Source organism: Pezoporus flaviventris, unplaced genomic scaffold (genome assembly GCF_033815535.1).
Source record: "Pezoporus flaviventris isolate CSIRO_AGI_PZ_B2104156 unplaced genomic scaffold, CSIRO_AGI_Pfla_v1 ptg000055l, whole genome shotgun sequence".
Lineage (NCBI taxonomy): Eukaryota > Metazoa > Chordata > Aves > Psittaciformes > Psittacidae > Pezoporus > Pezoporus flaviventris.
The window spans coordinates 1,237,800-1,309,888 of record NW_026892603.1 but is presented as its reverse complement, the minus strand read 5'-3'; the positions used below and the strand labels follow the sequence as shown (position 1 = coordinate 1,309,888).

General features: G+C 39.5%; 1 protein-coding gene across 1 annotated transcript; it reads left to right on the top strand.

Moving 5' to 3' along the window:
* The first annotated feature begins 15,081 nt into the window (after positions 1-15,081).
* On the top strand, positions 15,082-44,921 carry ABCB5 (ATP binding cassette subfamily B member 5). Its single transcript, XM_061469300.1, is given in 30 exon segments — positions 15,082-15,145; positions 18,826-18,910; positions 19,124-19,172; positions 20,172-20,323; positions 20,758-20,844; positions 21,054-21,117; positions 21,119-21,246; positions 22,270-22,471; positions 23,479-23,603; positions 25,912-26,086; positions 27,060-27,173; positions 27,992-28,127; positions 30,463-30,578; positions 31,852-32,008; positions 32,011-32,051; positions 32,994-33,161; positions 34,128-34,253; positions 35,359-35,427; positions 38,068-38,159; positions 39,472-39,530; positions 39,533-39,602; positions 40,115-40,271; positions 41,839-42,052; positions 42,952-43,083; positions 43,086-43,149; positions 43,259-43,261; positions 44,107-44,155; positions 44,157-44,192; positions 44,194-44,251; positions 44,755-44,921. Coding segments are annotated over 30 exon segments (3,159 nt in total).
* The last annotated feature ends 27,168 nt before the right edge of the window (positions 44,922-72,089 follow it).

Here is a 72,089-nt window from a genome sequence, read left to right as displayed (position 1 = left end):
ACCATTTATCTCTTGAAAACATTAAACATAAACCACCCTTTGATAAGCAGTGACAGTGCATTTTGCAATGGAGCTGTAAAACAGAGAAGTTTTACAGGTAAGAAACCTGACTTAGAGTTTTCTCTCTGGCTCAAGGCAAGTTCATGCTCTGTTCATACAAAATCAGTCTACAGGGGAGAGATCAGCAGTAACCAAATGAAGGTGTGAGGGTACTTCACCTCTTTCATGAGGATCGCAAATTCTAAGTGATAGGAACAAACAGGAGCTGTGTTTTTATTTTAGCTGACTCCTCCAACAGATCAGTAGTACTCCCCACGTCTATTTATAGCCCCTTTGGTAGAAGAAGGGATTTTATCCCTCTGTCCATTAGTGGTTATATCAAGTTACCTGCCTGCTACTACATAAACTTCCAGTCTGTTTGCTCGTAATTTATTACCAGAAGTCTAAAGTGTAATTTGATTCCTGCCACATTAAATGCAGATGAGCTTTAGTAGCAAAGTTCAAGTAAACACTGGTCAAACTGGTCACCAAATATATCTCATCTGCATATCCCACACCAGCCCATAATGCTCAAGGGCCTTGCAGTGAGAAGGACATCATATCCCAGAAATTCACTTGTCTGTTTCAAATAATGCTTTTACCACAACTTCCCAGATTTTTATGCCAGATTTTATAGCTGGAGCTCAATGCTAGCACTCAGCATGGCTTGGCTAGGTTTACTTTACTATGAGTGACTTAACCGATTGTCTATTCAGATCCTGTTCCCTTGTCTCTTGATACAAAATAAGGGAAATAAATAACACATTTTGCTGCTTCACTAGGCGGTTGAAGCCCAGTCAATAATGTAAGTAACGCTTACAAAAATATCTTTAGTCCCAGATGACAGTCATTATCAAAACTCAAGATAATACTAACTTAGGGGTGTTAAAAAATGGTTCCAAGAATAAAATTGTTCCCCCTGTGAGAGGACAATGGGTGAATACCAAGCATGATCAGAGAGGGGAGGGAAACATCTGGATTTTCCTTTGATGCCCAAGGATTTTTTGGTTTGCTCTGCAAGTTCTTACAGATCCAAGTTTGGGCCTCAGATTACCTTTTCACATTAGTGGCACACAGAGCAGCACCAAGGGCACCTGTCCTTGTGACCTTTGGGAGGCACAAGGCAGGGACAAGGACAACTGAGCCTTGCCAGTAGCTGCCCAAAAAGGCTGGTGAGGCCAGTAGTAACAGAAAGTAGTTATTTTTGGTTGAGGATGGCGGGGATAAAGAATAGCCCCAATAACTGGAGCAGGAGGTAAGCTAGTTGCCACAGTACCTTTCTACGACTTCATTACTACACAGAATGCAAGAGAGGGCATGTTTTTATAGTGGGTGGTAAACTAGAATTACCTCAGTGCAGCATTTTAAGTTTTTTAATTAGACTGCCCTTCACATTTTTATCACTTTTCAGATGATAGAGCCCGGACTGCAAATGCCAGCTGCAGCATATTCAGGCTGAGAGTGTTCGCACAAGTGTGTGTTCCCTGCATGCTGATGATTCACCAACTCCTTCAGCTTTTTCTTAGAGTGCTTCCACTGTGTACACTCACTGCTTTACTATTATGCCAGGGTTGTTACTGAGCTAACAGTGCTGGCTTCAGCTACTGAGATCCTTATCGTCTCTCTTCAATAAATAGTTCAACATATGGGAGAGGAAATGAGGGATGGAAGGTGACTTTTCATAAAATGCAATGGTAGCTTTTCCACAGTCTTCAGCACACACAATGCTTTACAAAATGTCTGAGCTTTAAACAGAAGATATATCCTGTTGAATCCTTCCAGATTTGTAAGGCTTTTCTGACCTGCCCGGCATGGTTCTGTGCTTTCTTTAGAAAGGTCAGCAGCTTCTCTCATACACCATATATGTTCAGCAAAATCTGATCTGAAAAAGTGAGACTCATTAATAAGTTCTTCTGCTCAACAGGAAAGTTAACTTTGGCTTTAACATGTTTGCCAATACCACAGAAATGCTAGATCATCTCTTCTGGGCAACTGCCGTTCCCAATTAAAAATGTATACCTCAGTGCTCTAACCCACACATTTTGCCGTCTTAGAGGAAAATTTTACTGGATTTTTTTTTTTTTTCATTTAGTGCCTGATGTTTAGTATCAGGTACACATGAAACTTTTCTGTCTATAGAACCTGAGCATTTCACCCTTTCTTTGTATCTTTGTATTTTCACAGTACTTCTGTGAAAGAATGGTGTACTTCATTCTGTTCCATAAACAGATGAATATTTAAGGACTTCAATAAAATCTTCTCTGGGTTTTTGTTTTGGGTTTGTTTTTTTATTCTGTAAATGGGAGGAGAAAATTACTTGCCTAAGATCACACAAGTTAGTCAGAGAAGAACTAAAAAAAGCAAATAAATCCTAACTTGCTAGAACATCTCACTTCTAACAATTGTTTTCTAAAAGATTTAGAGCAAAGTTCCTATTATTATAAGCCCAGAGGAGTGATATAGTGTCCTGGTTTTGCTGGGACGAATTTTCTTTCTAGTAGCTGGTGCAGTGCTGTGTTTTGGCTTTAGTATGAGACTAACGCTGGTAACACACTGATGGTTTAGCTGTTGCTCAGTAGTGCTTACCATTATCAAGGACCTTCCAATCTCTCATGCTTTGCCAGTTAGGAGGGGCACAGGAAGCCGGGAGGAAGCAGAGACAGGACACCTGACCCAAACTAGCCAAAGGGGTATTCCATACCACAGAACGTCATGCCCAGTATATAAAGTGGGAGGAATCACCTGGAAGGCCCAGATTGCTGCTTGGGTTGGGCTGTGTATCAGTCAGCGGGTGGTGAGCAAATGTATTGTGCATCACTTGGGGTTTTGTTGCGGGGTGGGGTTTATTCCTTCCTCTCTCTATTTCAGAGAGGTTATGCTACACTGGTGTAGATAAGGTCTTGCTTGTGATACAGCAGTCTTTCTTTTTCAATAAAGATTTTAATGAAATCACCAGATTTTATCCAATACGGTAACATTCCTGGCTTTATATAAAATAGACCACCAAAGCAAGAGAAATTGATATACGTGGTTTAAAACCTGTGGATTTCAGTCTCTTTTCATATCTGTAACCATTGACACAACAAGCCACACAACTTTTCTGCGTGTAAAATATCACTAAACACAAGTCCTTAATATTTACCAAAGTCACACTTGGTGACTCTTTTTGGTGTTGCTTTAAATTCATAATGTTTTCAAAACACATGTTGACATGTGAAATTAAAACAATGAGAAGGAAACAACCACAAGCACAGCTTTTTATAATGTAAGGTTTAACCAAGTCAGATGTTCTTTTCTGAAAAAGTGAGCTTTATGTACTGTCTCAGACAGCAAGAAACACAGTTATCCTAAACTCAACTGGTTTTCATGAGACTGTCAACTACTGTGATTCCTCCAGTGCAATTTCAAGAGGATTCTAGAGCTGAATGAATTTTGGATTTGGTTTATTTAAAAAATAGTGTGCTTACTGAAAGTTTTGACCACCTGAACCATCTTCTTTAAAGGCTCTTACCTACGAAAAACTGCATTGACATTTCCAAAAAAAAAGTGATGTACCTACCCTTGCATTCAAAGTGGGGTACAGGTCCCACATTCATAGACATCATTTTACATGTCAGCTTGTAGTGAAGTTGTCCAGCTCCCATTACTGTCAATGAAGATCTAGTCTACAAAGTGAGATATCCAATGTGCACTGGTAAGCTCATCTTTAAGTAGATATCTGTGTTATTGACTGATGATTATAGTGGAAATTTGGACATAAAGCTAATATGCAGGCATTGGCATGTAGTGTCTGACTCTCTCAGCTGAATCCCATTCCCGGTGTAAGCTGTAGAAGAGCCAAGCACAGACCCATAAATTTCCCAAGAGAATTTTAATCTGCGCTCACTAGCAAGCAAAATCTGCTAATCACCAGGTGTCTAATCTTGCCTGTAAAATCACGTCATGCTGTGTACATAACTTACTATTAATTGAACCAAAAGCAGGACTCAAAGTGTCCTACCAGCTATTGGACATTCAACCAGCACAACTGCATCTCCTCTCTCCCAGTGCAGCAGGGCATGTGTCCTGGTACTGGGGCACCCTTTTCCTCTGGGAGACACGAAGCCAGACCCACGGCCAACATCCAGAAGAGCAGGAATTTAAATATATGTCCCATACTGTTCTGAACTGCTGGTTGATAAGGACTTCTCGCTCTCCCTCTTGAGCATTTTTAGCACTTCAGTAAATTTTGGCTGTGTCCTGTTCCATGGCTGGACTTCCATGTGCTTTTGGTAGGAGAGGGATTGTTGGACTCTTTGGTTAAAGCTATCATAATATCACACTGAGGTCTGGGGCTGGAAAAGAGGCAATAATAGCTTTCTTGATTAAAATATAAAAAAATCTCCAAGCTCTCAGGAGAAACAACTGGGTTCTGAGCCTAGATTCATTTTTACCAGGTTTATAGATAGGGGAATGTTGCAGAATGTTGAATTTACAATAAAGTGGCTTGGAGGTGTAAAAGTGAATTAGAAATGTTCAGATTATGTCTTCTTATTGGTAATTGAAAGCATCCAATATAAACAGAAAGAAAATATAATAACAGTAATATAAATAGTAAGAAAAAAGTTCAATATAAACAGTAAGAAAACAAAAAAAGCTAATGCCTTCACACTGATACTGTCTGAAAGCTCCTCCTGACTGCTGTCTTGGACATATGGTATGAATTTACTTGTAATTCATTAAAAGGTTTTTTTGGATGACACCAAAAATGGAAACACACAGTGCATATTGACTTCACGGGTATTTAGTAATGAGTAGTGCAGCTGGGATCTTCTAACTATTTCCATAAGTTCCATGTCAGTTCATCAGAATAGTACAACTGGGTTGTGGTGAATGACACAGACTGTTACAAAGAGGAACAGGGGAAAAAATGTTTTTTTCCTTTTTCATTGACCTAAATGATTTTGTATTCATTGATAAACCAAACAGTTGAGTAGCAACCACTTTAAAGATGAATTTCTTCTTTGACTTTACTTTTGATGAAACTGATTCAAAATCGACTTACTTTTTAGGATGTCTATTTTACTATCATTGTGCAATGCAGCTAAAGATCCTTTAAAATGAATTACTACTTCTCTGAGCACGAATTATTTTATGGATCAGTTAATTAACTGATGTGCTACCTGAATTTATTCCTGTACTGAGTCATTCATTAGATAATTATAAGACAACTTGGGAGCTTCAAATAGAATTTGGTGGTATAGCACAGATAATTTGATATCATTTTGAAAAGAAAAAAAAGAAAAAGTACATGGCAACAGTTACAATGATTTTGCAATGTTTCTACCCTTTCTCTCATCATCACATAAACAAATCAGATCAGACACATAAACGAAACAGAAAACAAATCAGACACATAAACAAAGATCAATGCATTTCAAAAGCTAGTCTCTGATAGTCTAATCTTTTCTGGCATGCTGTTCCTAAATAGGAAGGCCTAATTTTTTTCTGAATGTAGAAGAGCTACTCAGGTATGTTCTTGTGCACACCTTGGAAGCACCAGCTCCTCCTTAAAAGGAAATATCCTTCATCAGATATTTTTGATTCCCATGTTAAGTAAGGTCCAACCAGAAGTTCATTAGTTCTTGTGATCTATTTAGAAATTAGTACAACAGAAGGAAAGTTTAATGAAAGCCTAAGAATAACTGGGCAGTCATGCATGCAGAAATGTAAACTTACATAATAGACCCTACTTGGAGTACTGTTCTGGTGTCCTCAACGTAAGAAAGACATGGGGCTGTTGGAGCAAGTCCAGAGGAGGGCCACAAGAATGATGATGGGACTGGAGCACCTCCCATATGAAGATAGGCTGAGAAAGTTGGGGCTGTTCAGCCTGGAGAAGAGAAGGCTGCGTGGAGACCTCGTAGCAGCCTTCCAGTATCTGAAGGAGGCCTATAAGGATGCTGGGGAGGGACTGTTCATTAGGGACTGTAGTGACAGGACAAGGGGTGTAATGGGTTTAAACTTAAACAGAGAAAGTTCAGGCTACATATAAGGAAGATGTTCTTTACTGTGAGGCTGGTAAGACACTGGAACAGGTTGCCCAAAGAAAGGGTAAATGCTCCATCCTTGGCAGTGTTCAAGGCAAAGTTGGAGAGAGTCTTAGCAACTTGTCTAGTGTGAGGAGTCCCTGTCTATGGCAGGGGAGTTGGAACTAAACAATCTTAAGGTCCTTTCTGACCCTAACCATTCTATGATGCTATGATTCTATAATAACTAGTTTAATACTGCAAACACAGAGCTAAAAAAGTTCAGCACTGCATGAAAACAGTCCTGATTTAGGGTTCACATCAACAGAAGGAAACTCAGGATGATCTGTATCTCACTAGCCTGCTCAGTTGCCTGAGCACTCCCTGGTCCATGTGAAGGGCTTCCTCACTCTCATGAGCATAGATTGTTAAAGATGACACTGGACAAAACATGCTTCTAAACTCTGTGCACCTGTCAGCTGAAGGCCTATATTGGGAACTGATGGCAAAAGGAGGTATTTTTAGATCCCAGTCTGTAGTATATGCAGATAACTAAGGTCAATGAATACTGTTTCTTCTCAAGCGGACGGAGGAAGAACTAGAAAAAGAAGGTTGTAGCGATAACTGAGTCTACCACACAGTACTTAACAGGGTATTTAGAAGATACCAACATCTTCCTTTTAAACACTGTGATTTGATTAAGCCATCTTTGGGACATGGAGCTCTTACTCTGCCTCTCATCACAAGCTACCTACATGACAGGTGAAATACTTTGTTATTCCCCCCAGCTCTGTCAGTTTTTTTCCCTCTGAACTAGAACTTGGTGCCATAGTAGCCAGCATCAGGACTAGCTATCACAGACACAGAAGTCTGAAACACAGGAACCACTGTTGACAGAAATCCCACTGCTTTTGTCTAAAGTGCCAAAATATTTTTCTTCAGAAGAGAACACAACTAAGACCATGCAAATGAGCTGTCACAGAAAAAAAAACAAACTACCTGTCACGGTTAACCTCAGCCAGCAGCTTAGTGCTACACAGCTGCTCACTCAGTGTCCCCAGTGGGATGGAGGAGAGATCAGAAGAGTAAAAGTGAGAAAACTCAGCAGTTTAATAGGTAAAGCAAAAGCCATGCACAAAAGCAAAGTAAACCAAGGAATTAATTCATCACTTCCCATCAGCAGGCAGGTGTTCAGCTATCTCCAGGAAAGCCGGGCTCCATCACACATAGTGGTTACCTGAGAGGACAAACACCATCACTCTGAATGTCCACCTTTCCTTCTTCCTCTTCCAGCTTTATATATACTGAGCACAACACCATATGGGATGGAATACCCTTGGGCCAGTTGAGTTCAGTTGTCCTGACTGTGTCCCCTCCTCACTTCTTCTGCTCCCCCACCCCACTCTCTGGTGGGGAGGTGTGAGGACCAGAAAAGCCCTTGACTCTGTGTGAGCGCTGCTCAACGATAATGAAAACATCCCTGTGTCATCAACACTGTTTTCAGCACAAATCCAAAACATAGCCCCGTACCAATTACTGTGAAGAAAATTAAACTACCCCAGCTGAAACCAGTACACTCTCCACCCTTTATTCCAGAACATTTATGTCATGCTTAGGTCCCACTCTATCCAATACAACCTCATTACCCACCAAGAGAAACAAATTTATGACTGTGATGCAACTTTATGAACAGAAGTAACATCTTCTTTAACCCAAGAGGTTTAAGCCAGGTTTATAATTAGGGTAATTTATTCTGGTTGTCAGCTGTAGCTTGCACACAGGTAGTACGAGGCAGCTGCCTTCAGAAATTTGCTTCATCTCCTCTGGTCTAAGTTAATTCCTCATTAATCCTAGCCTTTTCCCATTCATGACCTCAGGGACCATACAACTTGGACGTGACTATGTATTTTAAACTTTACATTTCCAGATTAAATTGTACAGGTTAAAGGATACTATGCACACATCTTTGCAAAAAACAATCAAATCCACTTTAACTATGGGCTGTCCTGGTACGGGCTTGTAAGAATCATGAAGTGCATGAAGTGTATACTCAGTGAGCATGGTCTTTTGCACAGCTTCCTTTAGATGCAAAGGATGACATTCACTGACCCTTAGAATCACAGAATGATAGAATAGTTAGGTTTGGAAAGGACCTCAAGATCATCTAGTTCTAACCCCCCTGCCACGGGCAGGAACACCTCACGCTAAACCATGCCACACAAGGCTCTGTCCAACCTGGCCTTGAACACTGCCAGGGATGGAGCATTCGCAACTTCCTTGGACAGCCCATTTCATGGCCTCACCACCCTCACAGTAAAGAACTTCTTCCTTATATCCAATCCAAACTTCCCCTGTTTAAGTTTGAACCCATTACCCCTTGTCCTGTCACTACAGTCCCTAATGAAGAGTCCCTCCCCAACATCCTTATGGGCTCCCTTCAGATATTGGAAGGCTGCTATGAGGTCTCCATGCAGCATTCTCTTCTCCAGGCTGAACAGCCCCAACTTTCTCAGCCTATCTTCATATGGGAGGTGCTCCAGTCCCATCATCATTCTTGTGGCCCTCCTCTGGACTTGTTCCAACAGTTCCATGCCCTTTTTATGTTCAGGACACCAGAACTGTTTACAATACTCCGAGTGAGGTCTTATGAGAGCAGAGTCGAGGGGGAGGATCACCTCCTTCGACCTGTTGGTCACGCTCCTTTTGATGCAGCCCAGGATACAATTGACTTTGAGGGCTGCGAACACACACTGAAGCTGGCTCATGTTCATTTTCTCATCGATCAGCACCCCCAAGTCCTTCTCTGCAGGGCTGCTCTGAATCTCTTCTCTGCCCAACTTGTGGCTGTTCCTGGGATTGCTCTGACCCAGGTGTAGGGCCTTGCACTTGTCATGGTTAAACTTCATAAGGCTGGCATCAGACCACCTCACAAGCATGTCAGGGTCCCTCAGGGTGGCATTCCTTCTCTCCAGCATATCAACCAAACCACACAGCTTGGTGTCATTGGCAAACTTGCTGAGGGCACACTCAGCATTCCACTGTCCATGTCACTGAAAAAGATGTTGAACAACCCTTAGGTACTAGGAAAACAGTATATACAAATAACCCTTTATACCCTTTGGAGTATATAAATATTTAATCAGAACATCTTTCAGTAATAAATACATGCTACCTGTATGAATAACACCTCTTTGATTCTGTCATGTTATTTAAATTATATATATGTACAAAATGCCAGTTTACTGGAGTGGGAGAGGCTAGAACGAAAGAGGGAGAGGTCTCTGCCATAAGGATTTGGCACTGTTGAGAAATACAAATATTTGAAGATGGTAAGTGTCACTTGGTAATTCCCTCTGAGAGTCTGAGACTAAAGGACAAAATAACTGAAATTCTCTGTGCTGCCCACACACTGGACAGCACATTCAAAATGTTGTTCAGGTCAAAGAAGGGGGTTTGGCAGGTGTTACCCCTGCAGTAAAGACATCTGATATTTTCTTCACATTTTCGTATGTGAGTCCTTAATAATTCACCATCACCTAACTTTTTGGTGTGACATAGGACTGAGACCTTGAATAAGGCCTTTCAGAAACAGAAAATGTGGTTTCTACCTACACAACTTCATTCATCCCAGGATTACGTTAGTAAAACTATGAAATCCTAACAGTGAACAAACCGTATCAGTAGTTATATCTACTCTATGTAATACATAACTCCTGGCCCTTATGGTTTCAACATCTTTTATCCACTTTTCTCAGAAATAGCCCCTTTGGAGTGGAGATGCCACATTTTATGGCCTACCACTTAATCTGAGTTTCACTTGTATCTCATATGGTAAAAAAGGGAAAGAAAAGGAAAGAAAAGAAAAGGAAGGGAAAATATCAACAATCGAGACACCAACAGCTCCATTAGTAACCTCGCCCAGTGCTTTACTATACATAGAGTTAATGCCATTTTCCTAGTATCTGTGGTCTTCCTTACTGTAATTCAGTGTCACAGTAGATATGGACTGGATTACATTGGCTTTGCAATAATCTCTCATAGTTTTGTAAAATGAATTGCATGTTTTCCACTGCAACAAACCCAGTTCCATCTGTCTTTCCTCAGAGGTCATGTCTTTTATACCACTTCAATTTTGCTTTCTTCTGTAATTCCTATCACCCACATCTTTCTTCAAATATAGCCAAAACTGGACACAGCACTCCAGGTGAGAACTTAACAGTGCTACACAGAGAAAACATTACTCCATGTGTTTTGCATATGACTTTTCTGTGCTTTTTTGAATTATGCTTTTTTCATAGAAGTTTGACATTGTTGGCTTCTGCTCAGTTTTTCCATCCAGTATATCTGCTAGATGCTATTCTGCAAAAAAGCTGCCTACAAAAGTCATTCCCAACCTCTGCTTATTGATAAATTATTCTTACACAAGAATCTTGTACTTCTGCATGAAAGGGTGACCACTTATTTTTTGTTTTAAGGCCATAACAAGTTTGTAGTAGTTCAAACTCTTTTTATCCCCTTTTCCCTTAAACTGCCCTTCCATGAATAACAACAATCCTATATTCAAATTTATTTTCCTTATTCTGTTGTCATTCCTCTCTTTTTTCTAAAGAATCATTAATTTCATCATTTCATCATCACTTTCATGCAAATTTTCTTCCTTGATCACATTCTACTCCTCAGGATAAAATGTAGAAAAGCCCATCTTCAGTTACTTCTCTCACCTCTTGAAAGAAAATATTATAACAATAAATAAGAACTTCAGAGGCATTTTTTTTCCTCTTGTTTGTGTTGCCCAACAGATGTCCAGGCACGTAATGGTGTCTTTAGGCTTTTTCTTTAGTTAGACTAACGAAACATCATCTTTCTAATACTTCTAGTCTGATGGACCAAAACCCTTTGGTATGTCTTTCTCCTGATACAGGGAAGGCCCTACAATAAGTTATTTGCTTACATAAGAAGAGCTCCTCCTCCCCTTCCCTTTCTTTCCTCCTCGTCTTTCTGAAATAGGTGTATAAGTTGACATTCACTCTTGTGAATTATCTCTACAGGTCTTTATCAGCTTTAGTCACCATTTTGATAAAGTATGAAGTTTTCCTCTTAAAGGTTTACAAAGCGTTCAGCAGAATGACTGCCTTCTGTGCTTCCTACGATCTTACTACTTATATCACTCTCTTACTTAGAAGGAAAAAAACCAGTATTTTTCCTTATTTCATAAAAAGCAATGAGCCACATTGACATGAGCTATGTTTAAAGTCAAGGAGAATTACAGTAATTATTTGACAAATTTGTAAATTTTTCACATTTTTCAGTTAACCCTCTCCTAAAACAGATTCACAAACTTTGTAAGAAAGAATAAAATGCATTTCTCTGGTTTTGTTCCTTGGGAAAATGCGTTTAATATCTCCAAACATTTGACGAGTTTCACCAATGGTATAATTAAGCTTACCTAGACAGAAGAACTTAGGCCACTCTCATTGCCCCAGCTGATATTCTGAAACTGTGGGCTTTCTGTTTTCTACTACTCCAGCTAGGTCTAGCATAGATTGCTATTATAGAGAATTGGGAAAAAACTGTCTCTTCTGAAAGACACGGAAGGCTACAGCTGCTCCACAACAGAGTCCTTTTCATTCCCTGTGGGTGCTCGGTACTGCCTGTTTGTAAAGCTCAACTTGGATCAGTTAGGCTGTGACGAAGAAAACCCTACCTCTCCTCCACTCTCTGGACATTAATTAAGCTTAGGCAGAGTCCTTCTATTCTTTTTTATATTGACAGAAGTTAACATGTAGGATATATTTGTAAGTCCCATATCGATGACCCAAAGAGACAACATCCATGAATCAGTGAATTCAGTGAAGAACTTTAGATAATAATAAGCCACTCTGTTTATGCCCAACAAAATATGACCCTATCTCAGAGTAAGACTGCAAATGCTGTGCCATGACTACAGTTACTACCAGTGGTTATTAATAATATTACTATTGAACTTGAGTACAATACATATGACCCTGTACTGCTGTAGATATGTGGGAGCTGATTACAAGTAATGGTGACTAGCCCACAAAGCCTACAAGACCTCAATGCTCTATTTTGGTCTGATTTTTGACAAACCAATAAGAAAACAGAACTTTTCTATTTTCTAAGTGATTCTGGCAAATCTTTTGTGACTGAGTCACATGTAGAACATGGATGCACAAGTCACAAAGCAAATAACACCAAAAAGCAATAAGTAAAGATAAAGGTATTTTATAGCTCCATGCTGTTAATTAAAACCCAGCTATGTAGGAAAGGTAAGGGAACACCTCTCCTTAAGGTAATTGGTTAAATACTAGCCCTGACTACCCACATATGGCTTGTAAATGGGGGCTAGGTGTCTTGCCGCTGCTCTTATCTGTTGTTGAAGTCAAAAAGCAGTAAGGAGCTACTACACTTGCAAAATACAACACACCTTCTTTATACTTGTTACTTTGAGGAAATGTTCTAGTAAAGTTGGGTGTATACTGCTTTTCCATACATACATTGTATTCTTCTCAGCATTAATGCTTTGCTGGGTAAATGGGTTCTTATTTCCAGTTTATGTTTTGTTTGGGGGTCTTTTGGTTTGCTGGAGGGCTTTTTTATTGTAGATTTATTTATTTTTAATAACCTTGTGATTGTCGTTAATAGTTCTTTGAAGTGATATATTTTCTAGTTCAGTTAATTATGGCTGGTATTAATGATATTTACTCCATGTAGTTTTGCTTTTCCTGTCACTGACCACTTTTGAACAGATGGACTAAACACATGGAGGCATGGATTTATATTGTCTGTTTGGAATTAGAATACTTTTCAGATACATCAAGTATTTTCCAGATCTGTACAAATATTTTTTGGACAAAAGAAATAGTATTTCTCCTCTAAATCACATATTTTATCACAATTTCTCTCCCCATGCCACAGATTCCAAGGGCATTATTGTAAACTGTCATTTTCTGTGTTGCTTCTCTGCCTTCTTTTATTGAGAGTCTTCTCCGCTTGACGTGTATTTTAGACCAGAACTTTTACTTCTGCAAAAATGTCAGACTGTGCTAATTTATATTTTATTTAAGCAAAGAGTAGTTAGCTGCAATTAGACTATGAGTCTATGTTTCTCAGTAGGTTAAATGAGCAATCTTTTTCCAAGAAACTATTTCTTATTCCTTCTTTTGTTTATTTTCCTTTTTAATCTGTTTGGTTATGGTTTGGGTTTCTATTTTACCCCTCTTTGGAGATGCTCATTAACCTGCATGAGTATAACATCACTCCCAAAGGAAGAAATGGGGGTGGGTAGAAAAGAGAAGGAAACAACTTCTTTCTCAACACCCCATTCTTCTCTTTTCTGCAGTACCAGTAGTTTGTCCTGCTCAGCTTGCATGCCCTTTTAGGACAGACTTTTATGTGCAGGAGAACTCTGAGGCTTTTTCTTACCAGGCACACAGTGTGTAGAGCAGTGGATCTGAACTGTAATTACCATTTTGTTGCTACTATGTGTGTACGGTAATGACACCTGCACTTTTCAAAGCTTCTGCGTTTTCAGAGGTACCAAACACTCCCTAGACTGTCAAGCGATCCCAAGCCAAGGTATGTGAGTATTCAGCAGATCTGAAAACTGGTGAAAGGGAAGGGGCTTTTTTTGTTTCACACTATATCCATTCTCCGACTTTGGTATCTGTGTGCTCTGTCAGCCCCACATCAAGCATCAAACCTTGGCATTTGCTTTCGAGGCGAGATGTCCTTACACTTAAAATTTTTGTCTTTGGAGAAGGAAATACTGCATGCAGCTGTGAACTCTGCAGCTGGGACAGTGAGGTGCTTCAGCTTGCTGTTCTGTCTCTTATCCTAAAAATCTGTAAATTCAGATTTTTCATGGCAGCAGAAGCCGAAGCTTTTCATTAACTTCTTGGAACAGAGAACACAGATGTGGATGTGCATTGCATAAGCTTAACACTGAGTCAGGAGTATAAACCCTGAGTATTACTACTGAGATAAGAAAGTACTAAAAAAGTAACAGGTCTGATATGCAGGAGTTTTAACCTAACTGAACATATAAAGTCCCAGTAAGCAGGAGTGATGCCTGATAATGCCTGTTCTTCTGAGTTTCTTTCAGAACACCATAACCAACATGTAAAACGTAACCTGGACCCTGTGGGGCAGGCAGAAAAGGGAAGCCTAACTTGGAATGAGTCCTAAACTTGTTACTTGAGAATACATCTGAGTAACTGCAGTTAATTATCTGGCACTCAGCTTTGGGATAAAGGAATTTGAGTGGATGGGAACACAGCTGGAGTTTATTTTTTTGCAAATACTAAAAGCATTACTGTAAGTAAATGATAGATTCCAATATGTGCGGGTGGGGGAAGCCAAACAACTGTTATTTTTAGAGTTGCGCAGAAAATCTGTTTACCTTCTTTCTTCAGAGGAAGAAAAAAAACCCAATCCTCTGAGCTAAGACAAAGAAAGAAACAGCCTTAACTTTTCCTGAAAAAAAGCCCCACACACATTGTGATGAAGAGGTGGGGAGTAAATGAGCAAAATGTGATCTTTAGCTTCCCTGAAAACAGTAATAAATTTAGCTAGCTTTGATCTTCATGTCGTTTAGAAGTGGGAAATCAGAATACTTCTTTCATTACATTTCTCAGTTCATATTCATCAGTGTGTCTTTACTCTTAAGTTGAAACCCAGCAAATGCAGGAAGCAATTACTCAGATTTCCTGTGACCTTACCAATAGCTTTCACAAGCCTGGAGTTTTTCACTGGACAGCTCCTTCATGTTCAAACTGCCCCTCGGTTCTGCTTATCAGCAGAGTTTTCCAAGTCATCATTCTTCCAGCTTTGGTAGGGGTCTGCTGTGGGCAAAACGCATTTCCCCGCACGCCTCCTGCCCGGCTGCGGCACCGACCTTCACCTGAAACCAGAGCCGGGGCTGGGTGGGTGGGAAGGTCGGCGGAACGGGAAGGCGGCACTGCCGCTATAACGGCTGCTCTAGGCGGCCGGGGCCGCTGCGCAGTATAGGGGCTGCATGGGGCTTGGCGGGCGGGGTCATCGAGAGAGGCCACGGTCACCAGCGGGTGTGGATTGTCAAGGTAAACTGGAATAGCAGTCAGGAATCTGCCCTAAAAGATGTTTTGAAATATATTTTATTATGGGGTTTGTTATTATTTTAGCCTTCATCAAATTCATGCGTAGGTTTTTTTGCCCTTCCCCCCCCCCCCCCCCCCCCCGTATATACAGGTTTCTTTTTTAAACCTGTATATACCATGCATCAAGAAAAAAAGACTTGGAAAACTCGGAACACCAGTCATTTACTGCCTTTAAGTTTTGCATAGTTGGTGTGTGGCATAATGCAGACATGGCAAGGGATCGGGACTATATGGTGTTTAAGGTCCCTTCCAACCCAAACCACTCTATCGTCCTAAATAACCTTAGTCTTTAGGATTATAGCCATGATTGTATTATGACTCTTCAATGAGTTCTAATTGTTATAAAAACCTAGTATCGCTAATCTGTTTTAGTTGATTTTTATTATAATTTATACTGAGAGGCAATAAGCAAGCAGTGCTGGGTGCGCCGGGGAGTCTCTGCTCTGCCTGAGACACACGAGGGGAACTTCTGGGGATAGTCTCATGCTTTTTGGTCTTGGGTTTCAGCCAATCCTGTTGTCTTCTTTTCCCGGGCTTCTTGGGTTTCAGCCAGTCCTGTTGTCTTCTTTTCCTGGGCTTCTTGGGTTTCAGCCAATCCTGTTGTCTTCTTTTCCCAGGCTTCTCCACCTGTTGCTGGGGTCTTGTCTCCAGGTGAAGAGATATCTTAGAAAGGTTACTAAACATAAGATGTCTATCACAAGTCTGACCGCCATCTTAGCCCCCATAAATTCCACTCCTTATGTGTTTATTTGTTCAGCGCACAGATTTCACAATGTTCTGTAACACGACATATCTCTAAGTTACCTCCCCCCACCCCTTTTCTAAGAACATCCATATGCAATTTAAACAATGAACAAAACATTTCTTTGCACAATATTGCGGTTGACCCAGGGGAATTATTCCCTTGTTTCTCCTTCCTCCTCACTGTGGTATTGACAGGGACACTTATCATACCCTTTGCACATAGCACAATGATAACAAGGGATTCCATCTCCACACAAAGTGCAATGATCACTAGGACCCCTGAGTTGCTGACACGAATCACTCTGATGTAACTCACATAATCAAACGTAAGCTAATGAGAGAAATTCACCATTCTGTAATAGATCATCCACCATAATTTGTATGTGAACGATTTAGCATAAAAGACTACTAAAACTGGCTAAAAAAGCTACTGAGTTTGGTTTCATTGTAATAGTTTGCACTGTTCTTAATATCTCATTAAAAGTAGTTCTTTGTCACGCTGTTACCTTTTGGGGTGGGTTTTTTTTTTGAGTTGCATTCAAGTAGGACTATGTTCAGATCAGGATGTAATGAGTCATGGAAAACCCCGCAAACATTTTAACGTGAACTCTTTAAATATTTGTTATTTCTAAATATTTTCTTGCTTTTTTGATACAGGTTTTGATTTAAGTGACTTCATCTCGTGAACGTAAAACAAGAACAATGAAGAAATATGTTGTAAACTCCACATAAAAGGACCTCTCTGATGCTGGTAAGCCACAGGCATGAAAGCCATGTATGTTTTTGAGGGCTATATTCCACAGCTCCAAGTCTAAAGGTGCGTTGTGTCTTTCCTGATTGCTGTGGTGATTTCATAGGAAATTACACAAAGAGTTAACTAAAGCTAACACCTAGAAAACATTAATGTATAAATTATTCCACCAAGTTCAACAAAGTTCATTTCCATTTCTATTCAGCTGGGTTTTAGCCTGGGCATGAAAATGTTAGTACAATAATCTCAGTAAGGTGAAAGCACATTATTACCTTCAAATGGTTGTCTAAGCAGGTCTTTAAACAAATTTCTAAACGAGCCTGACGTGAAAACAGTATGTAGAAAATGCTGTTCATAGTGAGTCATTATGTAAAGTTAAGGTAAATGTAAATTGGGTGTGACTGGTGTGTGGAGCCCTTTTTCTCCCCATGTGATTCACAGCTAGCTCCCTACTGTGGTTGCTCATTAGTTTATTTATCCAGTTATTACATCTCATTTTATACATTTAGAATCATAATCTTTCAGGAGTAAGATTCCTTTTTTGTGTAGATTACTAAAGCCCCTAGCACAAAGGAAGTGGGATATGTGGTAACTATTGCAATACAAAGGAATAATGAAGACAGCTATTACAGACGAAAACATGATTCTTCTGTTAACTCTTATCTGTTCTGTCTTACCTACAGCAATTATAATCTTCTGGTTGGAAGGAAGAAGGCAGAGAGTTGTGGTTAATGGGGCAGAATCTAGCTGGAGGTCTGTGACTAGTGGAGTCCCTCAGGGGTCAGTGCTGGGACCAGTGCTGTTTTTTTCATCAACGACCTGGATGAGTGAACTGAATGTACCCTCAGCAAGTTTGCTGATGACACTAAGCTGGGAGGAGTGGCTGACACACCAGAGGGCTGTGTTGCCATTCAGCGAGACCTGGGCAGGCTGGAGAGTTGGGCAGAGAGGAACTTGATGAAATTCAACAAGGGCAAGTGCAGAGTCTTGCATCTGGGGAAGAACAACCCCATGTACCAGTACAGGCTGGGGGTTGACCTGCTGGACAGTAGTGAAGGGGAAAGGGACCTGGGGGTCCTCGTGGACAGGAGGATGACCATGAGCCAGCAATGTGCCCTTGTGGCCAAGAAGGCCAATGGCATCCTAGGGTGCATTAGAAAGGGTGTGGTTAGTAGGTCAAGAGAGGTTCTCCTCCCCCTCTACTCTGCCTTGGTGAGGCCGCATCTGGAATATTGTGTCCAGTTCTAGGCCCCTCAGTTCAAGAAGGACAGGGAATTGCTTGAAAGAGTCCAGCGCAGAGCTACAAAGGTGATTAAGGGAGTGGAACATCTCCCTTATGAGGAGAGGCTGAGGGAGCTGGGACTCTTTAGCTTGGAGAAGAGGATACTGAGGGGTGACTTCATCAATGTTTACAAATATGTAAAGGGTGAGTGTCAGGATGATGGAGCTAGGTTTTTTCAGTGATGTCCAGTGATAGGACAAGGGACAATGGGTGTAAACTGGAGCATAGGAGGTCATGTGAACATCAGGAAAAATTTCTTTACTGTGAGAGTGACAGAGCACTGGAACAGGTTGCCCAGGGGGGTTGTGGAGTCTCCTACGTTGGAGATATTCAAGGCCCACCTGCACAAGTTCCTGTGTGATGTACTGTAGGTTACCCTGCTCTTGCAGGAGGGTTGGACTAGATGATCTTTTGAGATCCCTTCCAACCCTTAGGATTCTGTGATTCTGTGATTCTTCTCCATAACCAAGTCCACTTATTTCAGTAGTGCTTCTCCTTGTTTGCATTCAGTTGTGTAGGTGTTTGCAGGATGAATTAATTCTTGCTTTTAGATAGCTTTTCTCTATAAATATATTTTAGTTGTAAAAATGAAGTTTGTTTCAGTCTCATAAATGGAGCTGGGAGCTTTTTTCTGGTGTAGAGGAGATGAACTGAAGAAAAAGGAAGTTTCAAGAAAAACGCATGAGGCTCTTCCAAGAACATGAGAAAAACTAATCCTAAAGATTTAAATAAAAAAGAATTAGCAGGGAAAGCTGCAAGAAACTGGTACAAAAGATGTTTTATTAAGTAAAAGAAAACCAACCCAAAAGCAACAACCTAAACTAAAACTCTACTTCTATTTCACAGAATCTTCAACCAAGAGATACAACTCCTATTTCCAACACAATGAAAATCTTGAACCAAGTGACCAGTTAAAGCCCAAGAACGAAAAGTAGGTACTCTTAAAAGCAGGTACTCTTAAAAGTAGGTACTCTTAAAAGCAGGTACTCTTAAAAGCAGGTATTCTTTGAACTTAACACATTGGCCACTGGTGTACTGAGTAAGATGCCCTGTATGAGGGCAGGGTGGAGGAGGTGAGGAAAGAGTTTAATATAACTTTGCTAGAAAAAACACATGTTCATTAGTCTTTTTTATTTTCTTCTAGGAAGGAAAATGAGAAGCCAGAGAAAGAGGTGGTTGCCGCATTTGAATTGGTTAGTGTCCAAGTTGATGGTCTGCTTTATATTTTCTTTTTGCTACTTGTCATTGTGAACTGTTTATAAATTACAATTAATAGGCGATCAAAATTTGGAGAAAAAGCCTGAGATCTATTGATGCTAGACCTCTCTAAAATTTGGTCAGTTAGGTCATATGCTCCCCTCAGTGTATTGGTGGCACTGACAGCAGTTCAACTGTAGTGGTGTTGGAAGAAGAAGCTCACCCCTGCTGAGGCTGACCTAGGACGTTGCTTTGACCTTGCCTTTGCTTTGTAAAGGATGTATCCTGTTTGACATTTGAGGCATGTGCTTTCTGAGAGAACTTGTGGTATGGTTTTGTATCAGTTTGCTGTACAACAGCTATTCCCAAATAACTTACACGTGGACTTGCTTATTCTGAAACAAGAGAAGTTTTATTCTTCTCTGTCTTATTCATATGTCACTTACACTTTGGAAGAGGGTTAGGACAGTCAGGAACAAAATACTCTGATTTCAGATTAATCACATCCAGGAATAGTTATGGTATTTAAATTCATAAATGTTCAAGGGTGGACAAGCCTTAAGACACAATCCCTGCTGCAAACATTTTCTGCTAGTATATGTAACACAGGTGCTGGTCAATAACTCACTCTTGTTTACATTTCAAAGGCATTATCTTAGTAAATATGTAACTAAGGGAACACAAAATAAAATATATTGTACAAAGAAGATTATCACTTAGAAACATGTAGGACATACACTTTGGGTATTTTGCTGCCAAGCTGGGGAAGAGCCATGTGTCCCATAAGTATTCCCTTAGCAGCCATACTGAGTACTGATTTAAAGACGTATAAAATTCTTATGTTCTGAGTTTATCTTCAGTTGGAGTGTTGTTGCTACTTGGAATATATAGGTAGAAACAAAGCATAATCTGAAAGCCCACTGTACTATAACAGATACTGAACTGTGAGGCATAACTTCACTTTCTGGTTTTGGGTTTTTTTAATGATCACATAGTTTTGCTATGCTGATCGTGTGGATGTCCTTTTGTTGGTAGTTGATTTGATCGCAGTTGTTGCAGATGGTACTGGAATGCCACTTATGGTCATTTTCTATGGAGATATGACAAACAGCTTTATGCAAAACAGAGTGCAAGCAAATGTGTCAAGGTAAACGTTAAAATTAGATTTTCTATATACCAGTTATGTTTCACTACAGGGACTAAGACCCACCCTCATCCCCCGCCTTTCCTTTCCCCAGACTATGCACTGGTACACATCTAAAAAATTATATAATAAGCAAAATTCATCCTGCTGGAACTTATCCAGTCATTTTAATCAATCTTTAATGGCTAGACCAGGGCAAGAGGAGTGGCTGGATGTGCTCTTTATGAATGACTTCAACTTTGGCAAGACAGTAAGCAGCATGACCACCTTTTGTATCATCAGTTATCAGGCTCTAATTACATTCCTTAAAAATAAATGTATTTACCAAATTATTTTGTATTATGCAAAACCTCACTTGTAAAACACAAAATGTTCCAAATCTGATGACCCTAGATTACCCTGATTTATTTTCTATATTACACTTTCACAAATATTAGGACTTTTTTTTCTCCCACAGATACTTCAGTAAATAGTTCCAGCTGTTCAACAATTCCAGGCATAGATACAGAAAGTGAAATGACAAAGTAAGAGTCTTTGTAGTTGTTCTGTTTACAGGGCATTGGGCGATTTCCTTTTATTATGTTATTCCTTTCAGCAGAAGCTAAAGGTTTGACTTCCCAAAAAGGCTTCTCGAGAATGTATCAGACTTCAGTATTTACATTGGTGAATGGTTGCTTTATGTGTCTAATTTCTCTCACAGCACACAGTGGGGCTTTTTGTTCCCTTATCACAGGTATGCTTACTACTGTGTGGGAATTGGCTTTGCTGTGTTGGTCCTGAGCACCATCCAAGCATGGAACATTTTCGGTTGCTGCCACGAGGCAGATTGCAAGAATCTGGTAGAAGTTGTTCTTTGCAGTGCCTCACCAGGAAGCGGCTTTGTTTGATTCTGCCCAAATACGAACGCTGAACACCAGGCTGAAAGAGTAAGGATTCTGTTTATTTACCTCTGTAAGTATGACGTTTTAAAGAAAACTGCTGTTTGTCTTTTATGGTATAGCCTACAGAAAGTTGGAAAAAAAAAAAAACAAACCAAAAACCTGAAATGTCACTGCTCTAAGGGAGAAATTCATTATCCTTTTCAGCTTCATTTGTTCAGTTTGTGTGATACATGCATTAGAAGGGGTTTTGCTGTGAAATGCTTGGCGCTGGCTTTCTAATGTCCGTGAAGTACATAGCAGACAGTCTATATAAACAGCTCTGCTGTTTCCAGCTAGTTTACAAACACCGAAAGTTCTGAAACTTTGTTTAATGGAAATGAGCTTGTATTTGCATCAAGCCAGATATCAGGATGAACCTCTGTCCAGTTAAAGTCTCCAAGCTTTTCCATTGATTTAGATGTAGGGATGAGGGCTGTGTGCCCCAAGATGCAGTGGGGCTGTATGCATGAACACAGATTAATTTTTTTTTTCCGGAGTTTTATGGTAGCTTTGGACAGAGCTGTGTCCTGAAAGGTGTAAGAGAAGCTTAAGTGAAACCACTCTAATATCTGTATGTTCTGAGAAGAGAAAATGGGGAAGGAAATTTATGTGGAAGCCAGAGATTCTTCCAAATAATAATTGTTTTGGTAAAATGGAGATAACCCTTGATCTCAGTCTGTAGCCAAAATTAAGAACATAAAATGCACCAGAGAGCTGAGCAGAATGAATCATTTAGAGATGGTCACAGGATATGAGGAGGCTGTTTGGCTGTCTACTTGTATTACATTTAGATGCTGGTTAAGGAAACTAGGTCACTTGTGACGTAGCGACAGGGCACAGAAACAGCAGAGAATGATGGAAAATATAGAAAATTAGTCCTAAAAAATAGGAGGTTTCTGTTGTGTTGTGCCCACACAAAAGACTAACGGCACTGTTCAGTAGCTTTGGTTAGAAATTTCACTGTGCCAGTTAGGAAATGGCAAAGCTTCTGACAGTAGACCACACAGCATGAAGCAGAATGGGAGGAAGTTAGAATGAAATGCATTCAAAGGTAATAATTTTTAATTTTTTTTTTCATGAAGGCATTGAAGAAAAGATCTGTATATTTGTACAGGTTTTTGCCACATTTCTGGCAGGGATTATTACAGGATTCATCTACAGATGGAAGCTGACACTGGTGATTTTGTCTGTTAGCCTTCTGCTTGCTGCATCAGCGGCATTTTGGTCATCTGTGTGTGTGAATTAAAAACCAAAGCAAACCAGAAAAACAGTACAACTCTTATGCACAGGAAAGAGAGAGAGAATGGGAGCAACCTAGTGTGGTTTCTAAATGTTGGTCCTATGCTTACTTAGTGATTTTCACTCCTCCTTTAGATTTTCTCTGAGTTCCCAAGCATGTACTTGTGAATCATATTCCTTCTGTCCATGTACTCTGTCCTTATGTCTTGTTGCAGGAGGGTAATCTGCATCACAGCATCTTCCTTGCACAGTGATTTCTTCATGCAGAGAACTGGGGAAGTCGAGGCTCACACATGTGGCCCTCACTCTTAACACAGATACTTTTCAAGCTCTTTCTGTCTACTCAAGTGCAAAACCATATCTCTTTCAAACAGTTTACCAGGCTTCATGCTGTGTACAGAGTAAACTCTAGGACATATATACAGCTGTTACTGGAGTGATATAAATTAGTAAAAACACCTGGAGAGATTTCCCTTTCAGATAGGAAAACATTTTCCCTTTGTGAACTGTTGTAGCCACATTCATGGGTACCACTTGTACTCCTGTTATATGTACTTGTATATAGTACTAGGAGGTTTTTCCTACTAGAAGCATTTCAGATAAGCTAGGAAGAAGAACATTAGAAGCTGTAATGTGACTGCCTTCAATGTCTACTGGTGCTCTCAGTTTCTGAACACCTTGGACACCCTGCAGAGCAGCAACATCACACCTTCCTGACACACACGCACACATCATAGTGTAGTTCAGAGGATGTCCTCAGGCTGGGAGGAAAGTGATCAGTCATGAAGCTCATCTGATGCTCATGGTAGTCTTTCACTGTAGTGAGGATACAATCAGAGAATGAGCTGGATTTTGGGGAAATTCAGGGCAAAGAGAAGAGTTGATGGACTCCTTCCTAAAATCTCAACTTGTGTTTTCAGCAGTGATCATTCTTATTCAGTAATATAGTGTTTATATCCTTTCAGCAGACTGCAGTAACACTGTTTTTCAACTTTCCAGTTGCTGGCATCCCTCACTGCTAGAGAGCTGTCTGTTTATGCCAAAGCAGGAGCTGTGGCGAAAGAAATTTTGACAGCAGTCAGGACTGTTGTGGCTTTCAATGGACAGCAGAAGGCATTAGCAAAGTAAGTTTTTGAAATTCTATTATAAATATGGAACAAGAGATTGGCTGGGGGTTTGGCTTGGGGGCTAGGGGTGGGAGGCAGGGGAGTCTCCTTAGTGTCATTTTATCCTTCTGTAAGTGGACAGCTTACCTGAAATAAAAATGCGTAAATGAACCTAGTCAGTGCATACAAGGTACTTTGTGTTATTACTGCAGCACAGACTCAAATTTCTCCTCTGATAGAGATCTGGAGTGGAATAGAAAGTGAAAGTGGTAGGAAGGTTATCTTTACCTTGTAGTCAAATGCAGAGAAGCATGTGATTAATTGCTTAACTTTTAGAACATGCACCGTTGTTCTGATCTCTGATTGATGAGCTTATGTTCAAACTTCACTGGATAGCAGCCTTCAGCAAAATCACATTACTGGCCTTTATTACTTTAACAATTTGCAAATAACACTTGCAGTTGACCTAATCCATTGCTGGCCCTAGTCACATGTAAAAGGGTAAGGTGAATATGACAGACCACTAATTTATTCACATGTATATCAGATAACTCAACAAGCATAAACAATATGCAAATACAGGTCATCACCAGTACTATGTAGTTGGGAAAGGCAAACCGGAAGACCTGATTCATATGATCCATGAATCTCTTCTATCTTTTTTTAACTCTCATGTTTGCCCTGATCTTGTGAAATTTCTAAGGCAATGTTAACCCTAGCTCAGAGCCTGCTGCTGCATTCACCTGCTTCCAAGGCTGAGCTCTGACTGTCTTACAGCATTGTGCTCTGCTTAGTGGGATTTGTCCTTAAGTTGCAACAATATTCAGACCCTTTCTGTTTATGCACTAAAGGCAGAACAGCCCTAAGATGACCGAGATAAGTTGTCCCTCTCCTTCCCATCTTCTTGGTCCCTGCAAATACCAGGGTCTTTTTTTTTAATGAGGTCTAGAAACAAAATAACTGATACCCGGGTAACTCCATGCCAGCAAGGCCTTTCACCCATGGTTGTCCCATCAGTCTCTTCCGCAGCTCTACCTCCAGTTAATGTAAAAACCCTTGGTGGCTCTCCTAGGAACATCATCTACTAGGAACAGACACTCCTACCAGGGGCTGACTAGGGCATTTTTCGAGCTGTGGATTATGGCTCCTACACAGCTCTTGAATGAAGGCCTCATAGTTAGGAAAACTTTTTGCTGCACGGTGCCTCCACTGACTGCAAATGTTTATGCTTGCAAGGGACCTTCAGTCATCTTATGCTTCTGGCAGTGGTTTGGCTCCTTCTTTGTAGTTGAGTGATCACATATACTCATTACACTCCTTAAATCCAGTTCTCATTTCCCTGAAGGTCCTGTGATGCTGCTGACTCGAAGTTAGGGCTAAGTTTTAAGAACACAACCAAGCCAAAACTTTTAAATACATTTGAGTAACGATACAGAATTGGTAGCCTGTGGGCAATTTACATGAGCAAAATTAATACACATTGTTTAAAGATTCCTTCCCAGCTGACTGAATTTCATTTATTCCTTTTATGTGGTTGATTTTCATAGAAAACATGTATTAGGAAAAAAGTGCAAGCTGCTGAGCATGCTGAGCATGAGATGGCAAGTAAAAACATCTTTTTTTTACAACCCTATCCCTGGGCTATATTTTCCATAATGAGCTTGAGTAAGTGAAAGCTGTTACCTGGAAACTATAGATGAATGAATACAAACTGTTCTTAGAAGAAATAATTCTCCCGTTGAACTTGTCAGTCTTCATACTAGTCTTCCATGTCCACTTGTTTGCTATATTGCCATATTAATCAGTAAATTAACCTAAGGGAAGGAGTCCTGGCTTCCCAGAATGGCCAGTATGAGAACAACTCAAATGCCAGAGGGAACTCTGGCTTCTATTCATTTACCTACCTTAACCTGTAGTGCCTGGGCTTGCTTTTTTTTTACCTGTTTTGAATGTGGAAGACTAAACTTTACCTTGGATAGGTAATGTTGATAAAACTTTTTCAAGATTTTCTTTTAGGACTAATGCAAACAAATGGCTCAAGAGTGATACTGTGTCTTCGAGAATTACAATACCATGTTATTCAATTTTTTCTAAATGTCTTCTGTAACAGTATGACAGTGTTGTCAGTGTATGCAAGAGCAGATTTATTCAAATGGATTATATCCTTATTAGTCTTCTGTCAAAAAAAGAAGTCTGTGTTCTTTCTGTGAGACTTTAATTGTTTTTATGTCAGAAATCCATTTAATTAAAAAAAGGTCAGTGGGAAATATCAGTCAGAATGGCATGTGGTACCAATCAGATTAATGGTTTCCTTATCCACTTTCAGATATGATGCTAACTTAGAGGTGGCTAGAAGTGTTGGGCTGAAAAAATCCATTACCACCAACACATCTCTAGGTGTTTCACAGTTTCTCATTTTTGAACCCTATGTGCTTGCATTTTGGTATGGAACCAAGCTCACTGCTGAGGATGAAAATTATTACATCAGCTGTGTGTTAATTGTAAGTGCAGCAATGCAGCTTTGAAAAATGCTCTGTAGCTTCAAGAAAATAGTTATGTCAGTAGTTTATATAATTATCTCTATTTTCCTGCCAAGTGTTTGCTAAATTAGCTGTTAGCAGCTCACTTGGAATAAAAGAACTGAAAGGAAGGCATTCATCTTCCCTGGCTTCTGATACAACAATTTGAACAGGACACTTTGAATTCCCACTCTAATCAATGTAGAGGCAAAAGTATCTGTACTTCATCACTTGTCTTGTACCTTATTGTAGGGCAGGATGAGCAAACTAGAGCTGATAGTTAGGGAGCAAGGACAAGTAATCTGGATTGCCAAAAAAATTCTAGCTAAACACTAGGATTAAATGAATCCTGCTGGTGTGATGAAAGTGTACTGATAAGTCCTCAATATCTCATTTAGCCATGTCTTTTTGCATATTTGTTGTTGTTTACTTGAAGGTGTTTACCATACCTTACCAATATATCCAAGTTGGTAATGGTTTGAGGATACTTAGCTATCTTCTTGTTCTGCAAATTTTGGTTATATGCTTAATTTACACACTAAAGCGATGTCTGATGAGTTCCCCTCAGTATGGTTCCTCAAAGCACATGAAGTTAATTGTGTGTTGGTCCCATAAGTAGGATTTCAGTTAAGAAAATCTGCAATAAATTTTGTAAGCCTCTTAATTTTGAGAACATCTGGAAAGCAACACAGAAAGATATTTGTTCTATTCCTACATGATAGAAAATGCAAGAATATCAAAAAGAAAAGTTACTCATGCCACAAAAGCATGTTTCGGTAGTTACTATTCACCCCAGGAAAATGAGGAGTGGACAGGAGTGACTGGAATGCTCTTTTCACTTTCGTATTTATTTTTCCTGGAAAGGGTGAAGTCGAAAGACATAGGCATTTAACAGCTGGGCATTGGTGGCTCTGTAATCACGGTTAACTGTAATGCTTCCTTCTGTCTCCTGCAGGTGTTCTTCTCTGTGTTCATCAGAGCCTTGACCCAGGGCTAGGCAGCTCCCAACCTGGAGAAGGTGGCTAATGCACGTGGAGCTGCCTATGAAGCATATCATATTATCAATAAGGTAATTATCTATGTAAGTGGCAGCCTTTCAGTCACACTTAAATCCACCCCCCTCTTTTTTGTTCCTCAAGAGACATAGCCAAAAGTATTCATAACTATAGATATATTCAAACTATAAATGTCAACCACTGAAACCTGTAATATTTCAATTCACATCAAGAAAACTGCTTCTTTATTTGTTACAATGAATGTTGGGAAATCAGACGTGTATCTGAGATTGATGGATGAAGTCATTCTCTAATATTAGAGTTGCAGCTCCAGAGGGAAAATAGTAAGGCATGAAATTGTATGCACAATTTCAGCTGAGTTTGTTTTTTGGGGGGGAGTTGGTGAGGAGGGGATTAATAGTGCCATTGAAAGCTTTAATAATATAAAGCTGCAGTGCTGATGTTGCTATGAGAAAAGGTTATTATCAAGGTCTTGTTGTGTTATGCAGTAATGGGATATCTGTATATATAAAATATTTTAAACAAATAGGACTAGAAAGCTCTTGAAGAAGTGGCTACATCATTCTTCTTGATGTGAGTGTAAGCTCCTCCTACAGAGATTACTGAGAGCCATGTTTAGCTGCAAGATAGTACAGACAAGTTCTGCAATTACAGGCTTTCTGCTATGGATTTTGTTGCATTTGAGAATATAATATATTTGTCATAGTAGAATTCGCAGTCAGATGTTCCCCTGCATTCAGCATCCTGTGAGTAAAACACAGCAGCTGTGCCATGGTGTACTGAAGTGTAAACCAGCAGCTGAGAAAGTAAAGGAGAGAACAATGAGTCAAGCTGAAATAACAGTTCCAAAAATTGTAATAAGCAGCAATAGATTTTAAAAACCTCTTTCCGGAAACAGCTTATAGACAGCAGTTCTAAGGAAGGCTGCAAACCAGACAGACTCATAGGAGAAATTGAATTCAGAAATGTCCATTTTGGTTACCCATCCAGACCTGATGTCAAAGTAGGTGATCATTTTAGATTAATCTACTGTACTGAAATTCTGCAGCCTATGTCCATATTATTTGCCTAACGTTGGTTTTGTTCTTGAATGCAAAATGTGTTCCTGTCTTGGGAGGTGGGACATTTCTTTGTGCATTACAAGGGGGAAAAATAAAGTTCTAGATCTACTGCCTCTGGACAAGGCTAAGAATATGTGTTACTCGTAGTCTGAATTTCTGTGAACAAGAACTCTGATAGACCAAACAAGATTTTTCAAGATCTGCCATTAAAGCTTCTAGACTCTACACAGTTAAATCAGGAAGCTGCTCTTTCCAGTCTTTTGTTCTGAGTTGCTGTGATATCCCATGTGAAATATGACCTCTGAGACAGGCTTTATAACAATATGCCATCACATGGATTGAAGCATATCATCCTAAATACACATTTGAAGCCAAATGTTATTGCTGTTCAATAAAGTGATGTTCCTGTTCTTTGCCAGTTGAACTTCCCTTAACACCCTTATCACGTAGTGCTATGTATGTCACATCATGGTGGTTACTTTTGTGGTGATCTAGTTGATTTGACCTCTCTACCATATTCAACAGTTTGTAATTTTTTGAAGACCCTGATAAGGGTGAAAGGAAAAGAGGTTTGCTGCTGCTGTTACTTGGTGAAGAAAAAGGTAAAATAGAGATTTCAAAAGTCAGCAATTAAAAGCTGGGCATGCCAGTTAAGTGCTGAGAATGGGAAAGTTCATATCACTGTGTCTATTTCTTCAGATGGCTCTTCCCACCTCTCATCTGAGGTCTGGCCCATTGTGCATCAAATCTATTTCCAGGACACTAAGGCTGCTGAAGGGTAAAGTCAGAGCTAGGCTTTCTTCCAAACTGCAGTTAGTGTAATGCATCTTCTTTCACTCTTGGCTCAGAAATTAGAAGTGAAAGAGCAGACTCTTCATCCTTCTTCCTAAAAATGCTATTCAGGCCCATGAGCTAGCTGTGCAATGGGTCTACACACCAAAGGGAGGGAAATAAGAAATATTTTGTCATCCTTCCAAAATCTGAGTCAGCAACTCTCCCTGCTCAGAGTATCAACATTATTTAATAGGGCCAGAGGGAATCAGCAAAGATGTGTGGATGTTATACACAAGTTATCCACAATCAGTCAAGCAACTGATGCAGCACAGTGTAATCTCCCCATGTGAAGGCTAAATCAAATCAACCTCAGGAGTCTAGTTATCGTCAATTTTAATCTTGACAACACCTTTCCTGATAAAAGAGGTTTAGAAATAATCTTTAAGGTGGTTGCGACTATTTGCATCTGGAGAAATTATGGTATCCAGAATACAGGTCTTACTTGATAATGCAGGCACCAGGATATCAGCTTCCTAGAGACACAAACCTTGCTGGATGTAGCACAGGAAGAGGAGAGCAATAGTGCAGCTATTTTAATCTCTCACTACAAAAATGTGTAGGCAAAATTATAAATCAGCCTAGCATAAACAAGAAGAGTTCCCATAGCAGCCAAATATCTTGGCAACTACACAGCATTACTAGTATATGACATGGATGTTTTTTGAGGTAAAATGTTCCTAAATATGAAAATGGCAACAGAGATATCTGTAACTACTCCCCAGGTTTCTGAGGCTGTTAACAGTAAGGATTGGAGTTTATTAAGAGCTTTCCAGAAGTCACCTTTCCAGAAGTTACCAAAACAGTCATTTATATTCTAAAAATAGAACAAAGCAGGGTTGTTTCTCAGCAATAATGTTTAGCACCTTAGAAGTATTTTGTGAGACTCATAACTGTTATGCCATTATCTAAGCATTGGAAAATGGAGGGCAGCAGGAGAATGTAAGACCCTGAGCCTGCTACCCAATCACACAAATTGGATAAAGTGAACTATCAAGTTTAGAGTACTGTGGCTGTCTATATTAGTTGATTTGAGTGTGCTGGGGAATTTTCCCAGGCACTGGAATGCAGTGATCTATGCAAGGGAACTCTTAAAATGTTTCTTGGCATGAACTTGTCCTGTTCTAGTTATCAATCTTCTCAAGTAATTCCCAGGCTTGGTTTCATAGACAGAAGGAACCAGGGACCATTCCCAAAAGTTAGGTTGCATGTAGCCATCCTGTTTCAAAGGCTAATACACTTCACAAGCATAGATGCAGTCTCTTTCATATCAGTGCCCCAGAATATTCCCAGGTACAATTAACTTACTAATATTGCTATCCATCCAGACTGTGTCCCTTTCTACTGCCTTGACTATTGCTGCAGTTACCTTGACAGACTGTTCTCTAATCAAATTTGTCAAAATAAAATATAAATTTTTAACTTATTCTTCTTTCTCCCCTTCTCAAAGGTCTAAACTTGAAAATTCTAACTGGAAAGACCATTGCTTTAGTTGGTGCCAGTGGCTGTGGGAAAAGCACTACTATTCAATTGCTGCAGAGGTTCTATGATCCTGTTGAGGAAGAAGTGAGTGCTTGCAAGTGAACTGTAAAAAGCCTTACAGCTTTAGGAACTATTAGGATAAGCATTAGTTTCCCATATTGACTGAATCTTGATTTATTTTTTTTAATCCTTTTATTAAATTTGAGCATATCTCTCCATAGTTTAGTATTTCCACAATTTAAATTACAAATGAACTATCTTCTGTTAGCTTGACTTCATTATTCTCCTCCTTCTTGCAGTACTATGCCAGAAATGATAAATACCATGAGTCTTTGAATAGATGTAAGATCTGGATTCAAAATTATTTTCATCAACAATTGGCTTTTCTGTAAACGTTTTTAGGTAAAGCATGATCCAACAGTGTTCTGCTGTATTCTGCTTTTAATTGAACATAAGCTAAAACTTAGAGAGATTTTTCCTATTTTAAACGGTTGGTTTCTTGCCTCATTTTCCTCCACCTGCTAGCTCACAGCCAAATTTTCCATTGTTACACACTATATATTTGCTCTACCGCTAAATACTAGATCCAGTCAGTAAATGGTAAATACTTTCCATAAGAAATTTCCAAAGGGCAAAAGGAGGAAAATAAACAATATATTTTTAAGGAAAATGTTTGGTTTATACTTAATATTTGAAGAATGCTACTTAGTGGCTGTCACTGCTAGTCAGAACTAGGTAAGCATATTAAACAGTGAACTATCACTATAGAATGCATCAAGATGGCTATCTATTATCAACACAGTTGTTTCTTTAACTTACTGTTTCTGCCACTGTTCATTCCTGCCCCTGTGCCTCAGTTTGCTATTCCTCTCCTGTGCTGATATCTGTGTTCTTAGGACCACGTTGCAAATGATCTAAGTTAAAAATAACGTTTGCTTCCTTTTTAGTTGGCATGGACTATTTCTTTGATCTGGTGTATAGCACAGCCACAGAGACAATTGCGTTGCTACAACTGCAAGGGCAGCAAACTGGCACAGGGGCATGAGAACAGGGTAGAAAATATGCAGAGAAGCTCAAAGACTCTTAAGCCAGCTTTAACAGGATGGTTGTTGGTGGGAAGAGAACAAGAAAAAAATATGGTATGTTTTCTGTTTATTCTGCTCCTCACCATTTTCTAGCTTGCATAGTGGATGGAAAAACTACAGTTATAATTTCTCCCCCAGCGTAGTTTTCTATTAGGACAACAATTCTTTTCTTTTTGGTTCTTGTAGCTGATACTTAAGTAATAGTAAAGAATTGTTTTATTATTAACAGACTACATTTTCTCATCTTCTTTAACATATGCTTTTCCTCTCAGATCACCTTAGATGGCTGGGATATTTGGACGCTTAATGTAAAGTGGCTACAAGAAGATATTGGTATTATGAGCCAGGAGCCTGTTTTGTTTGTAACAGTAGCTGATAACATTCACTACGGCCAAGAAGATGTTTCTGATGCTGAAATTGAGCAAGCAGCCAAGAAGCCAATGCTTTTGACTTTATATCTAGACTGCCTGATGTGAGTTCATGAACTTCTTTTGAGTATAAGGCTGAAAGGTCCATTTAGGCTGGTGTCTTGTTTCTGAGAGGGAGAGAATGGGAATTCAGTTGTAGTATAACTTCTCAAAATACTCTTTTAGCCTCCAGTAGCTTTCAGTTCAGGGACTTTTTGAATTAAATATTGTGCCTTTGGTTGGTTATCCTCAATGGATTTGCGCTTAAGTCTGGAAAAAATGTCAATGCCTTAACTCAGGAGAAGGGAAGCTTCACAGCTGTACTGCCATAAGTACTGTGCATGAGGCACAGGAAGCATTGGGAAGATCTAGAAATACAAAAACCTTTTGTCAGCAACTGTCTGCACATTCAGCAGAAAATGGGGGTGGAAGTAAATAAGTATGTCCAGAACCAAGGCTGTTTTTAGCAGCTGGAAGCTTGAGCTCTCCTAGTGCTTGAGATTCACAGCTTTGAACCCTTTCCTAGCAGCAGGTCTCTTACTCCTTTCAGGGTGGCGGTGGGAAGTGAGGTCAGTCATTCAAAACATCCTCAGGAATGTATGGTGATATGTCCTTCCTTTTGATCCTGTGGTTAAAAACTGGAAAAAATGCCTACCTAGGACTTGATTTCAAATTCTTCTACTACCCCAGACAGCTTGGCGCTCTCAAGCGTGTGCCATTTCTAGTATGTCAATCTGTTCCAAGGTTCCCTCTTCTCAGGAAAAATTATATGATCATATTTATTATATAGTAAAAGACTACAATGAACTTTGAGAACTGCCACTTTAAAGTGAGTGACAATCAGCAGGAACCACTGGATGTAGTTGCACTTTTCTTCTGTCTTTGCTCAAGTCAGCCAGATAAAGATACCTCTAGTCTAGAAACTAGGTACTTATGATCGCATAGAGCAATGAGGATTTAATTTGAGACATCCCATAACTTCTGTTTGTTTTCTCCTTTCTCAAAAGTTTAACACTATGGTAGGGGAGCGAGGTGCTCAGCTGAGTGGAGGACAGGAGCAGTGAATAGCTATTGCCCATGCCCTAGCAAGAAATCCCAACAATATTCTTCTGGATTGAGCTATATCCACACTAGATACTCAGAGTGAATCCATAGTGCAAGCCGCTCTTGATAAGGTATGAGTCATGTTATTGAAGCTACCGGTCACCATGAAAAGGTGCAATAGCACTTAAGAAAAATTACTGTACAATATTAAGTGTAGGTTTTCATTTATCTAATAGTTATTTTAATGTATTAAAAGCTAAGTGAAAAATCCTGCCTTTCACTTCAGTAGTAATGCACAGTGAGCTATGAGTTTCAAGTATGGCTCAAGGGAAATACAGAATTTGCCACCTTCACTGATGGTCAGTTTAAATGTGAAATAAAATGTAGCTGTTGATCTATACTGAAATTAGTATTGAGGTAACTATATCTTATATCAGTGCAGTCTGAGAAGCAAAACACTAATCAGAGCTTACAAAAACACAGTGGAGTGACAGAGTTCATCGCAAGATATGTGGGGTTTATACATGTGTTTATATAAAGACATATGTCCATATTTGTTGTTGGTTTAAAGAAGTCACTGAAGGCAATGTGGATTCAGCATGGTTGAAATAAAAGTTTCAGGGTCTGGCCTTAAAAGCCACAGTTAAGACTGGCATTCCTCACTGATAGTCTATAGGCTCTTGCCAAAGTAAGTGCAAACCAGACTCTTTACATAGCAGAGAGTGTTTTGCATACCATCAAGTGAACTCCATCGTCTGTTGTCCTTTTATAACTGCTTCACAGATTGCAGGAAACAGTTACTGCACACTGATGTCCACATCATAAAACTCATTGGTATGACTGAGTGAATGTCCCTGGTAGCAGTCAGAGTAGGGAGGCCAATGACTAGATAGGCTGATTTATCTTCTAATGCTGCTGTGGCATATGAATAAGCCATTGCACAAAACTTATGCTGCCTTTGCCATGTTGCTTCCTTTCTGTGGAAAAAGAGAGTTTTGAGTTCCAGTAACATGAATGGTGCTTTTCCCAACTTACCTATGCAAAGGGAGTTGTAGGAGACTTTTTGGTGTCATTGATTTTGTTGTGGTGCGTTATAAACGGAGTTAAAGCATCAGATGAGAAAATCTGACTCTTTTCTCCACCAGGGATTCATGTTTGGGAAGTCTGGGGAAATACTTACAATGAGACTGCACTGTTTGTCCTTCAAAGCATTACTTCAGCAGGTATAAATTATGCAAGGGTATCAGGAGAGCCAGGTGGTTTTTGCAGACTGTTACAAGGTACACATAGGGTTTTAATGGTGTGGTCTGGAGAAAAGAAAACAAAACCATGTCTCTTTTACCACTAGAATAGGAAAAAGTATAACTTTTCTGAATATCTTTTAATCCATGTACACTTTGACTCAGTGCTGCTGCTGCAAATAGTTTTATTTTGAAAACGTGTTGTTGCAAACATTTATATTTCTGGCGTGCTAATATGCACACAGTCTGTGTATGCAAGGATGACCAAAAAATATTTTACATCCCCTTTCTTGGGTGGTCATGATGCAAGTATGTAATACATAGATTTAAGTCTGATCTGTTTAGTTATTTATATTTCAGTCTGCATACTACAATCCATAATAAATAGACAATGTAATAATTTGTCTACTGGAAAAAAATCACATTACCCTATTGGATCAAGAATCACCCATGAAAAGAATAATGTTAATATATTAAACCTTTCCTATTAATTTGTGCAAATTCATGTCACTTGCATAGAAGCTTTGAGAATGCAGAACTTGGCACCGCACAGACCCACTGGGGACAAGAACCTGTGTCTTCACAGAAACATCTGAGATGATAAATTAGTGATTAAAAAACCCTTGCCATAGCCTTTGGAGGTAAAAGAGCTTCACTTTCTGTATGTACATACAAATATAGATGAGCAATTGCTCTTCTATAGTTAATGGAATAATTAGCATTTAAGAAGAGAATAGCTAATTTCTTCAGGCCCAAGAAAGGACTGAGTAAAAGGGGTTTGTAATAAAAGTTTCTAAATAGACACATACATAAAAACATCACAGCTCATAACGCTTTGATTGTAAACAATTAGGTGTTCACAATAGAATAATGTTTTTTAAGCTTCCTCTTTTTAAGCTTTCTCATCTTGGAAGATGCTGACTACAAAGGAAAAATAATGCAGTTAGCCACATGACTTGTACTTCCTTTTCCTCATATACTATCTGAGCTGGAAATGTTAACTTTATTATTAATCCTGATAAATCTGAAATATGGTAAGAACATGTAATTTTTTGAAACAAAAATTGATGCCTTTTCTTGATGGTAGGATGATCAGAAAAATGCTGTTGGTGTTCTGTTAACTTGGCTTGCTACAGAAGCTTCCCAAGTCAAAGGGGTATGCTGACTCTCATTTGTATATTTTTTACATTTTTTTTCTTAGAAATATTGATTGCAACTGGTAAGGAATACTGAGATTACACAAGGTAGTGAATCTGCCTCACAAACTGGAAGATACATTTAGATAGTATGCTGTTGACATCTTGGAAATGGTCTTCCAGCTGATAGTTTATGACAGCTATCAAAAATCCAGCAGATGTTCACATACCTTTCATTTCTGTCTGTGCAAGTCTTTAAGCGAAGTATATAATAAGCATAGACCACTTCATCATGCAAAATGGAATCTGCATATGTGCTGGGGACCAGAATCAGTGGACCCCAGGTTTTTACGCCTTATGGTGGGTGTCACCTGAGCACTATGAAAAGGTGGCTTGCGCAGATGATGCAGACCCTTACCAATCTTAATAAAGAGAATGCTTCTTCCTATCCCTGGCAGTTATGCTTCTCACGCGAGCAGACCAAACAGTGAGAAATTGCCCAACATTAATAAGGATCACCAGGGCAGATGATGGCCAAGGGAGGGAATGGCTCAGGAACTGATACGGGACAGGTGGACACTGGACATTCACAGGAAAGTATGGCAAATTTTACACAATTCTTCCTACTGCTCACCTCATCAGAGGTCCCCACAGTCTGCCAAATGTCTCTGTTTCTTCCCTTCTCCTGGAGGGCAAGAGGGAAATCACTGCAGGGCTTGCTGGGGAAAAGTTTACTAGTTTGTTTTAAGATGTCTTTGTTTCCTTCAAATCTGTACAACAAAACCCTTTAAATCTCTACATTTTTCAGTCTCCATAGATAGAGACTTTTGTTTCTCTCTCCTGTCCTCCTTCCTTATGGATGTGTAGTGAGAAAATAGTCTTTGACAAAACTTAGTTGTTTTCATCTTGTAAAGTTCCAGTTTGCTTCAGTGGCATTGAACTGTATCACCTTATCAGGGCAGTAGAAAGAAGGGATGCACAGGGTTCCCTCACTACAAAAGCCAGCTAAGGGCACAAACTGGTTTCCAAAGCTACTGTGCTGTCTGGAGCACTACAGAGTGTCAATAAGTAAGTACCATACCTCATGCTGCACTGGCTGAAGTTTCCAAATCCGTATTCATGTGCAGCCCCTAAAACATTCAACAACAATTCACTTTGTCATTTGTTTAATTATTACTATTTTTCATGGCAGGAAGGTCTTTGGCAAAATAGAGAAGAATTTTTTGCTTCCCGCCCAAGGATTTTTGTCCAGCCAAATTTTGGAAGATGAACTGTTTCCACAGGGCTGTTTTCAGCTTTTTTTTTCTGCAGATCAGAGCTCACCCTGGTGCTGGATGCTAATCATCTCTCATTTTAAAATTTTTTTATGGAAATGTTACACAGGCTGGAGGAGACAGTTATTTCTTCAGTATGAGTTCATCTTTCCTGCTCATTATCCCACAGAGATAAAGCATTTCTTCAGGGTGGTCAAATGCAGGGTTTTATTCGGAGAGCCAAACCCCAGGTGCAGCACTGTGAGAACCTGAGGATGAATAGCTTCCAGCAGCGTTAATGGGACAAGTCAACGAATGAGGCACTAGCACAGACTGCCCAGAGAAGCTGTGGCTGCTGCATCTGTGGCAGTGTTCAAGGCCAGGTTCGATGGGGCTTGGGGCGACCTGGTCTAGTGGAAGGTGTCCCTGCCCATGGCATGGGGGTTGGAACTAAGCATCTTCAAGCCCCTTTTACCTAATGCTGGGTACCCAATTGCCAACCTGCTCTACTGTGACAGTCTTCTATGCCTTCTATCGCGTGAAAAGTCCCAGATACATATTTCATTAAGTAGCTGTCATGACCAACTGTTTAGACTGCTTTAACCTGGTGTGAGATCACTTTTAAGGATAACATTGTAGCTACATTACAACTGACTCAATTATCCAAGATAGATGAAGGGGGAGATTTCAGGACAGAGTGGGGGATGAAGGGAATGTTTACACATCCCCAAGAAAAGCAAAACATAGATAACACAAACCATCTGTAAATTAGGCTATAAAAATGCATTTGAAAGCCCGCATAGAAATTTCTGAGCAGGGATAGCTGTAACAGCAGTAGCCGCAGCACTGGTGCGCCTCATGCCTAGGGTGAGCAGCATAGCTCTGCACTGATCTATGTTGGGGCCCGAAGTGTTCCAGAGCTGAGCCACCAAGCCCTGACACTGCATTTTATGATGGAATGCCAAACCACTAATGTGCTGAAGGTTTTGAGGGTACTGCCTTTATTTAACTGATAGCACTCTTCCAGGAGACAGAAGTAGTCCATGTAAAAGTGCAAACTGTCCAAACGACTGGGGTTTGATCCTATTTTATTAGAGGTTTAATTCATTGAGATCACAGCCCACAGGTTTGGGTGGGGACTGCTGACACTTGCTGCGTGCTAGCCCAAGGTTCTGAACTCAACTGTATTTTTGGCTTCAGCCCAGCCTTGTCTTCTGACCATGGGGTGAATAATTTCATTATTGTGAGGTTCCCTTCACTGGCGATAGACCTCCGGCTCTTCTTTAAAGCAAGCACATTCTGAGCTAAAATAATAAATGCTAGAAAAGAGATTTGAGTGTTTAGGAGGTATGTTATAGATTGCAGTTGTAAGGGATTGCCTCCTGTTTGTTTTATGTTCCAATTTAGATTTCAACGGAAACAGTTGAAAACATAAGAACTTCACGGACCAAAGAAGTATTTTATGAAAGATGCGTTGCCAGTTTGAATGGTCCATATAGGTGGGATGTTTTTTTCTTTAATAGTTCTTTCTTTGTACATTTTGGCCTTTCAGATTTATTGTAAATACATTTCTTGCAAACTATCCAACATCCAAAAGATTGGGAAGGGTATCAGCAATTGTTTACATAGTTTAGAAATTTGTTCACTTGGTATATTTCAATATACGTTCTTAAATGCGGAGTGAAACAACATTTACAAGATTTGCCTTTTCATTATGCAAGCACCTTATAAACTGCATTCTCTGCATATGTGTAAAGACAATATTTTGGGTTTGTGTGCCTAGGGTATAGTACATACGTTCACTCCAGTAGAGTTCATTGATACTAGCTAACTCCCATACCACGCCCTTTGTAACATAAATCAGTTTATTCCTCTCATGACTTTGAAACCTTGAAAGAAGTTCGTGTGTTTCCCATGTTTGACCTGCTACATTCCACTGACTTGTCTTCACTGAAACACATTCAAATCATCAAGGGTGCTGGATTTTTGTAACTCCATTTTATTTGAACAGAACAGCCCCAAATGTAATTTGTTTCCTGCTTCAATGTAACTAATGTAAAAGAAGGAATTGAAAATAGTGTATTGCATAATCTGTCCTTGGCCAAAACAGTGTTAAAATTCAGTGTCTGATGAACTGGTAATACCCCAGATATAGGCAGGACTGTCAAAGGTCTCTGATTTACAGCTTGGACTAGAAAGGTGTTCCTATTTCCTCAGAGAGCACCATAAACCATGAGGGCAGAGAGTCTTCCAGACTCTGATTAAGTGTGCACAAAATGAAACTTCTCCACGAGCACAGATTGAGAAATAGAGGCTTAGTCTGAATCTCTGCAGGGGTACCCAGCAGTATGTCCCTGCTCTGAACTGGGACAAGAGGTCTCTGCTTGGATGGGAAGAACTGGCAAATGCCCACAGGCAGCTCTTAGGCTGGACTGGAGCCTGTTGCTTTCTAATTAAAATGGGTCATATGTGGTAAGTAAACAAACAAATAAAAAAAAACACAAAAGCACTGCTCTAGTGACTGGCCCTGCTATGGAAAAGCAAAGGAAGGGATTCAGGCAAGCATAGCTGAGAACGAAGAATCCCATTGCTTTCTGTCTTCAGGGCAGTTCCATGTCACAGTGTGGTGGGCTTTTACGGGCTGGGTGGTGTTGCTTGTGGGTTTGCCTGTGTTCTGGGTTGATCTGTTGTATTTTTGGTGGGTGAGCTGTGTTGTATGAGAACTTCAATCCAGAAATTTGGCCACCCCCTGGCCGGTGTCTCTTGTTTCTGTTTTACAAGTTATTTATGAGAAGTCTCTTCTTTTATCAGAGATGCTCTGAAAAAAGCTACTTTATATGGATTTACCTATGGAGTGGCTCAGTCTGCAGACTAGTAGCCATTTTCAGATTTGGGACATGACTCACTGCCCATTGTCTGAGTGACTTTGAACATGTATTTGTGTGAGTATACTTTATAAAATGAAAAAAATATATATATAAATGGTGGGTAGGATAGTGAGTTCAATGCATGCAGTTTCCTCATTTTACAGAGGTAACGGGGCATATAGATCCAGGAATTCTGTCTGGTTGGGAGTGTGGTTTGGCCTGAAGGGTTCTTTTGGGAAAGGTGCTTATTTGGGCAGTAAAACAGCAAATGCATGGGCAGTGGAGAAGCTGGAGTGAGCAGCAAGTTCAGCACACCTACTCTGTAGAAGTATTTGCTATTTAATGTTTCTTCCAGGCAGAGGGTGTTACATAGAGAAGTGGTGTGACACCACTGCTCATCTATAAAGTAGTTCTAGGAACAACTAGAACTTACTAATACTGGATGACATTTTGGGGGGTGAGGAGCTCTAGAAATGTCATAATCTAAAGATGCTAAAAACATTCACTCTGAAGGTTTGTTTTGCACAAGAGGAAAACAGTTCATTGTCCTATCTGAAACTAATGATGCTTTGTCTTTTGTTTTTTAGAGGCTACTCTTCCATCATGTCTGCAGCTATAAACATTGGTCAGTCTACTTCCCTAGCATCAGATTATGGCAAAGCTAAATTGCCAACCCAAAGAATTTTTAAACATTTGGACAGAAAATCTCTAATGGACAGTTACAGTGAAGAAGGTGAAAAACTGGTAAGGATGGGTGTTTTGGCTTGAGGGTTTTGGTTTGTTTTTTTTTTGGGGGGGGGAATGTGTTTTGGTGGTGGGGCTTGAGGGTTTGGTTTTGTTTGTTTTGGGATGGTTTTGTTTTGTGGCTTGGTTTTTGGCTGCTTTTTTGTGGGATTTTTGTTGGTTTGGTTTTTTTTCCCAAGAAAAATATTGAAAAAAATTGATTTAGTAATATTTATTGTCTGCAATTGTATTCATATTAGGGTATCACAAAAGATAGACATCATATAAAGTAGTAGTACTGACTCATGAATGTTTTTTGGTTTTTTAATGGACCATATTATTAACAAGTAAAAATATGCTCTTGTGAAGTTAAAACTAACTTAATGAATAATCTATTTTGCTCTAAAGTTGGAGAGAGTGGGGACAACAGCAATATGAAAACCAAGAACAAGATAAAAAAAAAACACACTCAAAAAAAAAAAATGACAAAAAACACGTTACACCAAAATTGTCATTAAGGAAACTCACCTCAGTATTTGCCAAATTTCTGCATGAAATGCTTTCAGTTTACCTGGTGTGAAAGGATTACATTTGCACATCCGTCTTACTTTAAAATTAACTTTCTGTGTAGGTTTTAGATGGTAGTGCCTACTCAGGAAGCCATAATCCAGTTCCATAGAATCATAGAATACTTTAAGCTTATTCACAGGATTTTCAGCCTTTAAAGTTATGAACATACTTACATATCTTCTTGAACCAGGGTCCTCTGGAACAGAGGTTGAAAAACTTAGCAGAAGGTACCCAGTAAATTAGGACTTAAATTAAAATATTTCTAGTATGGATTGTACTTTAATACCAGTGATGCCTGAGACTTCAGCAAAGCAAAGGTTTGAGCCCATTAAATTGGATTGTCAGCTACTGTGAGAGCACTGTAGCAGCAGTGTTGCTAGTATGTACATAGGGCTGGCTCTTAGCCCAAACACCAGGGAAGAGACAATAGCCTTAATATGTAACCCCTTTCTTCCACTTGTGCTTAGAAGTCAGCCTGGCTAGAATGGCTAATTAACAATTATCACTGATTTTTAAAACACAGCTTGTCCTACATGCCTGCAAATTACTTACCAAAGAATTTATTTAGCTCTATCTTAATAGCTGGTCTTGACCTTGTGTTCCATTCATTCCAATTGTGCTACCTGCAGTGTGAGATCAGGAAGGCAAATGTTAGATTGTTATTGGTCTATATCAATATAGATTGAGAGTAGAAGTGCCTCAATTATATGTCAGAAATTATGAATATTGACATTGCTTATTTGCCTAAAGATATTCTTTTCAAAGGTGAAGTGAAAAATAGATACAAGAGATGCAGAAAACTTTTTCTGCAGAAGGACCTAGCGACTTCCATCTGAAGATCATCCCATAAATAATACTGTGCTCAATACAATATGTAATTTAAAAGAACTTAAAAAGCAGTTTTGAAAACACACTCCCAAACTTTCTTGTCAGTTCTCTCACCTTAATAACGAAATCTTATTATAGTTAAAACTAATAAGTGCTAGTACGAATATGTGAACTCTCCATTACTTTTCAGAGGAATTTTGAAGGCAACATTGAATTCAGGAATGTCCATTTTGTATACCCAGCAAGGCCAGAAGTTCAAGTCTTGCAAGGATTCAGTGTGAAGGATAACAAAGGACAGACTCTGGCATTAGTAGGAAGTAGCAGCTGTGGCAAAAGCACATGTATTCAGCTCTTAGAGAGATTTTATAACCCTGTGGAAGGACAAGCGGTAAAGGTAGACATGTGTGGCTATTAACACAATTATATCTACAGAATCTTTATCTTCCAAGGTTTCAGATGCTTTAAGCAGTCCTGGCAATATCTCTGTTAAGATGCCTTTTTCAGATGTGCATGTTACTGAGATGGTGGCTCTAGTGGAGCTGTAGACAACCTCAAGACCCCTCTCCTTGCTTGCCCTGTGAACTCACCAGACGTACCAGCATTGGCACCTATGTTGGCACAGCATGCTGGCTCAAGGCACAGATCTCACTGGGGAAGAGAATGACTGTGTCAGACTGTTGCTCCCCAAAGCTGCTCACTCTGGTCACATAGGGGCATAACATTCAAGTAACTTGCTTGTCGATGTGTAAGTCTTCATGTCCTTGTGAATTCACATGCTAGGGACATAGCTACATGTTTCACATAGCACAAATATAACCCTACAGGGATGCTGCTGCAACACTGTCAGAAGTTAGCAATGGGCTTTTGATTCAATCCCTGCTAATGGGTATAGAAAGTCCAAAGAAGCCTCCTTGGCAGTTTTGAGTTAAAGGCCTACAGCTGAAAATATTTTGGGTGTGTTAAAGCTTCTTAAGGATAGGCTTTCCCATGAGGTTCACTGTGCTTCTTGTGGTGATTAGGGCTGGAAGGTCTGCAGGAAGAGCCTGTGATCTGCCCTCTGCTTCTGTCTGCTGGAAAATGGAAGCAAACACACATACAAAATTAAAAACTAATGAAAGGAAATATTTCATCTATACTGTTGGTTCTTTTCCATTTTGCATGCAAAATTTACTTGGTTTCAGCTGGGAATCTAACATATGATAGGCTTCCTCTTACAATTCGTGTTTCCTGTTTACAGCAACTGTCTGTGGATAAGCTCCCTAGTCAACTTTGCATCATTTTTTCTGATGTTTTTTCTGCATAGCAGATGGATTCGATACCAGATCTTTTCATATACAATGGCTGAGGTCCAGACTGGGCCTGGTGTCACAGGGGCACATTTTGTTTGACTGCAGCATTGCTGAAAACATTCAATATGGAGACAACAGTAGGGTGGTTAGGACGAAGTTGAAGAAGCAGCTAAAACAGCAAATATTCATAGCTTCATTGAAAGAATGAGATGGTGATCTTCTCTTTACAATGAGATTAGATGTTTGGAATCATGTGGAGAAATTCAAGTAATGCTAACTTAAGTAGACGAAATTTGACATCTTTGTTTCCCTTCATAGGAGGAAGTATAGAGTTTTAAAAATGTGTGTTTAAAGCTTAAAAACCTTCTTAGTATGTTCAAAAAAAGTGATTGTTCCAATTAATATAGTGGTGACAGCAGAATATGAGGGGAGGAAGTAAGAGGACACTTTATATACAAGTCCTCTTATTTTATATATTTTTTTCCTTTGAGAACAGAAACTTCCCAAGTTCCTCCAAGAAAGACAGTTTATTTGTTTTTTTTTTTCTAAAATAATTCAGTAAAACTAAATGCTCTATTTCTAATTGGATGGGCAGGAACAGAAAGTTTTTCTCAACAAATATGAAGGGGCAATAGATCAAAAGCAAATGACATGGCATTTCACCTTCATGCCTGCCAAGAATTTGGTTCTAACAAGGAAAAAGCTACAATTGTTTTTGCTGTAGTTCTGTGTAACTCGAAAATGATGTAATGATGCTGAAAAATATTTAATCTTCGTTGATGACTTTATTCCCAAGTATTGCAGGATCAGTTTCTTCCTGTGCATGTCAGTAATCATGAAATCTCTAGTTACTCTTATGACTATATACTTATGATAGGCCAGATGTGTGTGGACACCTCAGTGCTGTATCCCTGGTGGTACTTATTCAAGACCTAATCCAGTCTTTGGAGAAGTACATTTTCAGGCCAGGTATAAATATGTGTGGTTGTACATATAACTGTTCATGCTAAAGTTGTTTATAAAACCTTAGCTTCATTAAAACTTGCACTATTCTCCTCTTTCAAGATGGAAATAGCTAATCATTCTTGTAACCACACATAAAACTTTTCTTATCTTCCTTCTCAAAGATTATTCACAGGCCTTCTTTTTTGAATTTTTAACATTCAGAGATATAATAACCCTGTGGGTGAGAAAGGAACACAACTTTCTGAGGGACAAAAAGCAAAGAATAGCAATTGCCCATGCTCTGTTTCTGTAATCCTGCAATTTTGCTTCTGGATGAAGCTACCTTTGCTCTTGACACAAAGTGAAAAGGTGAGTAATAATTATTAATGGAAATATATATCTATATCTATGTACATGGCTAGTTGCTTTCTGTAGAATAAAATCAATGCAAAAATATTCAGCTGTGAAACAACATCACTGTAGCTTTTCAAGCTGCAAGCTGTGAATTGAACACCACTAGGAAACTATGCATACCTGCAAACAAGTAGAACCCCTCAAAACTTTAAGTAGAAAACACTGTGTGGAGCTGATACTCCTCAGCATTCTTCCTATTGGCTGTATTTGGTGGTAAATACTGTATTTGTGTTCTGACCTAGACTGGACGCCCAAGAACCCACTTCTGAATATCTCATGCTTATTCGGTCAGTCTCAGTGATAAATCCTGTTGAGTAAGGGTCTCACGTATGCACTGACTTGTAGATCTGTGGAGATACATTCAGGTGCTAACAAAGAGTAAGAAATAAAGTGTGGTTCCTATGACAAGTGAAGGCTATCTATGTGCTAACAGCATTTTCACAACATCTGTGTGCAAGTTGTTCAGAAAGCTCTGGATATCGCCCGGCAAGGTCGAACCTGCATCGTCATTGCTCAGCGCCTGACGACCGTACAGACTGCAGACATCATTGCAGTGATCCAGAATGGCAGAGTGGTTGAGCAGGGCACCCACAGCCAGTTACTGGAAAAGGAAGGACACTTGTAAATGTGTAAATGCCCTTGTAAATGCACAAAAGTCTAATTAATAATGTTTGAAGATTTTTAAAAATGTTTTCCCTGGGAAGACATGAAAAGCTTACAGAGAATTAATGTTGGTTGTGTCTGTGCTGATAGAGCAGGCACCATGTGTTGCAGCCTGGTTATTGTACCCAGCATAGCCCTTGACCCAACCCCCCATGGGGATATGCAGTGCGTGCCCTTGGGTGGGTCAAGGAAGGTACACGGGGGAGTCCTAGGGGCTGAACCTACTGGGCAGTTGATGGGATTGTGTGATCTGGAGGGAGCCAGACCTGGAGTAGCCTTATCCATGCCATGGCTTGGGTGGGTCACCCTCTCTCTGATCCATGCCAAGTACCCTATTGCAAAACAGTATCAGAGTTACGACAGTGGTTAAGCATCATGGATGAACAGTGAGCTGGTGCTTGTGCTTGCCACTTGGGTTTCTTCACCAGCCAGATACATCTGTAAATCCTTAATTAAAAGTGACTGACAACTCTTGATGACTGCTGGGATTCCAAATAAAGACACTTGTAAAAAATGCAGAAAGAAGGTGCTGGATGTGTTTGTTGTGTGTTTTTTTGGTTGGTTTTGGTTTCCCCCACTTTATGATATATTTCTAATATTAATGAGTTAGGGTTGAAAGTTCATCTAGTTCCAATCCCTCTGCAATGGGCAAGGATACCTTACACTAGACCAGGCTGTTCAAGGCCCTGTCCAGCCTGGCCTTGAGCACTGCCAGGGATGCACTATTCACAACTTCCTTGGACAGTGCCTCACTGCTTGTGCTTCACATATTTCTTGGAAGTCAATATTCTGTCAGACAATAATTGTAATAATTACAATCTTTTCATATAAACTAACACATGAGCTAGCATTAGTTGGGTTTGGTTTTTTTAATCAGTTGCTGATCTAACAGTTTAATTGTTCTTTGCATCCATCAGGGTAATTTCCAAAGTCTTGCAGGGGAACTAGGATAGCTTCTTTTGAAATGGACTCAAGTCAGCCACATAAATAGCTTTTCATTTTTTTTAAAAATGAGGTTTTCAGTATGAGATCCTTTATTTTGAATAGACATGGCATTTAGTGGTGGACTTGGTAGTGTTAGGTTAACAGTTGGATTTGATGATCTTAAAGGTCTTTTCCATCCCAGATGATTCTATGAATAATTCTAAAGCTTGTTTGAAGAGTTGGCAAAACTCATTTACACATGTGCTTTAATAATTGGCTGTTCCTCTGATATATTCCACAGGGTGCTGCAGTATATTCTTCAACAGGATGTACTGTATAGTCAGAGTGACTCAGCAGCTGGGGTGGAGTTTTTTTGACTGCTTAGACCGAATTGCAGCATTTTAATTTTCCAAGGCTTTGCACGTGACTTTGGGTTAGGATTTATGGCCTGGAGCAACCTGCAGTACTTTATAATTTCCAGATAGCTGTTCTCAATTGTAGCAGACAGAACTTACAGTAATGAGTATCTCCTTTGCTCATTTCAGTTGTCTTCTGGCATCTGGATCCATGAAGGGAATAAAACACACAAAACAAAACAAATTCTAGTCTCAGATTTGCCAAAATAAATACAGTCACTCTGCCTCACATGGGTTTTTCTCAGGGACTGTTACAGGAGGAGTTGCCACTCATTCAGAAACCCCTCTTGTGTGATCACTTTCTCCTGATAGGCAGATAACTACGGGAGCTGCTGCCCTTAATACATTCCCAATTATCCAGCATGGGCTCCAAATAATTCTTTTTTCCCTATTTTGTTTCTGCACTGGAGTTAAAATTACAAGTTTGATTCTCAGCTTTGAAAGTAGACCTTCCTTCTAAATTCAGAAATCTTTTGGGCAAAGAGTTAATTTGTACTTTTGGGTTAGATGTATATGTGTTTTTCATTACAATAGTGATGATGTATCTTTGTACCATTACAACTCACTATGGTCTGTTACAGAAACAATATTAAGTAAAAATGGGATAAAATACATAGAAGATACAACAGTCACTAAACGAAAGCTCTGTAACATGATGAATCATCTAACATCTGGGGCTAGTTAATGGAGCATCTCTGGAAAATACTGTGTTCACATCCATACAGATAATGGAGAAGAAACCAAAACATGCTTCCTTCCCACTAAGTTGGAATTATTTACTAGCACAAGGGAAGAGCCATGAGGAAACATGCAGTATTTGACCTGGAAGGTGTGGAAAGAGTTGCAGCATGGTCAGCCTAGAAAAATAAGTTCTGTGACTTGTGTTTCCCTTTATTTGCACTTTTGAGGTCAACATTACCTACCATGAAAGGAAGAGTGACTACACTTGCATCCCTTTTGTCAGGTTCCTCACCCTTGTTTACATAGTGAGTTCAGCACCAGTTAAGTCCTTATGGGATGGTAGGTGTGAGTTTCAGTTGGAGCCAAAAAGAGCAGGTGGTGATGTGGTAATGGAGGGAGCGTGGATGTACTGCTCTGGGCTGCGGGAGCCAAGTGGGGAAAAAGCAGTGCCTGACAGCTGTGCCTCGGGAGCAGCCTCTGCTCATGCATGAGTGAAAAGGGGAAATTGAAGTGAATAGTATTGATGTACTGAAGTTCGCATATGAATGTATCTTACTGATTTCTTTCAATACAAACATACTAAAAGCCACTTGTATCACAGCCCTGTTTAAAAGATCAGCTGCAGACCCACTGAAAGCACCAGACAAAAGCACATCCTACCTACCATTAAAGAGACGGTGAGCAAGGAACCAGCGCATGAATAACATCTCTAAGAGTGACAGAAGAGCCCACTACTGCATGCCTGCTAAAAGACAGCCTCACCTGAATGACTTTACTGACTCTATGAGATACGCATAGATTAGCATGCTCAGCTTGTAGGTGCTAATAACAAATGCTGTGCACAGATGGTTTATTTCAGACCGTGCAAGTCACCTTCCCAGCTGGCTATGCCCATACAGCTTGCAGACTGGGTATGCTCTGCTTAGAAACAGACCTAAATTCAGAAACAAGTGTATGTCAAAAGTACCTTTTCAGCACCAAACTCTAGATTGATAAAGAGATCAAAAGAATCACCTTTTACCAAAAAAGAAAAGCCTATGAGGACACATCTTAACAGCCAAGGATTTGTTGGCCCCATCAAGTAAGCACTCAATTCTTTCTCCAGATTCCCTTATGAATGCATTCTCTGAAGTCTTTGCTTTCTCTTTTTGGGATGTCATATCTTAATAATTCCATAGGAGGCTTAGATCAGTGCTAGCATAAAGCATAAAGCAAGTGTCTGGGCTAAGTGCTTCTTGTCTAGTCATGACGTGCTGTTCCTTGACAAGCCTGGGCTGATGTGTTTCCTTCATTGCTACCCCTCTGGCAGTCGTTTTAGGGGTGAAGTGACATCAGCAGTGACACCATCAGTGACTCACCATATTGTAGGCATGTTTGGAGTACACCAGCCCCTGCCCAAGCAGGCATAGGGAAATCTTTTTAACACTGGGGTAGATGATAGCACTGGACAGACATCTGGGAAAAAAAAAATGTAATGATAAATATTATATTAATTTGCAGTTTTGCAAACAGCACTATTCCTAAATTGCTGGCAGGTATTTTAAGTTAGAGAAGAGCCATTTACTTTGAATTTAAATTTGCATTGTACTGATAACAAAACATTTTAAAATCTTTGATAACAAAAAGTCTTCTGGATTAAGAAAGTATCTAACTTTATTACAGACCAAATCTAGTCTCTCCCTACAGCAGAATTCCAATGATTCTTCCACTAAAAATGCTACCTAAAAATTATATGAAGGACAAGGGGTAACGGGTTAAAACTTAAACAGGGGAAGTTTAGATTAGATATAAGGAAGAAATTCTTTCTGTTAGGGTGGTGAGGCACTGGAATGGGTTGCCCAGGGAGGTTGTGAATGCTCCATCCCTGGCGGTGTTCAAGGTCAGGTTGGACGAAGCCTTGTGTGAGATGATTTAGTGTGAGGTGTCCCTGCCCATGCAGGGGGGTTGTAACTAGATAATCTTAAGGTCCTTTCCAACCCTAACTATTCTGTGATTCTATGATTCTAAGGAAACACATCATCCCAGGCTTGTCAAGGAACACCAAAGGCCTGTTCATGACTAGACAAGAAGCGCTTCGCCCGGATACTTGCTTTAACTTTGCCAAAATAAATATTGTTGCTCTACCTCACACAGTTTTTCTCAGTTTCTTAACCAGTGAAGTTAACCACTTGACTGTATTGTGGTATTATACACAGCTGTTAAATTTGATTAAAACAGTGCAATTTTTAGTCTAGTTACAATGTAATTACTAATGCAGACTGAAAGCCCAAAAATGGGATATGTAACTAACAGAAGCATGTGAACTAGAGGGCAATGTGAACTAGAGGACACGGGACCCAAGTATCTTCTTGGCCTCGGAAAATTAATAGTCCGCTTATTAGAGTGAATATTGAAGCACACTCCCAGTGGGTGTGGGTGTTTCCCACTCCTGGATGTGCTGTTTCAGTTCGAAATACCTGTCAGCAATTCAGGAATAATGCTGTTTGCAAAACAAGGAATTAACATGTTTATCATCGCATGGTTTTTTTCCCAAATTTCTACTTTTCTCTGCAGCCTATAAAATTTCAATTTATATTCATCTAAAACCTGCAAAATATGTATCCTCATAAAGAAGTTATTTAATAATATTGGGTGCATGGCAAGAAGGAAAGTCCTCATTAAAACTGCAATCTAAAACCCTTGTGCTTTTCTTCTTTTGACAAGCAGGAAGAAAAGGACAATTGGATTTTTTTCAGATGAAATACCCATACCTGAGTATGTACCTGGATTAGGTTTATGAGTCTAATAAAAAATCAAATTGTGTTTTATCAAGGTTCAAAGAGTTTGCAAAATTCCACTAAGTCATCTGTGGCAGGCAATACCCAACCTGTCCTTTCTTGGCTACCATCAACATACATTGTGCGCTGAAATTTCACTTCTCTGTTTGCAAGTGGTAATGTGTCTGGCCCACGGAAAGCTGGAAGGGCTCTTGTCATACTGAGCTGTAGGAAAATTCTTTTCATGCTTTGGCAAGGGCCTATTTAAATGTTAATGGTTTGTAATTTCACCTAATTAGTAAGGGAAACGGTAAGAAGCTATGTGGGATCCTTGAGGTCTGCTCACCTGACATTGCTGGAGGGTTTGAAGTGAAACTGCTCTAGGAAAACAGCTGCCCTTGTAACAGAAAGGTAAAATAAAAAAGTAAATAGAAAAGCCAGTTCTTGATCTGCTGGATCCTACCATACAGGTATCACTAGGACAGTGGATAACCTAGAGCTGATGGAGATTTCGAGGGTTAAATATCTTTCCTGGATGAAGCTTGTGCCTCCCTTTCCATTAATAAACATTTTTTCAGAACAATGCTTCAGCTGTGCCTGCATTTAGGGCTCACTTGCTGCCACAGGCATGCCACCTGGGTCACTCATGTTTTGTTTTTTAATAGAGAAACAACCCAAGGCATAAGAGTTCATACAGTTTACCTGGAGCTGTGGCTGAGCCTTGCTGAAGAAGGAAATGTGACAGCTTTCCCAAGGTATTTCCCGCTCTTCTGTTTGCAAATAGACTGGATTATACTGAAGAAATGTGGCTTGGCAGTCACTACAGCTATATCCAAACTGTACATGAACTGGTAAGACAGTGGATAAAGTACATTACTTGACCTCTTTCTGCTGTATGTAGAACAAACATGACTTCTGTAAAATACATCTTCTCCATGTCTGAGACCTTCAGGTATTTCTAAAATCTGCCAACGTAGCTAGGGAATAAGAAAACCAGCTTGGCAACAAGGCCACAAACAGCATATATGTAGTTTCTTCTCGTAAAATATACTTGGGGGGTACTTCTTTGCTAAGTCCTTATCCTTAGGTACTTGTACAGGACTGACAGTTTTCCATGCAAAGGTAGAAGAATCCACTTGCCTTTATCAAATTCCATCCGCCCTATATACAAGCCTTACCACAACTTGCCTACTGCCCTGACATTTTCCAGGGTTATAGCTCTCCCTGGCCGTTATCCTCCAGTTACCTGGGTTGCTTTTCTTCCTCCAGCACCTTCCCTAGCACACACAGCATATGCTGCACCACATGAACTAATGCTGAAGGACAGACAAAGATGAGAGGGGAAGCGCCAAAAGCAATAGCGATGCAAAAGGTTTACTTTCTAAAATTAACAAAGATTTCTCAGCAGAAGACTGGTCATTGCTCTCAGTAAGTGAATCATTTACACTGGATTGCTTCCATCAGCCCCTGTGCTGTTCTTTGTCATCTAAGACTGCAGGCAGCTCTTACCTACCTGAGACCCTACTAGTCATCTTCCCATTTTAGCATTTATTTGCCTACCTGGCTCATCAGCAGTTATTGTCCAGAAACTATTTTCTTAAGTATGCTTTTCCATCTGGAAATAATGATTTGTTATGCCTTTAGGGAAGCTCACACATCCGCTCAAGTTATCCCCAGCCTGTCCAACGACATCAGGATTACGTGCTTCAAAGCAAACTTGCTGAGCCTTCCTGTAACTCTCCTGAAGACGCCAATCTTTATTTTGCTGAATGTTTTCACAGAAAGATATTTAAAGTCATGTTAGCTCAACAAATAGATTTTGTGGACTTATTTGAATCGACCATATATATTTTCATGTTATGTTGTTTTCATAGGAGTAACATCTTCATCTCTTTCTAGTCACTATGAACTTCTGTGACTACTGCTCTCTCCTGTTGTCCAAAGCAAAACCACGTTGCAGTTAATCACCACTAGAATAGTTCCTTTTGTTATAGTCCTTGAGGTTTGAAAGAATGACCTGAATATGCCTATTTTGGTGGAAATAATTGTTTGAGTTCAGCTCTGGTTGCAGAAGGGTATCCTCAGCGGGGTATGTACACCATGAGCAGCATTACCAAAGAACACACAAGGTATTCTACCAAAAGGGAAACAAAGGAGAAAAAGGTACTGCCATGGGACACTTACCACACAGCTGCAGACATTTAGGGCTGAAGCAATCCATCAGGTTGCCTTTAAAGCATGCTAGGATATGACTCATCTATTTCCAAATATTTGCCTGAGCATACAGTCAACTACACCAGGGAAGTGCGTATTTCTTACTGTAAATCTAAATAAGGAGTCTCAGTTTCCATTCAGATTATGCATTTGTATTAGGTGGACTTCCACTCTGAGTGTTTGACCTTTCTTAAAGAGATTGCTATGTTAGCTTATCAGTCCTGCAGATAATTTTGAAGGTCCTGACAAGAAAAGCACTGAGGAGTGCAAGGAGGAGGAAGGGCCTCTGCAAGGTAGGAGGGTGAAGTTTCTTCCTCTAGGTATTAGCAGTGCAAGAAGATTGAAGTACAAATGTTCAGGAAACACGAATTATTTATGCTGAAAGTGTAAGATGGAGAAGAAATGTACAGATTGCAGACGCATCCAAAATGGCTTATAATATTGAGTGAACTAGCAGAATCCATTGGGGTTTTTTCCCCACTTGGATGGCATGAGGGGAATTTTAAACAAGGAATTAACATTTTCAGAAATCAAAATAAATGATGTCTCTGACAATCCCATACATTGCCTTTTTTTTTATGAAACCACACTAGAAATAGTAAGTAGAGTTCCCACTTTCACATCTGTTATTCATATGGACACACACCTGGCAATGTAGTATGTGTGTGTTGCTTCAGAAAAAACTCAACCAAACAACTATCACTTTATACAGCACTAACATTCTTGGTTATAAACCCAATGTATTTTATGTACTGTAAATTAAGTGTATATCAGCCACACCGAATATAAAAATTAAATTTTAATGGGTCACTTTTATGATGTTAAAGCAATGTGAAGAGACATCTGTAATGTGATTTACATTTTAATATTCAGTAACGTAGTTTTAGTTGGAATAAATATGTTTCCCAATGAAGACTCACATGACTATTTTCTTCGATTTCTTATTTCATACATACTTTAAGACCTGGAGCAACTTTTTCCATTAATTTATGGCAGTCCTTTTGGGACTCTTTCAGTGTTACGTCTTAATGTTTTCTTTCTTTCTCTCTCTTTTTTCTTTTAATATCATCATACCTTGACATAATTATTTTACACTTACACATTTAATTGCACAATGTGATAAGGTATATTGATTCTGATAAATTTGTCTGCATCTACCGCTATTAAATAAGTTTTGCATCTTAATTGTTTCTCACAAATAGAGTTATGGATGTGTTTTTTCTAAGAGAAAAATGTTTCATCTGCCCTATTTATGGAAGAGACGAATGCATACACTTTGCAATATATGTGAGTATACTTAAATGGATATATAGTTTTAGATTCATAAAATATATATTTGTATTTATTTAAATACATTAAAGATTGCTTCATGATGAGAAGTTTTGAAAGAATCCAAGCAAAAATTTGAGTGAATCATGGGAAAATTCTATTTGCTTTCAGCATTTTAGTTCAATCTTTTTCTTCTGACAGTCATCAAGCTTTGCTGATGCCATTTCTCTTTTCAGCTTAGAGACTCAAGCCATCACTTTTGATTCAATGTACTTCACTTACACACATGATGTTAGTTATGCATATTTATTCCAGTAGAGAAACCATGTTAGCTTTTATGTCTAGGTCTTTTAACCATACCTCCAGGGAAAGCAAACTTCTTGCACCTGAAATGCCCAGACAGCTCACACTATGAAAGCAGAAGCAGGTCTGTCCAGACCCCAGAAACAGCTTCCTGGCTTCCATGAGAGATGGTATTTTAAAAAGCTACACAATCCAAACCAATTTCTCTGAAAACACTTCTCACAACAAATTTGAACCTCTCCTTGTCTCACTGCTTTGCCAGAGGCTTGCTCTCTTCCAAAAAGCATAGCTTCCCTGTGAAGGCTTCATTTTCATTACTCATTCCCCAGCCATTCCATAGTCACACATTTTACTCAGAAACACACAGGGGCAGCAGTGCCCTGCTGCTGCTCCAGACACCAGCCAGTGCCAGAAGGAGCCTAGAAGTGCCACCAGCAATGGGCCAACATCCTCACACAGAGTGTCCTTAAAAACTACCTCAAGACAGCAGGAGCACAGCTTATCCCACCCTAGTCATCATTACATAGTTACTATCAAACATCAGTGAAGAACTGTACTATGTGGGTGATATTTAAAACACATTTTGTTTGAGTTCAGCTTTTGCCATATCTTCTTTAGCTTGTTTTCATCTTTATGGGTAGTATAGAGCATATAAATTGTATTTTATCTTTTTTGCTGTTAAGCACAATCCCTCATAATGCCACCAGGGCTGGCACATTCCCATAAACATTCACATGTGTTTATAATAAACTTGTGCTAACACAAGTCATATTTAATCTGTCTCAGTTTTTTTTAATAAGACAAAAACAAAAACAAAAACAAAAGCACAAGCAAAAGAAAACAGGCACTGATAAGTGTTTTTTAATATTGCATATAACAAGTTCTGTGATTTGTAAATAACAGGATATTTTTTAAAACTACTGCACAATATTTTTTTACGTCAGTAGTTCTATTTTTTTTCCCCAAAATGGAAAACACCATTCTTCACATACACACACACACACACGCACAGAGTTCCTTCTCAGTTTGCCCCACATTTTGGTCAATATCTCAGCTGCAAACACTGCCACATAGCAAGAAATTAACCTACCCTGGCAGCTCCATTCTTCACCAAGACTAGCAAAGGGCCACATAGCAAGACCATGTTACTTGAGATACTATTTCCCAGGAAACAGAGGTACACAAAAAATGGCTTGCTGTGTTTCATTTACTGGAAGGGAGATAAAGATGGCCAGATTGGTTGTTAGAACTGGAAATGTCTGGGAATTTCCAGTATCAAGATGCAGTTACTGCATGTAAATACAGTTTGATGGTAAGTCAAAGTCAGAAGGGGCTTTACTATAATTGTTATCGTATTTATTATTTAGACAATTACCTCTAAAATGTGCCAGCTTCTTTCTGATGAGCCAGGCAGACTCCTGTACCCAAATGAAAACAGTCTAGGAAAAATAAATCAGGAAAACCCCCACTTTGAATGTTTCTGCTTGTGCATATTCATCTACCCATGTTCTTCAAGTGTTCACAAGCAGAAACATCTTCAAATCTTTCTTCAGGACTCTGCACTATTTTAACCTTCAAAAAAACTTGGCAGCCGTTAAAGGTTGAATCGAATGATAGTCAGATGTGAGTGTTTTCTGGAAGTATTTCATGAGGCTCGAGGTGTAAATGGTGTTCTACAAGGACATTAGCCATGCATCTTTCATGTCACCTTCCATCTTTCAGCACATTCACTTATTCTATCTTGCTTCAGATTAAATGGGAAAGCTGTCAAGAGAGAGGGACATATTTCCCCAAGCTGTTTATGAGCTGACTAGCACCATTCAGCTTCAGTCCTGCCTGAATACTTTCAAGCACATGAAACACAATAATAAAGTGTCTTAAAAAAAGAAGTCCTACAGATGAAAAGGGTAAGCAAACTCCAGAAGTGGTGGGTAATGATGTTACAGGAAACTAACAAAAGACAGAGGATTTCTGTCCATATGGGTGATTAGTAGTAGGGATTTCAGAAGGTCATATTGTTCTAAGAAGTCTCATTATGCACAGATCACAAGATGGTGGATTTCTCTATCCAGCAGCAGTTGAGGTAAGCAAACTGTCCACCCAGTCCCAGGTTTCAAAACATGAGGGTCTTTCATACTCCTGGTACCACACTGAGAGCTTTGTGGAGACAGACAACCAGGAGGCAAGCTGTGTCTGTGGGACCAGTTACTTTGTTAGATACAACAGAATCAGTGCCAGCAGAAGGTTTCCAAAACTGTGTCAGGGTCTTACCTGACACTGTTAATTCTGCCATGGCAAGTTCTTCCCTAGCAAATTGCAATTGAAAAGCCATTGCAAAGACATTCTCCCTCAAATTTGAATGAAAATGCATTATTTCAGCTAAGCCAAATAATTTGAACATTTTGTTCAAGCAGAAACTGAAAGTTTTGTCTTTGTTTTTAAAAATCTTGATTAGAAACAATTTCTGCAGGTAAAAATATCTTTTTATTGTTGTTCTAGAAATGTTTAGTTGAAGACCTTCAACCTTCTCAGCAATTTCTCACAGCTAAAACCATTTTCCATATTCAGCTGTGAATAGTTATAGTTAACCTCTGCTGCCCTTTTTTACTGAATAAAGTATACATCCAAAGCCAATCACCCATTCCTGTTTCTAAGAAACTAGAGATGCAACTCTGGCGAGTGACTCATGTGAGAAAGGGAATCTGTTGGGGAAGGAAGGCTGAGGAGAGGAAAGCAAGATTAATTAAAAGAAAATCAAAATTTTTGTGTTCTGGTTACGCTCTTTAGTGCATCAAATGGTGTCATCTCACACATGGAATGAAACTGCTGTGTCCCTAGCTGTGCCTGCCTCATCCAGGGAAAAGCTTTTGGCTTAATAAGTGCTTGAAAAGCCCCCTTTGCACTGAGGAGGCTGGGCTGAGGTCACAGGACCTGAAGTTGGCAGTGGGAAGAGCTTGTGCACCTTGCAGAGCCCTTTCCATCCTACTGAGCAGCTGGCACCCAAATGGTCACCCCACTGATGCTCACCCAGTTTCTCAGGCAGGATGGGAAAGAAAGGTTTATGGCAGATGGATGGAGGCAGATTTGTGGGAGAGGGAAGGGAGGACAATGACAGGAAGCCACAGCTTCTGATCCCCCTGGTTTGTCCAGCACTACCCTGACCACTGGCCGTGGCACCTAACAGGTGCTGCCCATCCTTGCTGTGCCTCTCCCGGCACTTGCCACACAAACACTGGTTGCAGCATGATGAGGATGACTGTGTTGCTCTGCACCTGCCCAGCCACCACCCACACCACGGAGGGGACACCCCTTCCACTTCCCTTCTTCCATGGGAGACAGCTGGGGTCCAGGGCTGCTGACCATGCCCTCTCTGGGCCTTCTAAGCAAGCCTTGCCCCTGTGACATTCTCACTCATGGGACAAACTGTGCCTGGAAGGGAAAGGAGAGGTGTCACCTATGTTTTTCATCCATATTTGGTTTGATGACCTGATTTGAAATTTTTACTATTTAAAAAAATCTAACACCCAACTTGCTAGATTAAATAAAAATCCACTCTGCCTCCTTCCTTCATACATGCCCACAAAACTCTCAGTGCTTTTTAATGCTTCAACAGTCAGATATATTTCAGTTGTCATAATTCAAGATGTTTTTAGCCAAAACTGGTCTTGAGCAATGTTTTCATTAGAAACTCTCTGGAACCCCAATGCAGGAAATTTCTGATATTCTTGAGGAAGAGGCAAGGTGATGATATTTAGTCTGTACATCCAGTTTTTGTTATTAGGATGACAAAGGTTTTGAGGTGGCTTAAATTTGAGGTATTCTGGCTTCTAACGTAAGTTTTGTAGCTCACATGCTCCAAGCATTAAATTCTAATAATTTAGCAGAAATGATTTTTTTATTAGGAAGAGTGAAGGGGAATTGGAAACAATAGCCCTGACTTAAATGCATATTCATTTCCTCCAGCCCCATTTTGTTTAAGTATATATTGTGCAATATATATATAGATTGAGATCATATGAGATTATATGGTTAGGGAAGGAGAGGAAATTAAAAAAATAATGAAGGAGGACAAAACAGTGTCTTCTCAACCGTTGGACCTTTCTGTGTAATCTACAAGGCAAATTCTTCAGGTCAGAGTCTCATCCATGGGGATTTTCCACTTCCCCACTCTTGAGGAACCCATGGAGACACTGACGTCCATCACTGACACCCATGGAGAGCTGAACCATCTGATATGAGATTTCTTGCTTCCCTCAAGCTCCCATGAAGGTACTCAGTGCACAGACCAGTATTTGTATTATGCTGTGAATAGAAGTGTTTAGGGCGAAAGAAGCTGGCAGCCACGGCTTTTTAATGAACCATGTGCTGACAAGCCTGGTTGTGAGCTGTTACAGATGTGCACTGGACATTCTAATGAGATGCAAGAAATTCAGGAGGCCAAAAAAGCCTCTTTGGGTTTTCTGGTTAGGCTGGTAGGATCAAAGTTGCTTGTCTTCTACCTGGCATCACTGAGCAAGGGATATGCTCAATGTCCTTAATGAAAACATTGCCATTTGTGGTGAAGGCACTGATGCATGTGGATTGCCATAAGGAGGAATAAAAGAGGGGCTGAGTCATTAGCTAAGAATGAGAGCACAGGCAGGACGGGACCCTGCAGTGGTGTGTTAATTATAGTAACATTTTCTTTGATTCCCCTGTTACGCATCCAGAGATGCCGGACCATGAGCAGGGCCTCAGTGCAGAAGAAGAAGGCCAGGATGAATGATCTGGTAAATAAGGGAAAGCAACCCCCTAGCAAGAGAATAAAACCCTCCTCCCTGCAAAGCAGAGTCTCCAGCCAACGTGTCCAGTGTGGAAGAGGCTCCTTTTCCCAGTGCTTTAGCAAAGGAGTGTTCTGGTATTTCTCTTAGAGCATGAGTCAGACACAGGGGTTGCCAAAAAGCCATGCCAAGTCCTGCTCTCAGCTATATGTGCCCACAACAGCACTGCACGTGAGCAGATGTTATCTCAGCAGCAACTGAGACATCAGAGCAGCTGCGGGCTGCTATTTGCAGCTCTGCAGCTCCTTGCTTCCATCTCTGTTATCTCTGTACAGTCTGATTATCAACTGTGTTGTACATGGTATTGCTTTCTGCCAGGCCTGCAAATTCAAACAGATCAATGGTAAAAATCTGCTTTCACTGATATGTGACAGTTAAAACTTATTTTTAACTAACTGATGAAGCGCTTATCAGCAGATGCCCCAGTTGAATTGCTTTTTGTCATACAAACAGGCTTATATATAAAAAAGCATAGTCTATGGAATGAAATAGGACGCATATACAGACCTTTCCCTGCACAGCTGGGTGGGGTAGCAGTTGCCAGCGCTATACCACATAAAATACGCAACAGTGACACCTATTGGCACACATACTTTGTACAGTTCCCTGCTTTATTCCGCCACAGTACTTTTAGCTGCATTATTGATAATACGAGTGTCCATCCCACGCTGCTGTGATACCATGCTGCCACTCTGGAGCACAGGCCCTGACAGACGGCAGAGCTGCTGGGGAAAAGAGCTGCTTGGATGACTTGCCGTTAGGACTCAAAGGAATTTAGTCTCTGAGTAGCCTATTCTCTTTGAAAAGTATAAACTGCAGATCATGCTTTTGCAATCCCTACTCACTGTGGACTCTTTGGTGGTGTTTGGTTTTGTTTGTGTTTTGGGGTTTTTTAAGACATTTCAACCTGTGTAAAACTTCATTTGTAGCAAAACACATTGTTTTGGGACATGCTGGGTTGGGAGACAAGGGAATGACACTGCACTGCAAGAATATTTTTGTCTTGGTAACCCAGTGGTTCTCCATGGCACAGACTGCTAGCAAAAACAGTTCTTCTTTTTGGCGTAAAGTCCTTGAGGCTGTGTGTTAAGTCCAGCCCAGGGAACTACAGCAATCTTCAAGCTTCAGATTTCCCAGCTCACGAGGAAATTGCAGAATTACGAGTTCTGGAAGTCCCTGGGTTTGTGGTTTTAGATCACTTGATTTGCCAGACCCATCTCTTTCTACATGACAGAATTTACACCCCAGGAGTAATTTTCCTGAGAAAGATAACTAATTCTGATCAGTGCTCCAGAAATTCTTGATGTCAATTCCTTTGATGCTTTTATTTGTCAGTATGCCTATGCATTGAGAGGGTGAGATACTGTCAAGGAATCAGTTAACATGTATTAGACACTTTACCTTCTTCTCCTTGCCTGGCTGTGAACAATAAACAAGTGGATTTACTCCCTTTCTTATTCACCATAACAATGTTCTTTCATCTTTTCTGATTTAGGATGGCATGGCATGTTTTAAGTGTTTTGAGGTTTGCTTTTAGGTGAAACTGTCTGCTTACTGCATGGGCAAAACAATGATTCTAGATGAGTATGTGCTTCAATAACTACTATTAACTCCCTGTGATCTTTTCCAATTTCCACAATTATACCTGAAACTGTGTGGCTTAATGAAAGAGGATAAACTGAGTTCCTGTAATACGGTGTTCTCAAGTATTTCAGGAGCATTGTTATGTCAAGTTAAATCTCCAATTTTGTTAGGTTTGTTAGATTTTTTTTAACCATTTTTCCAGTGAAAATATTACTGACTGTTCTGATTAGTTGCAAACAATTTACCTAGCACCATGTGGCTCTGAAAAGATGTAGAGAAAAGGTTAAAGGATGATGTATTTTAACCAAGTGACATTTGTTTGCTTTCCTTGTCCCACCAGAGAAGCCTCAGAAAAAAAAGAGAAGAAACCCTATAAAATTTATTTGAAAGTGAATTTTAATTTCTATTTTACCTGTTCGTTGTGATAAAGTGGCGTCTAGTCAAGTTTAATTGTATGAATGTGCTTTAACTTTCTCACATCTAAGTCAGCTGTCTGTAAAGAAGCCAAAGCTGCGCAAGATCACACATCATGAAAGTTATGAAATCTTGTGTAAATAAAGCAGAGGAGGAAGGGACTGTGAGGAGACTGGATTTCCATTGTGGTGACAGTCTTTGATGTTGCCCAGGAAGAGGTGGTAGCTGATGCATTCACTGCTAATGACTAAGAGAATGAGACAAATGCTGCCTCTGGAAGAAGTAGCTTTCTTGCACAGCAATGCAATTAAAACTCCAGTGAGCAGTCAGAACAAGAAACCTGTGGCATCAGAGCTCTCCTGGGTGAACAGTTTTATGCATGCGGTACATGATGATGCTCTTTGGGTTACAAGGTTTTCCCTCTTTGCACAAGTAATCACTGTGCTAGGTGTCACTAACAAGCCCCTGGACCTAGAGCTGAAAACAAGGGGAAGCAAATTCACAGGTGTATTCACACAGCTTCATTCCTTTCTTCTTTTTCTTTTCATCCCTTTTATCTAAGTGTTTTCTACAGCTCTCATAATTGGTTGTGTTTGTGAATCTAGATATGTGGGTTTAAAAGACATCTCCAAGCTGGAGGCACTTGATCCTGATTATAAAGTGAGCCAGTTTGAGGAGCCAAAATGTTACATACAGCTCAGATGATGATCAACCAGCATAAAGCAAAGTGAAGAAGCCACAGACAAAAGGTCAAATTACAAATTAGCTGTATTTCTATGTAAAATATCCATCATATGCAATACTTTCTTCATCAGTTCTGCAGATAAGCTTGGCTTTTTAAAGTCTCTGCAACTGTCTGGCTGCAGAAACAATTTGCTGGGGTTCAGAAGAATGCTTCCTGTCTCCTCCTTGGCTTCTTTCTTCCACGTCCTTTCTTAATAAAACTGGCCAGCACAGTATTGCTTGGAGATCCACCAACAAAAGCATCCAGTCACAAGCACGAGGATTAGGGGGACCAGCCAGTGAAAGAATTGTTAAGGGAATATTAACATGGAGACAAATGTGAGAAAAAAAAACAAAAAAAAACAAACACAATTAAAGGATAGTCTAACAGATTTTCTACTTTGCTCCAAACTTAGCTTGGTGTCTTTTCCTATGGTGTCAAAACTAGTCCGAGCTTGGGAAGAAGCCTTGATCTGTGGTTTTGTGCGTAAAATAGAGTCCTGACAGATACTGACACTTGTGATGAATCTTGAAAGCTGGCATGCACATTCATCACTTGAACATGGACATTAATACAAGGAGAGATGGACATGTAGTTGTTTGGGGTTTTATAATTCCTTATCTTTTTCCAGTATGTTCTGCAAGAAATGCTCTTTGATGGGAAGATTCTACCTATCAGTTCTCAGCCACATATTCGGCTGAGATCAAAGTAAATTGCAGAAAAATGTCCTAAATAAAAAGCCTACTCCAAAATGCATCATGTCTTTCCATAATCCAAGTATAACAGCTAAGACTTGTCATTTAAAAATAAAGGGCATATTATTTCAGAAATATATCTTCGTGCTCCCAGCCCCATGCTGTCCTCAGGCACATTTTTCCCATAATCTAAAACTTTCTGTTAAAGTAGGAAGCTGATTTTTATGGTGTGTGGCCATTTTATATTTACTTTTGGCAGCAGGGAATGTTTATTTCAATCAAAATTTTCTTGTAAATTCACTAAGCTGTAGGAGAAAAAATAAGGTGTGAATTCAGAAAGGCTTCTTTATAAAATTGAGAAGCTATCCCACTCAACTTATGTTTTGGCAAGCTCATGGTCAAACATGTCAACACAGATAAGATACTAATATGAAAATCCTTTGAACATATTGATTGGAGATTTGTCAGAATTCTCAAATGCTGTAGCAGTCAAGAGTATTAGTCTTGGGGAAAGCAAAGGTCTGAGTGGAATCTGTTCAGAAGAAGAATATCCTTTGTTTTCTTTTTAAAGGAAAAATAGAAAAAGACAGTAATGTTCGTAAGCCTAAAGTCAGTCTGTACACATGCAATGACACATCAAAAAATTGATCCAGTCCTTTTTTTTAAAAAAAAACTTATACTCTAAAAGCAAAGATTTAATTAATTAATGAAGAAAATACCATATGCTGACCCAAATTTCTATACTCTTTCAGCAGAAACATATATATATCCAGATGGAAGAAAACACGAATTTTATAACACATACACAGTGTAAGTATATATCATGTCCAATGATGCATTTAATACATTTGAAGTATCACACATAATATACATATATAATATATAAATATATTATAAACGTATAGTACTATTTATTTTATGACAAATTTCTAAAGTATGCAAGAAGGTCCACCACTTTAATTGGAGAAAAAAAAACAAACCACCTTTTCAAAGTAATTTACAGAATTTTGCTCCTTATGGAAGAATTTGCTCTGTATAAAGCATCATTAATCCCTATAAAACTGACACTTATCAGTTTTGAGTTGAGTGTAGTTATTATATTTTGTGGAAAAAAGACTTTTTTCTTTCAGTTTTCTTGTTTCTCATTTAACTGTCAGATCCTCCCTTGGGAGTTTTTTACTGCTTTGAATGGATCAAAAGTTACAGGTTGCATAGCCATTGGCAATTTTCTCTGCTTCTTGGGCACCTATCTCCTTCCTCTGAATACAGAGAGCAGCATTTTATGCAAAGCAGCTTGCCTCACTGCTGGAAGAACCTAAACAAAGTAGTACTAAAGATGCTAACCTTAGAGAAGTATTTATAAATTCTATACATTATGTCACACCTGCTGAGTGTAACTACAGAGGAAAGTGAAAGATATCTGTCAAATAGAAGCATTTTTCAGAAGAGTATGTTTCTAATCATAGCTCAATCTTTGCAAATCAATTTGTACACTCTACAACTTGTGTTTTGTGTCACTTCTTTTTTATACTTATATTAATATATTAATTTAATAGTATATTAATAATATATTATATATTTATTCATGCGTACTTTACAAATTTGAAGTCCTAGAATTGCTCTAACACCAATGAAATTATAATTTCTGAACTGAGCATCTGCTTCATATGCTGTAGTCATGGCATGAACTAGCAGTCTTAAACAAGAACTTCATATACTATGATACTCTATCTGAATTTAAAGGAGCAGATTTAATTCTGAGATGTTTTGCAAATGGAATATGCTGCTGGTGTTGAACATGTTTAATTACATTGCACCTGGAGTTCTGGGGGGTTTGGGGGCTTTTTTTCAGGTTGTGCAGGTCATATTCATCCCTGGGTGAACATAGAAAATTTGCACCAGAATCTTTAAACAGGTCCTCACTTACATATAGAAAGTCTCTTTTTATTTAACCTCCTGATTTAAAATTTAATTTTTGCTGATGCAGGAAGAATTCATTAAATTAAATTACTGATTATCAAATTGAATGCAAATTACACTTCCTTCTGATTCCTTTTACAAATACCATTGATTCAGTAAAATAAAGGTAGGAATATTCACACAAGTCTGGAAGATGATGGAGTAATTTCTGATCAGTTTCTTCACATCCAAATATATTCATAATATCTATTTTCTGCCAAGTAAAGGATACAATATGCCTCTGATGCACCCAGAATGTTTCAGACTGGCTGCCTCTGGGCAGAACTGCTGATGCCATTTCCTTTCCAGAGCAGAGATGATCCAAGCTGAGCCCACAAGTTCCCTGAAAATGGTAATTTCTATTTCTGTGCTATCTGCCCCATTTGGAGTTCTGCCTTTCCCACACACATGACATTATCAGCTTCCTGGCCAGCTGAGAAAAGGTGTTGACTTAGCAGTTTAAGTCATGCCTACATTACGTATGATGGAGGCAATTATACACAATAGCCTTGTTGCTTCTTTCATTTTCTATCCATTGTCTTGAAAACTACCTGGTATTGCTCTTAAATTTTTGCAGAATCCAAATCTTCTTGATTTGAGGCTATTCTCACTTCATCCTTACAAACATGACATCTAAAATACAATTAAATTTGGTCATAAATATATTTTTTCTTTCTTTCAGGTTCTTCACTCATTTATAGTATCTTTCTTGAGATATTTGCCTTAAGGCTGTTCAATTCCTAGTAGCTTTTGCTCCGTCTCAATAGAATAACCTTTCAGGTTTAGATCTACAGCCCAATTGACTTCACTTTTAATCCAGCTGAATGAAATTCATACTAAACTTTTTCCTCTAACATACTCATGATCCTGTTGAGTAGTGAAAAGGGAAGGAATGGACTGCAATGGCTGTTAAAGAGTTCCATTTGTCTTTCAGTTTTAAATATATAACCCACCTATTGCTAACCTTATGCTGTCAATCATCCTAAAATTGGTTCAAGTGAGTTTTCCCAGACTAAAATCTTTGCTCTGCTGTTACGGATCTGCAGTATTTGGACAGTCAAATTCATGGTTTTTTTCCGCTCTTACATTTTTTAAAGCATCTTCATCCATTTTTTAATCGTTGCCTTAGAGATTTAATTTCATTCCCATTTCCCTGCAGTATAGAATTGTGGAATCACAGAATTAACTATGTTGGAAAAGAATTTTAAGATCATCAAGTCTAATCATTGTCCCAGGACTGCCAAGTCCACTAGTAAACCATGTCACTAAGGGCATCTACACGGTTTCTGAACACTTCCAGGGACAGTGAGTCCACCACATCCCTGGGAAGCCTGTTCTAATGCCTGACTACCTGATTGAAAGCAAATAGGTGTGCCAGTTTTTCTTACTCTGCAGTGCTTGATACTTTTTACATTGCTATCCTTTTCCTCTCCCATAGCTCTGACTTCTTGTCAGCACACTGGGAAGATCTTTGTGAAAGCCATGATTGCTACTGGCATTCATACAGATTTACCAGCTTGGGCATCACCTGGCCTCCTAGCATGGTTTGGATAAATATACTTCATAAAACAATAGTATAGAGTTGTCTTGTGGTTTTATTTGCTTCTAGAGGCAAAACATAGATTAAGGAAACTGATCTGAAGGTGTGAGAGATCTTGAGAGATTAGTTTCAGACAATTCTTTAACCCTCAATCTTACAGTGTCACAGGACAGCAGTGCTGAGTGGCTAACACAGCAGGCTACATCTTTCACCGAAACTGGCAGGTAGATGGTCTTTCTTTATGTTTTTCTTATAAGTCCCTGATACTTTCATTTCATAATGCTTTGCACAAGTGTTTTCAATATATCTTTTGCTGATTTTTGCTTCTAAAATGAAGGGTAGTTGTATTACTTCTGCCTTTACATACAGCCTAAGTCCATTTTTATCAAGTTAACTTTTGCTTAGATCAGCTGGAAGCAGTTCTTCTATAGCTATCACAACATAGTAAAGAAATAATGACCCAAGTTAAATATAAGCTCATGCAGAATAGTCTCCCATGGCAAAGAGCAGGAAATTGGTTGCAGTTGAGCTAGTATTTCTCTTGAAATGATCCATAGCTGCTGTTTGCTACACAGCTTCTGCACACCCCCTAGGCAATTCCAAATGCCTTTGTAAAACTCTCTGAAGCTGTGTGCCTGTGTATGGAGAGGTAGTGTGATTTCTCATGCTTGTAGCTTTTTGGTACAGCAGAAATGCTTGACTATATAAGAGTGCTGTAGAAAATGTAGAGTGTATCAGACAACCCATGTATAGAATTTCCCCTTTCTGAGTAGAGAATAAAAGAAGTGCATTTCAAAATAGGGAACTTCCATCCAGGCTTGTAAATTCCTCTGTCTTGGATATTTTAAACTGCTAAAGAGGCAAAACCACACAAAAGGACACATACAGTTCAGTAGAGTGTAGGTTAGTATATTGGACATAAGGCTCAAAACAATTTTTTGAAATAGATATAACATTCTTGTTGCATTCTGGATATTTTGTTCCTAGATATTGAAATTGCACTATTGTTTTTGCACAGAGAGGTATGAAGACATTTCCAGTCGCTTTTCTGTGTAACCTATATACAAATCATGCCCTATCCAGTCTCTCCCATGTGAAATACTCACAATCTCTTTTTTATTTTTTTTTAATCTATTTCTGTGACACATTTCCCCATTCCCTGGTTTTCAACAATTGTTTCTTCCACTCCAAGTGTAGCTGGTGAAGGGACACTGCAAGCAATGGCGATGTCAGAACTGATAGAACACGGGAACTGGTGGGATATCGCATGCAAAGCTATATTTTGTAATGATTTCTTATAGCCACCATAGCAATAGAAAATGTGTTCTTTATCAATCAAAAGAATTTCCAGTAAATAATACTCTTAACAATAATTTTCAGGATAAATAGTCTATAGACATGATGGGAGGGAAACACTAATACACAAAAATATTCAGTGATATAACATGACAGCCTGTGGTAAGGAGACTTATTATTATCTTTTTCTGAATGACTTTCTTTCTTCAGTAGATCAGCTGTCTGAAAAACACCCCTAACATTTTCCCAGTAAGCCTTCAGAGATGATACTGAGATCATCGAATGGCACTAGTGCTCTCACAAAAGCTTAACTGCTGCAGTGGCCACATTTGTTCCACAGCAATTACTCACTCCCCAGTTTATATGAAGGGAAGGACCCCAATGGCACCACTGACACTGCACCTGGAACTATCCTTACCTCAGTCAGCTACCAAATAGAACTGTAGTATGACAGGAAAGAAAGGAAATCTTAGCCACATCAAAACATATATTTTACTGTCTGGTGTAAATATGGCAGCAGAATTGAAATGGCTTGAAATGTGTGGGGAAGATGGCAGTAAAATTCACTTTCTAGACCCATTAAAGATAAAAATATGACTTGTGAGATATTTATTTGAGGAACAATGTTATGTGACTTCATGGAAGATTGGATTTTTAATTTCACATACCTAAATGCAGAACATCATAAGCTATATAGGGACATCCCAATAGCAGTAGAGTATTCTTGGAATTTCTATCACAATATATTGACTCATCTAAACATCACATAGTTACCAAAGCCTAACCAAAGTTCAGGTTGCCTTTCCTCTGAACAGTATTCTGCTGGGTAAAGCTGAACATTTTGAATACACAGAGATAACTGAAGCTTTATTTGCTTCTCGATGCAAGATTGTAAATGAAATAGTGATATTTACAATGCAGCCAGGTAAAAAGTTCTCCCTGTGCAGATGGCAGGAGACTGCAAGTTTTTTGTAAAATTTAATATAGTAATAACTAATTATGTTAAACCAATGAGTATTTGAGAATTACTTTCTTCTTGTCTCCAGGACAATCACTTTTTCTCCTCAGGAGATGAGAAAACAACCTATTCATCGGTTTCTAACATTTCATAGAATCATAGAATGTTTTGGGTTAGAAGGGACCTTAAAGCTTGTCTAATTCCAACCTCCCTTCCACAGGCAGGGACACCTCCCACTAGACCAGGTTGCTCAAAGCCCTGTCCAGCCTGGCCTTGAACACAGCCAGGGACTGGGAAAGCCACAGCTTCCCTGGGAAACCTGTGCCAGTGTCTTATCACCCTCATAGTGAAGAATTTCTTCCTAATATCTAATCTTAAACTATCCTCTTTCAGTCTAAAGCCATTCCCCCTTGCTCTATCCCTACATGCACCTTGTAATAAGTCCCTTTCCAGATTTCTTGTAGGCCCCCTTCAGGCATTGAAAACTTATAAGGTCTCCCCAGAGCCTTCTCTTCTCCAAGATGAACAAGCCCAAATGTCCCATCCTGGCTTCATAAGAGAGGTACTCCAGCCCAATTTCAGCCTATAAAGCATTCTAAGTTTAAATGTAATAATTTTTACATCTTATGTGAGCATTATTTTGCCTGGTTTTAACAATCTAGAAGTTTTCTCTCTAGCTTAAGCTAACCATTTAGGCTCCCTTAATAACCAATAGAGGGAAGATAAATATGCCTCTAGAAAGGCTAAAGGAAAGAATGGAAAATGCTGGGATAACATTTGTTTAATGGGATTGAGTATAGAAAACCTATCAGAATTGAAGCCATTAAGGCAATCATATTCTCTTCAGATCAATCTGTAACATGTAAAAATACACTCAAGCCTAAACTCCAGTGCCAGGCACTCTTCCATTAAAAATCATGAGGCACTGATTCACTCTATGACCACTTAACATAGATATATATACCTAAAGTGGACAAAACATTACCTAATGACTTGTTAATCTGGTATCAGATTGCCCTGTATGTCAGTCTGATTCAGAGATGAAAGGCACAATTGTGAAATTGCACAATGCAATTGAGCACTGTGACAGAGTGCGATGTTTTCTGCAGTTCACCCTGGAGGAACATGATGTAAAAATCGTTTTAATATTAGAGGTTTCTGAAAATTCGTAGGTATGGTCAGGCAGGGAGCCAATGCTCCATCCCTGGCAGTGTTCAAGGCCAGGCTGGATAGAGCCTCAGGCAACATGGTCTAGTGTCCCTGCCCATGGCAGGAGGTTGGAACTAGATAATCTTAAGGTCCTTTCCAGCCCTAGCTATTTTATGATTCTATGATTAGAACAAGTGTAAAACATGGCAGAGAAAATGTAACTGGTTCATAAGTTGTAACTTCAACAAAGTTGAAGGAAAGAAATACGGATGTTTACCTAGTGGATTTCCTGTTATGATTTTCAAATATCTTTCTTCCTTGGAAATTAATAGACACCAAGTTCAGTATTGAATAGAATGTTCATATATGTGGTGGAGTTTTGTGTGCTTATCTATAAAACAGCTCACATCTAAAATATAACTTATCTTTCAGCTCACTGAAATAAAAAGCAAGGCATGCAGAAGCACACTGAGAACAGAGAAATGGAGATCAACACATTAAGAAGTACAAAGAACAAAGCTACAGCATGAGTAAATGAATGTAAATGCAGTTGAAAAGCTAGACTAACATCGGCATCGGGGGGGTCTGGGAGGGGCGATTACATGCCAGTCCCAAGTGGGTCACATCTGGCGCCCTGGAAAAACAGTAGAACACAGGCATGGGGTAAGGGGGGGGGGGGTAGAGAGGGCAATTACAGCCAAACACTAATTTTCTGCAGCCACCTTGTGTCGAAAAACGGAAAATGCAGCTTTCAAAATCCGTTTTTGTAAGCACAGCGCCCGTCTTCAGCAAGATGCTGGACACAAAGGTAACTTGAGGTTCGTAAATGTCGCTGCTGTTGCCAGAGGACATGCTCCCATGTGTTATGTCAGTGGGAAAACACTCTGGATTAGGGTGGATTTGCACTGATACACAGTTTCTAGGAGGAAATGTGACATAACATAAAACATTGCTTTTAGATCCCTTGTCTATGCAGCTTGAGCTCTGCCAAAATCAAAGGGGATCTTTTCATTTATCTATGCACTCAGTCAGGTCCAGTTAAAAATTATTTGTTCACAGGGCAAAGAATGATAGAGTTCATACTCTTTAAAAAGTGCTATAATTGTGTTTGGAAGAGAAAATCCACAGAAATGAGGGGTAAGAAACCAGAAACGGCTATTGATTGAATTTTAGTGTGCAGTCCTAAAATCCTCTTATTACATGATGCTGTCTCTGCTCTAGACACAGAAAGCAAGATGCTAGTTCACATTGGACTTGGAAAAGTAAGTGCTTTGTCACTGGTATCTCAAATTATGTATTTAATTTAAATTCAGAGAGAAGACACAAGTGACAGCTATCATTTCCCATGACATGTTTGCAACAAGGGTTATTTGCCTATTTATGGCAAAAAGCTGCCCACTGTTCTTCTGTGACAATATTCTCCTATCTTTCATCTCACCATCACTGAACCAATGATTTCTGTTTGGCTCAGCTAGCTAACGGCTGGCGCCATGCAGTAGCCATCTGAGTAGATGAGCCCTCACTGTAACACTCCACAGAGCTTAACTGTTCTCAGTGTTTAACTCAGAAGGAAGCTGAGTCAGAGGACTTTTGGAAGAAGTCTTTGTCTCTCTTCGTTGGCTGTATAGGCAGGCTGCAGATACTAACCTGCATATTTTTTTATTCCTGGATATTTGGCATCTGCACTTACGTGATGTGAATAAATTTCCTCCATAAATTACCAGATTATAAACCTTATGGGTTTTGTGTGGCTGTGGAGGACCAAAGCTACTTTTCTGAGGCAAACACATTACCTTCAGCCAGATGATGCTGAGCAATGTTTACCAGTGGCAGACAACTGGTGTCATGCTGTTAGAACCAGTAGGACCCCGACAAAAAAGACATGTACCCTCTTCTAGTCTCTATGAAAATGCTCCCAACTTTGTATCTCATGGCCAGGCTTTTCAACAGCATTTAAAAAAAAAAAGAATACTCCAAGAGAAGCAGAAGCTGCAAAATAAACCAAAAGAGAAAGCCAGTTATGACTTCAGCCTGCCAGGGAGAGGAGCAAATTGTAGATTTCAGTCAGTTGTGAGAGAATCATGGATTATACATATGTTCAGAAAATGAGATCAATGGGATGTAACAGCAGTATCAATATGACAAATTAGAGGAATTACTCTAAACCACCAAGCAACAGGGGACATGAATTGCAGTTTGGTATTTTGTTTACAGGCCAGGCAAGGTCAAACTACTATTATTATTGCTCATCGGCTTTCCGCCGCTCAGACTGCAGATGTAATTGTGGGCATTGTGGATGACACACTGGTTGAAATGAGAACACACACAGAGAAAAAGGAGCCATAATATTCACTTGCAACCTCACAGGTACATTTATTACTATTGCTATTGCTATTCGTATAATCATTGTATGCAGGATGATACATCATGGATGAAGACCCCAATGATCACAATTTTAGATGTGACAGCTGGAAATGCATTTGCTACTCAGAAGTTTTACAAATGGTGGTTTCTTTTATGCATGGTGCATTTTTTATTTGTGAATATCTCAGGTGATCATTAAAAGTCATTTCAGTTCATAAGTCATGCATAATCATGCATAAAGTGACATTTAAGCACAGATGCAGAAGCACTGAGTGACCAAACAGTTGTAAAAGGAGGGTTTCTCATGGGAGTGAGAGATGTAGATTGCCTCTGGATAATTTGAGCACCTGAACACATTTGCAAAAACCACGCATCAAGTGGTTTTTGAAACTCTTCTGTCTCCATCCAGTTTATTTGAGTATCTACAGGATAGAAAAAGATCACATCTCTGGCATCAGTGATACTCAGCCTCAGCTAAGTATCATGCAGGGGTACTGTATAGAGGGCAGAGGTTTAGAGACTGGCAACAAATGCCCCCAGCACATCTGGTCAAATCCTTGAAATGTAGGCTGACCGCTGGTCTCTCTCCCATAGGCTTAATTCTTGAGTGGTTTGTCAGGGGGTGCGTAAAAAGGAAAGTCACCGAGTTTGTTATTGGAGATGCTGGTGTAGGCTGAAGAAGACAGCCCCAGCTGGGTTCCTATATGAAATGAGGGAATTTTTGTGCCTGCTTGAACAAACTGCTCTTTTAGGCAAAACACTTATGTTTTTCACATGCACTAGTAGAAAATGGTACTGCCTCTGCCCAGCTCTGCTAGAAAGTGAGCATAATCACATCTGGGAAGCAACAAGGAAAAAACAATATGCACAAACAGAGGCACACCTTTCTCTATCTAGCTACAGCTATAGAGCTATCATTTTTACCTCTGTATCTATAGCTGTGTCTACATCTGTATCTGTACGTCTATATCTACATCTCTATCGCTCTCTACTGATCTCCTTGGTTTGTGCAAATAACTCCTCACATTACAGAAGTACTGGCAAGTAAAATGGAGGATTTCTGC